General features: G+C 45.0%; 1 protein-coding gene, 2 long non-coding RNA genes and 2 pseudogenes across 3 annotated transcripts in view; 3 read left to right on the top strand and 2 right to left on the bottom strand.

Moving 5' to 3' along the window:
- The first annotated feature begins 18,730 nt into the window (after positions 1-18,730).
- On the top strand, positions 18,731-27,576 carry LOC120703004. The gene is made up of 9 exons (XM_039987013.1): positions 18,731-18,916; positions 19,038-19,207; positions 19,304-19,366; positions 19,506-19,525; positions 19,652-19,696; positions 25,635-25,702; positions 26,206-26,345; positions 27,036-27,124; positions 27,216-27,576. Exons 1-9 carry the CDS (start codon positions 18,826-18,828, stop codon positions 27,331-27,333), a joined length of 804 nt encoding a protein of 267 aa, XP_039842947.1. The 5' UTR covers positions 18,731-18,825; the 3' UTR covers positions 27,334-27,576.
- A 215-nt stretch (positions 27,577-27,791) lies between these two features.
- Positions 27,792-36,436, bottom strand: LOC120703005 (annotated as a pseudogene).
- Positions 36,437-51,824: 15,388 nt separating this feature from the next.
- Positions 51,825-55,975, top strand: LOC120705037 (annotated as a pseudogene).
- A 12,547-nt stretch (positions 55,976-68,522) lies between these two features.
- On the top strand, positions 68,523-70,230 carry LOC120703008. The gene is made up of 3 exons (XR_005686705.1): positions 68,523-68,783; positions 69,391-69,447; positions 69,814-70,230. It is a non-coding gene; the product is annotated as an uncharacterized LOC120703008 (long non-coding RNA).
- Positions 70,081-72,089, bottom strand: part of LOC120703007 — a 2,270-nt gene continuing 261 nt past the window's right edge. Inside the window, exons 1-3 of the long non-coding RNA XR_005686704.1 lie at positions 71,920-72,089; positions 71,139-71,379; positions 70,081-70,573 (exon numbers count right to left, since the gene is read on the bottom strand). The exon at positions 71,920-72,089 is cut by the window's right edge and continues 261 nt beyond it. This is a non-coding gene — a long non-coding RNA (uncharacterized LOC120703007). The remainder of the gene's footprint in view (positions 70,574-71,138; positions 71,380-71,919) is intronic.

Genomic DNA, 72,089 nt, shown 5'->3' on the forward strand with positions numbered 1-72,089 from the left:
TGCCCGTGATGTCTGACGGCGGCCAGCGCATCTCATCCCTGCGTCAAGCGACACCGCGGCCACCGCTGCACCTCTCCTCGCCTCGCCTCATCTCCAGCAGCTGGCTTCCCTGCCTCTTTCCCCTCCCCCTGAGATCCCATCCATGGCCGCTTCCCGCCCTCGGATCTGGCTCTGAGCCCCCCATTGCCGGATCCCTGCCAGGCCTGCGCGCCCCGCCGTCGCTCGCGCTCCCGGCACCAGTTAATTCACGCGGCATGTCGTCCCCTTGGTGGTTGGCAGTGATAAAGTAGTACTCGTTGTATGTACTCGAGTGAAGAACAGTAGTAGGTCTGCAAGTCTTTTTAATGCCAATACTCTGCTCCGATGTATATCTTGTTGGCTTTCTTATGTGTGCTTGTGCATTAGATCTTTGGCTTATTTTGAAAATCTTCATGCTTTGAATCTGCTGGTATCAGTTTATTGAAATCGGGTAGTTCCGGTTTACCCGAATCCGAACCCGAATTTTCGGGTACCCGAAATGTCGGGTTTTCATTATTTCGGACAAATTTTGGGTAACAATTTTGAAAACCCGAAATTTTGAAAACCCAAAAACCCGACCCGAAATTTTCGGGTTACCCGAATGCCCACCCATATCTACAACGTATCCTTCAGTATCTTCTTCAGGCTCACCCATTGCAGTGTCATTGAAAAAGACATTATAATTGGCTGCAAAGTCAGGAATCCTGTCCTCTTCTTCTATATTATTATCCAGCATAATTCCTCTTTCTCCATGCTTGGTCCAAACATAGTAGTTCGACATGAAATCACTATTGAACAAGTGACTGTGGATGGTTCTTGATGATGAGTAATCCTTTTCATTCTTACAGAATTTGCATGGACAACGAACGAAACCGCCATATTTGTGTTTCTCGGCCGCTTCTACGAATTCATGCACGCCATCAATGAACTCCTTTGAATGCCGGTCGGCCATGTACATCCATTGCCGACTCATTTGGGTCCACAATATATTTATATACATCATTGTAGTGTACAAATAGTTCATTCATACTACCAATTTATAACTAACATTGAATACACTATTAATAAAACTTAACTACAAAATTATAACGATGCCTAGAGCCTTGAGGATTTGTGATCATCGTCTGTGCAATGATTCTCTTTGGCACGGTAATTCTGGCTGAATTAATGGCAGTGGCACGATAATGTTTTTTTCTTGTAGACGCGCACGCTGCAGCGGTAGGCCTAGCTGAGCTGTGGGTCTCGAATTGGCGCAGCATGCATCTCGAATGTGGAATCTTGTAAAGTTTTGGAATTTTGAAGGGAACTACATAAAGCCCCCCTTGCATATGTAATTGATAATATTTCCATACAAAATTTGAATTTAAATATATAATTGATAATGCATATAACTATAATAAATAGATACTATTCACTTATCACATAAATTGATAAAACATATAAATACAATAATTTGATAGTATTCATATATCAAATAAATTAATAACATATATAACTACAATAAGATGCTACAAATAAAAATAATTATCACATGTATAAACTAAATTAAATGATAACTGCTTCTAAAAACTAATTGCTAAGTTATGGAGAAAAATAACTAACCTTTTTTGAAAAAAACAAAAAATCGCCCCCGTCCCCTCACTCAGCTGCCATGAGCAGCGAGTTCACGGCAGCTTAGAGGTGGGAGGGGTTAGGGTATTTATAGGCGTGGGCCAAAGACATCAGTTGGTGCTCAACAACCGGTGCCAAACAATAGGCTTAGGCATCGATTGAAGTTACCAACCGGTGTTTTTGTGGTGGGCACGTGGCGGCACCGGGTCATGGCAAAATCCGGTGCCATTGTCTGCTCTTTAGGCACCGGTTGGTGCCACCAACCGGTACCTAGGGTTTTGGTACCGGGTGATGCTTTAACCCGGTACAAAACCCCTTACCTTTGATCGCCACAGGCCAAATGTACCAGCTGCTTTTGCAGCCGGTACTGATACATGGTATTAGTACTGGTGGCAATAGCAGCTGGTACATTTGGCCAGGACTTTTGGCCCATTTTCTAGTAGTGATAGATTGCTAAATTATTTCACATGGCATGATCTCTCTTTGTTTAGCGCCTATACAGTGGCTGCTCGCTGCTGCCAGGTTTAATTTGCTGCAGGCGTACGTACTAGCGCCGCCGCCGGGGACCTGGGAATGGAAACATATAGGCATCAACGCATGTGTGTGTTGAGAGGAGAGGACTGCGGCATGTGGTCGTTAACTCGGTTGCACAATAGCCGGCACTGGGGCGGAGCCAGCCGATGGAGTCGTTGGTGTCATTCAGCTCCATTAGAAAGAGTTGCCAGCTCACTTGATGAACATGACGTAACAGTGATTTCACTACTACAAAAAATATTAACCGTGGCGGGCAAAAACACTTAACCGATGTGTTTTTGACAACCGCCTCGGACACACCGTCGCGATAAATAAACCATTTTTTGAGGCGGTTGCTTGCCCACCTCGATTAATCAAATAGAAAAAACAAAAACAAAATAAAAAGCCTGTGGACAGGCCTGCCGAGCCCATCCACGAGCCCGCCAAGCCCATCCACGGGGGAGGCCTGCCGCCGCCGCGCCGCTGCCGCCAGGGAGGGCCTCCTCCGCCCCTGCTCAGCCGGATCCACCGCGCCGCCGCCAGGGAGGGCCTCCTCCGGGCCCTGCTCGGCCAGATCCGCCGCGCCACAGCCGGGGAGGGCCTGCTCCGCGCCCTGCTCGGCCGGATCCGCCGCGCCGCGGCCGGGGAGGACCTCCTCCGCGCCCTGCTCGGCCGGATCCGCCGCGCCCCATCCACGACGAGGGCCGAGGCCGCGCCGGAGGAGGCCGCCGACGGCGGATCCGGCCCCGCCACGCCGAGGACCGGGGCCCCGCCACGCCATGCCCCCTCCACGCCGTCCACGCAGGGGCGCTGTGCCAGCGGGTCCACGCCATGCTGCGGGAGGGAGAGGGGAGAGAGAGGGAGGGAGAGAGGGAGAGGGAGGCGGTGGAATGAGGGGAGTACCGGAGACCTAGGGTTATGTTCGTTTCATAGTCTTTTTCAGCTATTGGGCTCATATGGGCCGCGTTTGGGATTGATCTATTAACCGAGGCGGATCATTGTAAGGTGACCGTCTCTCAGAATAGAACTACTACCCGAGGCAGTTACTTTAATGTTGACCGCCTCGGTTAATCTATTTTGCAAGGCGGTTTTTTTACCGCCTCGGTTAATAAAGAATGACCGACTCTGTTAATAGAAGGTACTGACCGAGGCAGTTTTTTAATGTGCCCGCCTCCGAGGCAATTTCAAAGCGCCTCGGTTAATGAAATTTTGTAGTAGTGTTTGTCACTGATTTCTAGAAAAAATCATCGTTGTTAGCTGCCACGACAAACAGGCCTGGCTCGCCCTGGCAGTCATTGCAACGCTGTGCGCACCACATTTAGAGGATTGTATTTATGTTACCTACTTCCGTATACATACCCTAGCCTGTATATTACGTTATAGATTAAAATTAAGCTATATAGAGGTGGTAGATGGTCTTAAAATTTAGTCTAGATAATTTAAAGACCGGACCGCAAAAGTGCCGAGCTCTAATCTTATACAATTTAAGTTAAAAATATAAAAAAACTAAATTGAATTGGATCGCGAAGAAACCACCAGGGGATATGATCCGTTACCAAGCTCATGTTGGTTCCAACCAGCTGGCTTACCCAAAAGAGACTACCAAATTAAATAACCTTGTATTTAATTTGTCGAAAGCCTGAAATGTTAGTTGCTAGCTTAAATTTGCATGTACTACCTTCGTATATATGTCGCTTAGGACAACCTATTTAGTTCAAAAATGAACTAATTTGCATGTCCTAAACGTCATATATTTAAGAACAGAGTAATATGTTAATCGTCGAGTATTTTAACAAGAAACAAGTGCACAATCCCTACCTGGCGTCCTCGCTGAAGATCACACACCGCCTAGGAAAAGAAACAAGAAGCAGGATAGCCCCCGCCGCCCCACCCCCACCCCAGTGGCGGATCCACGATTTGCCCTTTGGGGGCTCATCTTTCTTCTTCTTCCTCCAGCCCCCTTACTTCTTCCTCTCTTCTTTTTTTTCCCCTTCTTCTCCCTCCTTCTTGCCTCTACTTTCCATGAAATTTCTAGGGTAGGGGGCTTGAGCCCCCCTCCCCCCCCCCCCCCCCCCCCCCCGCTAGATCCCCCCCGCGCGTCCTACTGATCGCTGCCCGCCGGCCGGTGCTGCACCACGCGACCCGACGTGCGTGGCCGGAACTCCTCTCTCCTCTTCCTCTTGTGGCCGTTTGGCGCTGCGTGCGAGCGCGAACGTACAGATACACCCGCGCGCGCGGGTCCTCCGGGCACGGCGCGGCGAGGCCGCCGGGGCGCATCCAGTTATCCCACGGGGCCACGCACCTCGCCGCCGAGATAGATGCCGCTGGCCGCGCGGGCGCGTCGTACGTGTACCGTAGCATTTGACCCGCATGCGCTTGCATGCAATGTATATAGGAGTACACCACGAGCGAGGCGCGTACGCAATCACGTCGGTCGGGGGACGTGCAGGGCCGGCGCACGACACAGCGCCGCTGGGCTAGCTAGCTAGCTAGCTGGCCGTGAGCTCGCTCGATCTCAAGCAGGCGTACGTCTAGCACTGTGCGCATCCGTCGGGGGAAACGTACAGAACCAGCACTGTACGGCGCCACCTTCGTTCTAGGCCGTTCGTTTGCGTCCTGCTGTCCGACTGGCCAGCTCGCCGAGACGAGACGTGCCAGCGGCTCTGGTCATGTCCACGAAAAAAAAAAACAGGAGATTCGATCGTACGTATACCCTGGTCAGTCAGTCAACGGGTACAGGAAGCCACCGAGCTGGCGTCCATTGTCCAGTGTCCTTCCATCCTCTCGCTCGCATCCCATGCCAATGTAGGCGGCTCTCGCGGCTAAGCAGACGGTCGCCGGGAAGACCTCGCTAGATGCTAGCTGCAGCATGCTGCTAGCAACACGGGTCGGCGTCCGAGGCAGGCAGGCAGCAGCAGCTGGGCTCAGGGTCGGCCATGTCTTTGGGGTGGTGGTGGCTAACTGGCTAGGCCATATTTAGTTTCTAAAATTTTTTCTACAGAATCAATCGCATCAAATTTTTAAATATATACATAGAGTATTAAATACAGTTGAAAAAATATATCATTACACAGTTTAACTGTAAACGACAAGACAAATCTTTTAAAACTAATTAGCCTATAATTGGACATTAATTGTCAAATAACAACAAAATTGCTATAGTACCAAAACCCAAAAATTTTCGCAAACTAAACAAAACCTATACATGGAGTTCTACCTTGGTCCCAGAATATAATCATAATTTAACTATAAATAATAGATAATTTATAAAGATTTATAAGATAAAAATAAATATTATTAGATTCATTATTAAAGAAATTATCATAATATTCAAGTATTTATATTTAAAATCATTCACACTACAGCAGAAATTTTAATTGAGGCTGGCAAAAAGCATTAACCGAGATAGTTTTTGCAATCGCCTCGGAGCGAAGGTCACGGTTAGTTGTGGCATTAACCGATATATTTTTTTGCCCACCTCGATTAAGCAAATAAAAAAAAATAAAAACTCACGACGAGCCCATTGAACTCATCACGGGCTCCGGCCGGCGCTGGCGCTCTGGCCCCCGCTCCGTGGCCGTGAGAGGAGCAGACGAGAGAGATCTGGGAGTGGAGAGGAGGCGGCGGCGGCTGTGGAGAGGGAGAGGGAGAGTGAGAGAAATGTGGACTCCAAACTCTAAGAGCTATATGTGTGTGTGTGCTCGCAACTGGACTTTTTGGGCTAGCGGGCTAGACCTGTTTTACCGAGACGATTGAGTTACACTGCCCGCCTCATCAATTAACCGAGGCGGTCATATTAATAGTGTCGCCTCGGTTAATGTCTATTAACCGAAGCGGTCATATTAATAGTGCTCGCCTTGGTTAATCATTTTGCGAGATGGTTTTCTATAACCACGTCGGTTAATAAAAAGTGACCGTCTTAACCGAGATGGTTAAAAATTGTGCCCGCCTTGAAGACGAGTTTTAAAGGTTACGGTTAATGTTTTTTTAGTAGTGTCATAAGAATATAGATGGTCAAAGTTGACCAATTTTGACTTTGATCAAATCTAGAAATGCTTATATTTTGAGAGAGAGGTAGTAGTACTATCTACTATGTACTACCTGCCTGCCAGCAGTAGCTAGGATACCTCAACACAGGCATCTCGCACACAGATTTTGTTAGAAGACTAGCGACCTTTTGATAAAGAAGAGGTAGCAGTCCCAAGTTTTTTTTTTCTCCCCCTTCCTTTGATGAAAGTGTGCGGCCTCAACCCCTCGTCAACTACGAAGAACAAAATAAAATAAGACGAACCAATATGGAAGCTGGCAGAAATGGCTGCCTCGATCGTGTACCGATGTTGTGCATGCCGTTGCCCTTTTCATTTCTGACTTTCTCCCACACCGAAATGACCGCAGGAGCATCCCATACCAATTCGACCGAGGAAGGAGTTGCCCAGTCTCCGTTGTTGCGCGCGTCAGAACTCGGAAAAACAGTGTGCAGCTCGTCCACTCCATTTTGTTACGTGCTCCAAGGTTAGTTGTTGAGGTTGGTGTGATGGCCGGATCGGAGCCGAAGAGAATCCGGAGGACTTGCAAAGTGGCAAGGAGCACCAGGGCTTGAAGTCGAACGGCAAATAAATAGCTAGGTCATCCGCCAATCCCACCGACCGTGCAGTTGACCAAACCACAGGATCACCTGTGGCTGTGTACCACGTACATGCAACTGATCTCAGGCGCCGCATCAGCGGTAGATGCGCGCGGCCGGTGACGAGCGAGAGAGCTGATGAATTGACCGAGGAACAAGAAGCCGTTCAGAATTAACGTCACCCGGGGCGGACCCAAAGGCTATTCGATCAGTGCGGTCACTTGATGACAGCGATAATGCAAGGGATCTCACAAATACTACTACAATACTAGTACAATACAATGCTAAAGTATTCTCTTGCTCTACTAGTTGACAACAGGACCAACGACAATAATCACTGGGGCATTTATCAACGCTCTCTCGCTCTACACCCCCAATAATGGCAGAAGGAAGAGAAGTTCATCATCAAAAGAATAGCAGAAGAGAGCAATGGCTACATCTGCCAGCAGGGAGAGGCTTGAGAACGATAGCTGCTAGCTAGCTCAATGCATGCATGCAATGCAAAGCCTATCGGATGACACGCCACATGCAGCGGATGATTGTGTTGGGCACGATGCACGCAAGCGACAATACGTACGTGCCGGGATTGGGAGCATTATTAGCACACATAGATTGATTGCTCAATTATTCCACATGACACGACACTAATAATGCCCTGTGTACTGTGGAGTGCGTGTTCCCTAGCTCTGCATTGACCACTGTCAGGTTGCTCGGTTCGTATCATCGGCAGCGCTGTGACCGCCTGGCGCTGTGCGTGCTCGGGGAATCATCGGAACAACCGCATGTGTGGCGTGCGGACGCGGACACAGACGGCCGCCGAGGACCACCCCCTCCTGCCGCGCGCTGCCGGTCGTTAATTCGGTTGCCAACATGCATGCCGGCAGGCGGCACTGCAGCGCTGGGCGCATGTGACGGTCTCGCGTACGCTTCACATGGATCTGTATAATGATTTTGATCTACTATAAAATTATTGACAAAATAAACTGATACTCATGATAACTCTATGTTTCAAATCGAGAAGATATCCGGATTCGTATCCGGATTCGAACTATCCGTTTTGTATTCGTATCCGATGAGATCCGCATTCGTATTCGTATCCGGATTAAAATGTGGTAAAAAGTGACATCCGGATCCGATTTTATCCGTATCCGATCCGAATCCATCCATGGAGATGCGATAGCGACTCTGCATGTTCATTTTCTCTGCAAATTCGGCCGTCTGGAGCTCCATCACCCGGACGAGCCTCTGCAGCACTACTGTCAAATTCCTGTTGGATTGGATCTATACAGCCGTTTCAAATGATGGAACGAACAAAATTCCAACTGCCTGAGAACTACTGGATGCCATGGAGTACTACAGTCAAAGCTCCGGGAAGAAGATGCACATGCACGCACCTCTGAATCAGTCGCCTATGCATGGATACTGCCATACTGGATAGGGATAGGTCCATTCCCTGGCCTACAAGTGCCTGCGTGCGTTCCCGGGCGACGTCCATGCCTCGCCGGCCCGCCCGGCATGTTGTGCCGCTGCCCTGCCACTCCCTTCGCGACGTGACCACCTCGCGTCGCGGGTCGCGGCGCATGTGCCCGGCCCCGGAATTCCCCTTCTTCCCGGTGGCCGTTTGCGCCGCCGCCGCCGCGCGCGAGCGTACAAGAACATCGCTTCGATTATTCAGTCCCTCCCATCCCCGGCACTCTGGCGTGTCGTGTTGTCGTTCGATTCTCCTCGCTCGGCCATCCTTATCTTCTTCCTCTGTCAAGTTTCACAAGCTGCAGCGGCTCACGAAGCTTGCTAACTGGAAACCACTGCGATAGCAACGATTAACCGCTAGCTTAATTAGAACCGGAAGTGCGTGCATGTGCAATGGTTATATACACAGAACCTTTATCTACCGCGGCAGTACAATCATTTTTTAAATAAAAATGGCACATCGTCGCTGGAATCCACACTCCACAGACCACAGTGTACAAAAGCGACGCTCAAAGCGAGCAGTCCCCGCAGATTTTTTTTTTGAAAGAAAGACCCCCATTTTAAGATGCAGCGCAGGATGAGGAATGGGCAAATGGATAGGGCACGGCCGGGACACTCTGTGAGACAGGTGGCAGGATGAGTGCTGCAAATTCAATGGCTCGATCGGGGGTCCACTGGCTTCCATGGAGTTGAAGCTGATGCCTCTTCTGTGCATGTAGGCCTCCACTAGGATATCTCCTCGTTTGGTTTTTTCTTTAACTTATAATTTCTGTCACATCGCATATTTAAATATTAATTAATAATACTAAATATAGATTTATTATAAAACTAATTTCATAAATTGTGATTTAACCTCTCTGCGCCTCTCTCTTTGGATATTGATCTGATTATTCAGATTGAAGTTTCTATAGTTTGTACGGAGAGGTTGGTTTGCACATGATATGTTCCCAATCTATTAGGCCTATATTACTCCTAGATTATGCTTTGCTCATGCTGCCATGAATTTTGGTACTGTAGTTTGCAATAATGGACCAATGATATCAAGTAATAAGCTCTTGGAGTCATATGTTCATTAATTAGTGGTTAATGATCAATCCTGGACGCAGACCTTCTGATTTGCGGGGGCAAAGGGACAGTTTTTACTGAGTTGTCCGAGTAGTCATCAGTTTCAGTGATTTTAACTGTGTTTAACTGGAACGTCTGATGTTTTCTAATTGTACTAATCTGTATACAAATATATTAGAAATCGTTGGCCACTTAAATAAACCGTGGTGAAACGTCGGTAGACTTGTGGTGATTGGTGTGTACTACTTCCGTTTCAAATTGTAGTCATTTCACTTGTTTGGCTCTAAATTTGATCACTCGTCTTATTGAAAAATTTGTGCAAAATATCACTAAAAGATCTTTTAAAATTACTTAAATTTGACAATATTTGCACAAATTATTTGAATAAGACGAGTAGTCAAACTTGTAGTCAAAAAAGTTAAATGATCTATAATTTGGTCAAATTTGTAAAATTGTTATCTATACAAAACATCAATGTAAACATACGCCAATGCCTATACATGCTGTAACAGCCTTTTCAGAATGCCGGATATATACGAGCGTCAGAGTTGTTCACATGCAGATGCGTAGCTGTCTGTCGGTACCTCTAGACTAGGGTACCCCTTCTTGCTCTGTCAAGATTCGTGTAGTTATCCGTAACTACGCCCAAAAGAGCTGAGCAGCCGAACCCCAGGGGTCCGACTCCATCTCACCGGACCAACGGCCCCGGACCCGCTCCCAGCTCTGGGACGGGTCTGGTGACGCCACGTGTCCCAGACAAGGGAGCACATAGCCAAAAACAGCCAGGGGCCCCGGACCTCCCACGGGATCCCGGACCCCCATTTACTATCCGAACCCCTTAGCATGCAGGGAACAGACACCCCGCCTGAGGGGGTCCGGAGCCGCCACGTGTCAGCAGGCGCAGGTACGCGCGCACGGCTGCCAAGCTTCCTCGGGAAGACTTGCCCACCTACCGTATTCAATGCAGGAGACGTTGAGTGCGCTCTGCCACGGCAGAGCCCGAGGAGACTTTAGCCCGGCTGTACTGTTGGTCGCGCGTTACCAAATTGCACAGTACAGCCACTGGCACCACTCACGCCACGCGCGTTAGTCTGCCACGCCAGTTAGACACGACAACTTGGCGACGGAGTATCATAACTCCTACACAGTAGACCCAACAGTCTACGTCGCAACCTACACTACCTCAACGGGCTCCTCGCCGATGGGACAGGAGAAGACCCCCTCGGTCAGAGAGTCTACAAGACGATGAAGAGTATCCGGCAAAAGATTCTTCATCACTGTAGCTCCATTAGGGTCTGTTCAATATAGTATACATCCTTGTTGAACCCACCTGTCGGGGTCCAACACCTGTGTACGCGCCTTCCTTGCTCTATCAAAGGGAGACGCCCGTTAGAGAAGCACTCAGGTCCAGAAGAGGACTGGAAGGCAGAGGATAGACTCATTCACCGACACAAGAGCAAGACTACTCTCAAGTGGACGTAGGGTATTACGCTCCGGCGGCCCGAACCACTCTAAAATCCTCGAGTGTTCATGTGTTCTTGCGGGAGGGGTAGATCTGTCGAATAGCTTGCACTTTCCCGAGTATCCACCTTCAGGGATTAGGCAGGTGCACTACGCCACCCGGCTGTGGCCCTCCTCTTAGAGCCACGACATCTGTCGGTACCCTGTAGCAAGGGTACCCACTTCTATTGTAGCAAGGCAAGGCTTGTGTTGTCATCCATAACTATGTGGTAAGGGACGGAGCAGCCGGGCCCCACGGGTCAGGCCCTTACCTAAATGGGCCAACGGCCCCGAACCCGCTCCCCGCTTGGGGTAGGGTCCGGTGACGCCACGTGTCCCTAAGGAAGGGAGGCACCGAGCCAGCCACCTAGATCTCGGACCCCCATAAGGGTCCGGGACCTCCCCGCACCCATTCGGACCTCCCTCACGCTTAGATCTAACATACCGCCGGGGGGGGTCCGGAGCCGCCACGTGTTCCGTGGCGCGGGCGCGAGTCCTCACTGGAAGACTCGCCCACCCACCACATTCAATGCGGTGGATGAGGCGTGCTCTGCCGCCACGGCACGCGGGGCAGCCTTTGTCAGGCCTCACTGTAGACCGCATATTACCAAGGTACACAGTGAGCCGCCCGCGCCGCTCCCGCGCAGAGCCCGTCTACTGCATTAATAGGATACGACGGCACGGCACTTTTCCATCATGCCACCTACGCCGCTAGCTACACGGCCCGTTCAGCTACGTGGCAGGCGACGCCGCTAGCTACGCCTGGTGCCGTATCGACAAGACAGCACCTGGACATGCTGAACGGGGGATTCCAGGAGCAGGAAGGAAATCCAGGGCGAGATCTTCTCCGCCTGTATACTACATCGTTGGGCCCACCTGTCGGGGACCCAACGGCCATGTACGCGCCCCCTTGAGATATAAAAGGGAGGCTGACAGCTTTTCTGAGGACCAAGCCACCCACCTTTGATGGATCCAGCAACCCCTTGGATGCAGACGACTGGCTATGTGTGATCCAGAGGAAGCTCGAGCTGTTCAAATGCCAAGATCGAGACAAAGTTCTTTTGGCAGCTCGCCAACTCACCGGGACTGCCTTAGCCTGGTGGGAGAATTACTGCACCGCTGCCAAAGATGCCTCCACCATCACTTGGAAGGAATTTGTGAAGGAGTTCCGCCGCTATCATATTCCCTCGGCCACTATGAAGCGCAAGACGGATGAGTTCCGCGCACTGCAGCAAGGAAGCATGTCAGTAGAAGAGTACACCTACCAGTTCAAGGAGCTGGCCCGATATGCACCAGAGGAAGTGGACAATGATGAAAAGAAGCAGGACATGTTCAAGAAGGGATTGAACCCAGAACTCCGGACCTTGCTTACCCCTCAGATCTACCTGGACTTCAACACTCTGATGAATAAGGCCATCCTCACAGAAAGAGTCAAAGCTGAAGAAAGGAAGGATAACAAGCGCAAGTTTCTGGAAAGCAAGGCCCGCCAGCAGGACCGCTTTCAGAAACCAAGAAGCTTCAGCTACACTGCACCAAGATCTCAGGCCCCAATACAGTATAGGGCCCAGTCTTAGGTGACAGGCCCACAGACCCCTAACACACAGTTCAAGAGCCAGAACACCATGAAGGCCCCGTAGAGCAATGCAAGCCAAGTCACCACCAACAACAACAATGCGAGGGCCTGTTTCAACTGCCGTGAGACAGGGCATTACATTGCCAACTGCCCGTATGCCAAAAACAAGCCTGCTGCATTGGTCTTCTCCAACTCGGTGAATGGGCCTAGGCCACCTGTATCCGGAGCTAACCGTGTCCCCATCAGCAGCAACAACAAGGGCAACAACAACAACAACAACCAGCAGCCTTATGGACGAGCCCGCGTCAACCACATCAATGCGCAGGAGGCTCAGGGTGCACAAGGAGTGATACTTGGTGAGTTACTAGTCAGCTCAACTTTTGCAACATTATTATTTGATTCTGGAGTATCACACTCATTTATATCGTCAAGTTTTGTGGATAAGCATAAAATACCTACAGTACTACTAAAAACACCCCTATTAACCCAGACGCCTGGAGGTGACATCAAGTGTCAACTAGGTTGTCTACGGGTAAGGATCAATTTAAGTGGGGTAGAATTTCTAGCAGACCTAGTAGTACTTAAGTCTAAGGGAATAGACTTGATCCTTGGAATGGACTGGTTATGCCTACACAATGGTCTCATAGGTTGTACTGACAAGGTGGTACACCTAACTAACCCAGAAGGAGTACGAGTGACCTGCCATAAACGGGGAAGTGGGCCATACCCAATGGTGATTAGCATGGAAGCCAAGTCCTTGGAAGAAGTCCCAATAGTAAATGAGTACCCAGATGTTTTCCCTGAAGAACTTCCCGGAATGCCACCAGATAGAGATATAGAGTTTGTCATCGACCTTGTCCCTGGAACATCTCCTATAGCCAAGAGACCCTATAGGATGGCAGCCTCTGAATTGACAGAATTAAAGAAGCAGCTGGAAGAACTACAACGAATTGGCTTCATCAGACCAAGCTCGTCGCATTGGGGAGCCCCAGTCCTATTTGTCAGGAATTAGGATGGGAGTATGAGGTTGTGTGTAGATTACCGTGCACTGAATGAGGTTACCATCAAAAATAAGTACCCCCTCCCCAGGATCGATGACCTTTTCGATCAACTAAAAGGAGCCAAGTACTTCTCCAAGATTGATCTGAGGTCAGGATATTTTCAGCTCAAGATTAGAGAAAGCGACATCCCAAAGACAGCTTTTGTCACCCATTACGGGTAGTTTGAGTTTACGGTGATGTCTTTTGGACTCACCAATGCACCTTCTTATTTCATGAATCTCATGAACAATGTATTTATGGATGAGTTAGATAAGTTTGTCGTAGTCTTTATCGACGACATACTTATTTACTCCAAGAGTGTCCAGGAACACGAGCAACATCTGCGGGTAGTATTGGAAAAGCTGAGAGTACATAAGCTATATGCCAAATTCAGCAAGTGTGAATTCTGGCTTGAGAAACTAGCTTTCCTTTGTCATATTCTGACCACGAAAGGAGTAGCAGTGGACCCTGAGAAGGTCGAAGCAGTCTCCAACTAGCAGCAACCGACCAATGTTAGTGAAATCAGAAGCTTTCTTGGATTAGTTGGGTATTATCGAAGATTCATTGAAGGATTTTCCAAGATAGCCCGGCCCATGACAGAACTACTCAAGAAGGATAAGAAATTCACCTGGACAGAGTCATGTGAAAGAAGTTTTCAAGAATTGAAGAATAGGTTGACAACCGCCCCAGTGCTGACCCTACCGGATATTCATCGAGATTTTGTCATCTATTGTGATGCATCCCGACAAGGATTAGGATGTGTCCTCATGCAAGACGGGAAGATAGTAGCTTATGCTTCTGGACAGCTCAGGCCTCATGAGCAGAATTACCCAGATCTGGAGTTTGCAGCCGTTGTGCATGCCCTCAAGATTTGGAGACATTATCTAATTGGAAATAAGTGTGAGATCTACACCAACCATAAGAGTTTGAAATATATTTTCACCCAGACAGATTTGAACTTAAGGCAAAGAAGGTGGTTAGAACTGGTTAAGGATTATAATGTGGAAATTCATTACCACCCTGGCAAAGCTAATGTGGTAGCCGATGCCTTAAGCCGAAAATCTTGTGGACCCAAGGATATCCATCTGCAGGAAGAGATGGCACGATTAAATATGCACATTGTCCCTCGAGGTTCCATTCGTAAGATGAGCATCCAACCCACTCTGGAGGACAAAATCAGAAAGGCCCAAAGTTCGGACAAGGACATAATGGAAATCCGAATGCAGACTGGAGAAAATAAGGCACCAGATTTTAGAGTGGATAATGAGGGAACTTTATGGTATAAAAATAGAATTTGTGTGCCCCAGGAAGGAGACTTCCGGCAAATAATCATGGATGAAGCCCATAACTCGGCATACTCCATCCACCCAGGATCCACCAAGATGTATATGGATTTAAAACAAAAATATTGGTGGAATGGAATGAAGGAGGATATTGCACGATTTGTCGCCCATTGTGATACTTGTCAAAGGATCAAGGCCGAACATCAGAAACCAGCAGGATTGTTGCAACCCCTACCCATCCCGGTTTGGAAATGGGATGAGATAGGAATGGACTCTGTAGTGGGTTTGCCCAGAACACAGAAAGGACATGACTCCATATGGGTAATAGTGAATCGACTCACTAAAGCGGCTCATTTCATACCCGTGCGGACCAATTATGGTGGAGAAAAGCTAGCTAAGCTTATTGTGAATAATATGGTAAAGTTACATGGTGTGCCTAGCAGAATTGTTTCAGATAGAGGGACCCAATTCACCTCTAGGTGTTGGAAAAGCTTGCATAAAGCCATGGGCACCAAATTGGATTTCAGCTCTGTTTATCACCCACAAACGGATGGCCAAACAGAAAGGGTCAATCAGATTATGGAGGATATGTTGAGAGCATGTGTCCTTATATATGGCAAGGATTGGGAGCAGAGTTTGCCCTATGCGGAATTTTCATACAACAACGGTTATCAAGCAAGCCTGGGCATGTCACCATTCGAGGCCATTTATGGGAGAAAATGCAAAACTCCCCTGATGTGGTCAGAAGTTGGAGAACGTACCCTAGTCGGACCCACACTCATAAAGGAAGCAGAAGAAAGAGTGGCCGAGATTAGAGAAAAGCTGAAGGCCGCCCAGTCTCGACAGAAGAGCTACGCAGACAAAAATAGACGAGAAATAAGCTTCAACCTGGGAGAGTTCGTCTACCTTAAGGTTTCACCTATTCGGGGAACTCGAAGATTTCAAGTATAAGGAAAGTTGGCCCCTCGGTACATTGGACCGTACCAAGTTCTGAAAAAGTCAGAGCCGTAGCATACCGTCTGGAGCTACCAGAAGAAATGTCAGATATACACCCAGTGTTTCATGTCTCACAACTAAAAAGGTGTTTGAGGGTACCCGAGACAGAACATGTGCCAGTAGAAGCGATAGATATGCAGCCAGACCTGCGATACCAGGAAATACCGGTCAAGATCCTGGACACTATCACTAGGAGGACAAGAAACTCCGAAGTACGGATTTGCAGAGTTCAGTGGAGCAGACATGGAATAGAAGAAGCTACATGGGAGCGTGAAGATGCCCTGAAGAAGGAGTTTCCCCACCTCTTTAGAAGCCAGCCGAATCTCGAGGACGAGATTCATTTTAAGTGGGGTAGGTTTGTAACAGTCCGAAAATTTTCCAAGATAAATCACACGCTAAAAATAATTTTCAAAACCTCTTTTCATCTTTGAGCTCGAAACTTTCCTAAATCCCTATCGCCCGAGACCCTGATCCCTCGAATTTATTCCCGGCGACCTGCCATCCTGGCATCGGTACAATTCCTATCGCTTTCTTTCCCTCGTTCCGCGCAACGCGTCGCCGACCGGCACGCGTGCTCGACCGACCGCGGTCGCCGCTGCGAATCCCGTCGGCGCCCCTCCCTTTTTTTCCCTCTCTCCTTTTCTTTTCCCTTCTCCCCTTTTCCTTTTTCTTCTTTTCTTTCCTCCTTCTTTCTCCATCCTTCCTCTCTCGCAGGCACGAGCAGAGCCGAGCTCGTGCGGCACGCCGAGCGCCCCCTCGCCGGCCCCTCTCCCAGCACCGAGCTCCCCTAGACGCCGCCTTCCCGGCTCGCAGCCGCACCGCCTCTGCTCGCCCCTTTCCGTCCCGTCCCGCTGCGCCGCCGTACCGCTTGATGCCTCGGCGATGCCCCGCCCCGCCATTGCCGTCAGCTGCGCCCCCCCACGCGATGCACGCGCACGTGCCTGTGCGCCCACGCGCACCACGACGCCGCGCCGCTCACCGCTGCCGTCCCGTCACTTGTGCCGCCTCGGCGCCCGAGTTCGCGTGAGCAGAGCCGCGCAACAGCGCCCCGCCCTCGCCGCCGGCCGCACAGTGCCCTGGCAGCACGCGCGCACTGCACCCACGTGCTCCACGAGCCTGCAGTGCCCAGCGCGCCGCTCGGCCTTGCTCGAGCCGTCGCATCGTCCTGGTGCCGCCGCGAATCGCACCGCCGTCGCGCCACGACACCGAGCACCATTAAGGCTCGCCGCACCGCTCTCCCCGCCCATTCCACCACCTTACCCCGCCTATAAGTAGGCCTCCGCATTGCTCCTGAGCTCCACAATGCCGACAGCCACCTCTAGCCCTCCTTCCCGGCCCACAGAGCCGCCACCACCACCATTGCCACCCGCCTCCGCCGGCCGCCGTGCCCCGGCCGCCTCGCGCCACCTCTGCCCAAGGTAAGGGGCGCAATAGAATCCCCTCACCTCCCTTCCCCTTTTCCCCCCAGCTCCGGGCCGTCGCCGCCCACCGCCGTGGCCAAGCTTCCACGAACCACCTCCGCCCGAGCTACGGCCGGGAATCGACCCCACGAACCTCCCTCTCTCTTTTCCCCCACTCCATGGCCACCATCGCGCACCGAGCCGCCGGCCCAGGCGCCGCCGATGTCGCGCTGCCCCCTTCCCTGTTTCACGAGAAAGGGGAGGAAGGAGACATGCGCTTTTGCACAGACCCCCTGCCCTTTTTCATTTTTCATTAAGAATCCTTCCACTCTCTAGTTCTTTTACAAAAGAAACCCTTCCTAATTTCCTATTCACAAATAAACCCTCCACCATATAAACATATTTATAAATAAACCCCTACCATTTTCTAGAATAGCCCGAACATTCCCCAAAATTCTAATCAAGTCCTTTCACTAATTACAAACAAGTCCCTGGACCCTTATTTAGCCCTAAACACCTTGTTAACTTATCATTTCATGCGCAAAAATCCTCCAAACACATTGCCAGGAGGCGGCCCGCGGCGGCTCGCGCCAGCGGCGGAGCTCGCCCGCGGCGGAGCGGCGCCCGGCCAGGGAGGGGAGGGAGGAGAAGAGGGTGGGGGGCGGCGCCGGCCAGGAGGCGGCCCGCGGCTGCTCGCGCCAGCGGCGGAGCTTGCCCACGGTGGCTCGCGCCCGCGGCGGAGCGGCGCCCGGCCAGGGAGGGGAGGGAGAAGGGGGTGGGGGGCGGCGCCGGCCAGGAGGCGGCCCGGGGCCGGCGAGCGCCGCAGGGCAAGGCGGGGGGCCGGGCGCACGGGCTGAGGAAGAAGATAAGGGAGAGAAAAAAATAAAAAAAAAGAAAAAAGTGAGAGGTTGACAGGTGGGGTCCATTGGTGGCAAGTGGGACCCTCATTAACGGTGTTATCGTGCCATCCAACCCGTATTCTCAATTCCTCCAACCAAACATGAAATGGGTTCACTCCGTCCCCAAAATCAGAAGTACAACCAAACAATGGATGGGTTGGCTCCGTCCCCAAAATCCGGGTTGGATCCAACCCAACCCATTGATCCCGCAACCAAACACACGGTAAATGTTGCTGTCCAGGGGTGGTTGGTGGAGGGCGGTCGCCGGTGCCCCTATTTTGCAGTGTAGTTATAACTATATTCTCATTTTTTAAAATTTTATTATTTTGTCTTTGCTATTCAAAAGTCAACATGATTTTGCCTGTATTCACTGCAATTTTGCCCATGTTTGATCGTTGACTAAGGGCAAAATCGCGTTCAGTATGGAAAAATCACGTTGAATTGTGAATAGCGAGGACAAAATTACAAAGTTAAGGAAAATGAGGGTAAAATTACAATTGCATTGCAAAGTAGGGGCAAAGACACAAATATTCCTTCGTATTTCTTCCTGTTTCACAGAAATTATGCATTCAATGGCACAGGTTAAAAATTCGCAGCAATCGTATTTAACATGAATGACATAAGTTTTAGCAAATTTGCCACCAATGTGGAAGCTACCAAATTGTAACGCAGATTTAAGGCCCATTTGTTTGTTCCACACAGCAGCAGTGATCAATCGGGCCTTCAAGCCCATTCCATTCCCCGTTCCGCCCTCATCATCGAAAAAGGCGGGAAAACTCCCTTCCCGAACCTTCCAGAAGGGCGTGCCCCGACCTCTCCCCACTGCTGCGCAGATGGCTGCGCCGGCGCCGGCGGCGGGCAGCGATACCCCGAAGCAGCTCCTCTCCATCATCCGCGACTTCGCCTCCGAGAAGTCCCACGGCGGTAAGCACGCAAACCCCCCTCCCTCGCTCCCCCCATCACCGTCGCAGAGCGGTAGGGTTGTTCGCCCGCCCGCGCTGACCGGACGCTCCGCCTCCCTCTTTGGTGTGTGTGTGTGGTGCAGAGCGCAGGTTGTGCGACCTCAGGCGCCGCCTCGCCGACGTGCGCGCCGCGGCCGACGCCGCCGCGGCGGAGCTCGACGCCGCCAAGCGCGCGCGCGAGGCGGCGGAGCAGGAGCTCCGCGGGAGCCAGGCTCAGGCCGCGATCGCCGCCGCGACAATCCAGGCGCTAGAGGTTTCTCTCCCCGTCTCGCCTCGCCCCCGAAAACCGACGATTTATCTCGCTTGCTAATGCCTGGTTTCGTAATCTGAATTGCATCGGTGCGTTTAGGCGACGATCTCGCGTCTCCAGGAGGAGTTCTCGAAGGTGGGCACTGATCTGGACGCGCTCAAGGTTAGGGATTCGAAATTCGCAGCGAACTAGGGCTCTTTCTTGCTGTATTGTTAAATCGACATATGTTTATTTGGATGTATGGTTCGAATTGTAATTGGTGGGGATGTGCTCTCGGTGCTTGATGAATTTGCTCCAAAAGAGCAAGGGAGACAGTGAGAGGTGAGCAGTATGAACTCAGTCTAATGCCTTGGTGCTCTGCAACATGTTCCATATGTGGCGCTTTTGATAGTTTTGTATTTTTGTTGCTGGCTGTTGATCATGCTCGCACTTATTTCACTGTTGCAGGGACGATTTCATCAGCCAGATGCATGAGATGAACGCTAAGATAAGGTATGTAATGGGTGTTTTGCCTTCGATGACTTTTTGGTTGTTTGAGGCAATCATAAAATAAACTGTACCTGACGCTGCATCGCTTTTTTCAGTTTGCGTGTAGCGGCATTGGTGCTTAACTTTGTTCTATAGGGCTAGGATATATTGTTTGGACATTCAAATGTTAGGTTGATCTCCACCAGACTTGGCCCAACGGTCATTTTTGGGCCCTTGACTCGCGCCCTGATCAGGGGCGCCTAGCCCAAGAAGAGGTTGGTGGGCCCCCGTCGCGCAGCCCTATAAAGAGGAGGTGGGGACTGGCAGCTATGGGGATGAGGTTCGTTGCTGCCGCCACGGTTCCCACTTCAAACCCTAGACTGATCGAGAGGGAGGGCTGACAGCGTCGGGAAGTGCCACCACGCCATCGCTAGAGAGCCGTCACCACCGCGACGTCACCGCCACTGCTTCCACTACCCGACGTACTCAGACCTCCACGGCGAGGCCATGGAAATCGGCAAACAGAGGCAAGTATGTCAAGGTTTTTCGTCTCAATCAAGGTTCTAATCCGCTTGATCTACTCCTAGACGATCCATAGGATCTAACAATGGTACCAGAGCCAATCTAGAGAGTAGATCGAGTGTAGGAAAGAAGATTCGTCCGCGAATCGAAAGAAACAGAGGGCAAAACATCGATCTCAGATCGACAAAGGGTTTGAGTGGGTTCGAAAGACAACATCATTCCGATCTCCAATCGGAAGAAGGAATAAAGAGCTGATTCGAATTGAATCGAAGTTGTGAAACCCTCACCATAAACAGAAAAGGGCCGGCGGGACTTACCTCTGCCGTCACCATTGCTGCCAAGCAGAGCCGCCGGGCAAGGCGCTCCCGGACTTGGGGGCAAGGGCACTGTCGCCCAGTCCGCTCGACGGAGGCGTGCTCAGCCGAGGGCGAGCACGCGCGCCGGCGAAGGGACCGGCGGCGGCGCCACCATCTCTCCCTGGACGCCATGGGCGGCCCTCGGTTCATGCTCCGTGCGAGGCTAGGGAAGAAGGGGAGCGAAAACGAAATCGATCTTCGAATCGAAAAAGAAAAGCAAACAGTGAACCCTAACCCTAGGGTTTGAGGTTCGCGGGACCTACCTGCGCTTCGCCGGCCGTGCCGGGACGCCGGAGGCGTGCACCCGCGGCCCTTGCAAAGAAAGGGCGCCACCCATGGCTCACTCGACGGCGGCGCGCTCACCCTCCGGCGAGCGCGCGCGCCGGCGAGGAAGCCGCAGCGGCACCACCGGCCGCTCCTCCCCGGCCGCCATGTCCGTCGACATCGACGTTGCTCAGGGGCCGACGCTGCTCGTGTGAGAGAGAAATGGGAGGAGGGGAAATGGAATTAGGGTTCAGGGGAGGCCGCGCGCGTCGGTTTTGTTCGAGCGCAAAAGCCGGACCGCCGTCGGATCACATCCGACGGCCATCAGCATCTGCCGGCTCAAGGTCTAGATACAGCCCAAGGGGGGCTCTCTGCGGGCTCAAATTCCGGCCCAGGCCCAGGTTTGCGGCCTGGGCGCGGGGAAGCGCCGCGCGCGAGCAGGCCATGGGCCGGTTTACTGGCCGGACCTCTAGCACAGTAAAGAAAGTTTTAAGGGTTTTTTTTCAGAAGCATTTTGACTGATATGTTAATGATTTTGATTAGAATTTTGTTCTCTATTCAATATTGCATAAACGTGTATATTGTTTAGAGAATTAAAGTGTACAATAATATTTCTGAATGTAGAAATTTTATCTGTTTCCGCTGTAAAGTTTCAAAGTTATTGCTCTTAATTTTAATTCAAACCAACGGGAGAATTATTTTTTAGAGCATGCTTAAAGAGCTTACTTTGAGTAAGTTTTGTATAGTTTTATCTCTATTCAATTTTGAACCAACGAGATAAATTGTTTAGAGAGAAAATGAGTACAAAATATTGTTTCAGAAAAGAAAGAAAAGTTTTCGCTGCCATAAAAGATAGAAAAGCTTCCGCTGTTTAAAGTCAAAGTTGAGTTTTGGCATTTTTATGCCATTTGAAGTCTCAAAGTTGAGCATCATTGAAATTATAAAGATAATTCTCAAAGGAGACAAATCTAAAGTTAATTATTGTATTGTTATTTTCTGACCAACGTTGATGATAACAATATTATAATTTTTATGAGTTATAGCTTAAAGTTTAAAGTCCATGGTAAATGTTGCATCATAGTGATTTTTTTTTTCAGAGAGTAGATAAAGAATTGCTCTTAAACTAGAGAAATGTATTTTTTCTAGTTTTCGCTGCAATAAAGTTGATTATCCTCTAATTAAATTCGAACCAACGGGAGAATTTAATTCTGAGTAGCAAATATATGGTTTTAAAGTTTATTGAGTTTTTCATACGTTAATTCCGTTTCTGCCCAACGGTGATATGGAATTAATGTAAAAGATTATTCCATTTCTGCCCAACGGTGATATAGAATAGAACTTAAAGTTTTAATTGTTGTCTGTTCAGACAAAGATTTGCATGTAGTCCTTGAAGGGACAAAAGAAAATGAACGGAGTACTTGCGACTCATAAAGAAAGAAGGTCATCACAAGAGAAAGTGTATTCTCTTTAAAGAATGTCTTGAAAAGAAAAGTACTCGTGGATATTGATCCAAGAAAAGAAGATAGAGCAATAAGAGCTTAGTTCAACAAATTCTCTTATGTTCTCTCGATCAAGAAGAATTCATTTTGAGTTCATTCAAAATTGTGATAAGTCATACATGTTTAATTTGACCAACGTCGAGTTAAGCATGTGTGTCATGGAATATTCAGATTTATTTCTGAATTTGATATGAGCCAATTCTGACATTTATGTATAAAAAAAATTGAAATAATACCCGCATGACGGGGTAAAGTTGGCATAGTGCCAATCCTGTATGGCAGGAGAAAGTTGTGATGACTCATGTGTTGGTTTATCTCATACTGGAAGAAAAGTTAGGAGTAGCTTTGCTATTCTAGAAATGATTGGGCACTTCTATTGTGTCACAGTGATTAAGCACTCAATGAGTTTAAAAAGAATGAAAAGTTACATACGAACCTCAAGATAAAAGTGATATGCGAGCGTGACTTGCAAAAGGTCTTAAAGTGAAACGATGAAAAAGAATTGTCATATGAAATAAAGGACTCTGTTGAGTTCTTAAAGTGAAATGAGTAAAAAGTACTCCCATACGAACTAATAATTACTTTATTCTGCATGACATAATCATGTGGATGAAGTAAGTAATTAAAGTTTCCTCATTCACAAAAGTTGTAAATAGTTTTCGAAATTGTGGCAGAAAAGTTCAAGCCACATTTCGAGGGGGAGAAATATGAGACAGTTAATGCACATACTCCCCTGTAATGTGCATTGAAAGCAAGAGATGATCTATTAAAGAATGAATGTGACCGTCAGGAGGAGTACAACGGTCACTATACTGATACCCCTATATAAAGAAATAGCTAAATTTCAGTATTCATACTGGATAACCCTCAAAGATAGTAAGACAGTGCTTCAGAGCATATATAAAGTCTTTAACAGATTGAACCCAAACAAGAGATTTACTGATATTCCATCTTTACAGAAGATGGAATAGTCTGGGGTTACAGAAGATGGAATAGTCTGGGGGAGTATGGTATGTAGAGACCTAAGCCTTGAAGAGAAGTCTTCGATGATTCAGGAGCAATAAGTTTCTCATACTTGTTGATGTTGTATACAACACCTGTTGTTAGTTAAAGAAGATAAATAATATAAAGAAGGGTCTTGTTATGTAAGAGACTATTTAGTCCATAGCCATTTGGCAAAAAAAAAAGGAGCAACAGCAGCCCCATACAAAGTAAAGAAAAACACATGGATGTTGATTCCACCCTATTTGAAGAGTTACGAGAATTCCATGGGTTAAGGTCATGGAAAAAGAAGTGATTCCTGAAAGAGACATCATACAAACACAATGTGACTCCAGAGGGAATGTTGAAAGATATAAAGCAAAATTTGTGACAAAAGTTTTAGTCAAAGAGAAGAAAGAACATACGATTTACCACAATAGTAAATCCATCTATGGATTGAAGTAAGCCATGAGACAGTAATATCTAAAGTTCATGAGATAGTAAGAAAACTTGGGTTTTAAAAGAAATTGAAGAGGACAATAGAAAAGTCAAATAATGGGAAATTTGATTTCCACATCTTAAATGAAGATAACATCCTGCTTTCTAGTGGTGGTGTTAAAATATTGTTATAGCTAAAGAATTCTTGTCCTCAAGTTTTGATCTCGGTGATGAATTTTTCATTTTACGAATTGAGACTCATCGAGATAAAAGAAAGGGGTATTATAGTTATTGCAAAGGCATACTCAGGAAAACTTCTAAAGAAATGAAGTGTGCGAATGAGTAAACATATGCCTGTTCCTATCGTCAAGGGTAATAGTTTTGGGAACCTTAGTGTTCTAGGAACCAATGTGAAATGGAAATAGTTCCAAATGCTTCAGCTGCTGGAAGCTTTATAGGCGCGCAAGTAAAGAACTTACCCTGACATACTTTGTTTATCCGGGTTATTTTGGCAAAAGTTCAATCCAGATATAGATCACTGGAATAAAATTAAGAATGTCGGCCTCATGCTAAGTTGGAAAGATCAAGTATTCTCAAAGGGTTGTGAGTACAAAAGTAGAGCTTGTGAAATATATAGCGAAATCCACAATTGTCGCTAACTTTCACACTTGGAGTTTTTGTGTGGAAAATCTCCAAAATCAAACAATTAACATCAATGTGATGCAAAGACATGGTATAGCATGATACGAGGCCGAGGGACAGGCAAAATGGTTAAGGGAACCTGAACCCGGAGTTTGATAATGGTTGACAACAACGATAACCATTTAAGTAGTTTGCTCCTATGACAACGAGTCAACTGTGGTGCCAAACACATTGACACAAAGTTATACGTTGTGAAGGAGAAAGTCCGGAATAATGTTGAAATGCATTGAGTAAAAGAATGACAGACATGTGTTTGTGGATCCACTTATTAAAGGCTTGCCGCCCAGTGTGTACAGAGAACACACAGTCGACATGGGTTTATGGTATAGCCTATATTTTCCGGACAATAAAGGGCCCCAAAGTTAAAGTATCTATTTCAGAACAAAGACATGTATTGTAGCTGTTGAATCTATTGGCAACCGACCGTGACGATGAAACTGCTCTATGCATTAATCTGTGATGAAATATGAAAAGAAGTAAAAGATATAAAGTTGAAAGTATAAGAGGAGATCAAGGGGGAGAATGTTAGGTTGATCTCCACCAGACTTGGCCCAACGGTCATTTTTGGGCCCTTGACTCGCGCCCTGATCAGGGGCGCCCAGCCCAAGAAGAGGTTGGTGGGCCCCCGTCGCGCAGCCCTATAAAGAGGAGGTGGGGACTGGCAGCTATGGGGATGAGGTTCGTTGCTGCCGCCACGGTTCCCACTTCAAACCCTAGACTGATCGAGAGGGAGGGCTGACAGCGTCGGGAAGTGCCACCACGCCATCGCTAGAGAGCCGTCACCACCGCGACGTCACCGCCACTGCTTCCACTACCCGACGTACTCAGACCTCCACGGCGAGGCCATGGAAATCGGCAAACAGAGGCAAGTATGTCAAGGTTTTTCGTCTCAATCAAGGTTCTAACCCGCTTGATCTACTCCTAGACGATCCATAGGATCTAACATCAAATTCTTGAGAAAATGAGATGCAGGGTAGCATAGTGGTTCAGTTTTGACATGACATTGCACAAAAAGGGCACTAATATGATTCTTATTACTTTCTACTTTTACTGTTTCCAACTTTCATCAATTTGGCATTTGCTTGCTAGCTGAAACTTGTTTATAAGTTTGTTCGGTTTGTTATTACTATAATGCTAATTATTGGAAGGTAGTACTTGCTTGTTAATTATCTAAAGAGAAATAATATTCCTCTTCTTCAGGCAATTTCAACAGATGGTCTCTCTAGAATTAGCAGAATACAATCACTCTGGGCTGCAGTCTACAGAAGGTAAGCACTAAGCAGGGAAAATCATAATGCGACGTGCCAACATACCACCTGAACCATGCAAGGGGTTCCTTGAAATATGTGATGTTCATGTCATTTCTTTATTTTATTCTTCCACATAGCTTTTTTTCCTGCTTGGAAGTCTGAGGATTGCATGCTTCACTGGGCTTGAATATTTGCATCCATACATTTGCTATATTTAATTATGTCAATTTGTTCAAACTGGCTCTGTACATTATTATCTAGAATAGTTCTGCATCACAAGTTGATGGCTGATAACTCATCTATTATTGTAAGCAAAAAATGTGATTATTTGATAAGATGAAGAAACCATGCTCCAATTTGGAGTTGGCTATATACTTATGATTCTAAATTTCTCTGCCGAACTTTGTAGCGCTAGTATCTGATGTCTGAAGTGTATCTTCCAGAATCAGTCCAAAGATCCTTTATCCTCAGTCAGATGCATTTCTTAGACTATCTTAGACTCTGAGATGTCCCCCTTGCAGGTCAACATGTCAAAGACAAGACTGAAACTGAGGAGTCAGAAGGCATTTTGAAAGATTTGATTGATAAGGTGAGCAGCATTGATGCTGAGGTGCAGCTCTTGGAAGGAGAGTATAAAAAAGATCTGCTTGATCATGATAAGGTCTGTTTCTTCCCAAAGTACCGAATTATATTTACCTGCACAATTTTAACTGATTAAGCACAGATCTGCAGACATCTTTTCATTATCCTATTCATAAGACCACACTGATGAAAAACTGGGTTGTGAATCACGTGATACTTGAATGACTGATGACATGCTCTGTATATTACTTTACTAAGATTAGATGGTAAAAAACATTGAATTGCACCAGTAGAAGATGTTCACTGGTCAGATAGCATGCTGCAAAATTCATATTAAGCTGTCCTTGTAGTTCATGAATCAAGAAAAGTACACAGATGATGACACAAGTTGCATTTTGACAAATGTGGAGCAAAATGCTTTCTGCTGTCTGGTTTATGCATATGCAGACAATTTTATATGAACTGTCGAGCTGTACATGTGTTTGCCTAAGGCTGTTGAGCATTAGAAACACTAGTAGGCAGCGCAGTGTCAAGGGCCATGGCTGACATTCAGGCAGAAGGATGCGCATGATGCATAACATCATCTAAATTCAAAAGAGCAGTTTGCCTTTAAAAACTTTCAGTTCAATGAGCTTGCGCTATTATCTGATCTATTTTTAGTCCATATCAACTGTCAGAGCTCTCTCCTTAGTTGGGAAAGGTTCTTATTGACCCTGGACATTGCCCAGCCTGTTCAAAAAGACCAATTATTTTGGATCTTTGTTTTCAGGTCCGTCAGGAGCTGGCCAATATCCAAGCAAAGAGAGCTCTTATGGAGGCTGTGATGGAAGAGAGTAAGCAGCTGAAGGAGATTGGAGGATATCCTGAATTTGTGTCCAGTGCTGTTTCCATGCAATTTTTACTCTCAATTCTCCATGCTTTCGCCAAAGCTTTCTTTAACCTGGAACACGCGGGCAGCTGAACTGGCGAAGGTGCACGCTTCACTTGTAGAGGAGCTGCAGCGGCAGTACACGTGCCCTGGCTGCGGAGTCAACAACATGCCCGTGTTGGAGGAGGCCGCGAACTAGAGAAGCGTTGGTCGCTCTGTTGTACATACACATGTTTTGGCCGATGGTGGGGAAATAGGTGGGCCTGTGGCTGCTGGATTCCTAAAAGATTGTGAATGAGGCATGGATCGTAGTCAGTAGGACCCTTTGACCAGCTGGTTATACGATACACATTGGCACATTGCTGAGAATTTAGCTCTACCCGTTCTTTCGTTGAAACCAAAATCACAGAACCGGGAGTCCTGGAGTATTTTTTTAACTTTACTTGTCTCTGTTAGTCTATCAAGGTGTTTCGCGTAGTCCTGACTCCAGTCTCAGATTCCTTGTTTTCCATAACGTTATCGTCATCCTGTGTTGCTGTGGTCATTTCGTAACCATATTTTTTTATAATGATTTTGTGATCCTATACCTTTTAGATAAAATGATTACGTCATCATTTTTCCCACAGAAAAGATTGTGAACTTAACAAAATTACAAAATTACTTTCAATTTTCTTGCAAAGGTGTCAATTATCTTCCTTTCAAATGTTTCCAAGAACGTACACCATTTCAATTTACATTCCCAAAACCAAACCCAACGAGCTCGAGATGGTCCATTGTACTAACAATACAATCGGCCTTCACTGGTACACTCACAACACATGGCGTCACCGGCGCCAAAATTACCTAAGCAATACATTGGTGACAGCTATTGATCCTAATTTTTTATCATCTCGTTCAGGGAACTCTACGAAAATCCCGTCAAGATCATGGTAACAACAACAATGGCATGCAATGGTAAAATACTGAACATAAACGAATCAAGATGTTAGTTTCTCCAACGTTTGTAATAGCCTGACAGAGTTCTGTTTGTTTCTAAGATACTGATTTCATCCAGAGCTTCTTGCTTGGCAAAATAGCTCCCAACTGCTTTGACATATGGAAATTCTGGCCCAAATAAATGAGCAGCACAAGCTGCTTTGGTAGCCAGGAGCTTCAAATCACCTGTACAAACACAAACTGCTTTATCTATGATCACATCACAAACGTCTAAAAAGATAGCATGCCAAGAGGGAGGAAGCCAGGGAGGTAAATATGGGTTAATACCGAGCATAAAACTAGAAAGGTTATGTTCATTTCACACCATAACACTGCTAAACTTTCTAAGCAAGCACTGTACCAGTGCATAGATTTCTATATGGACAGTTTTGGGAGGAAAAATTCCTGTGTAGGCGTTTTGACTATCATATCTGTAGATATATTAATTTGAAGTATATATCTGCCCATAAATGTAAGGAATAAAGCGGCTACCTGTCAGGGTTTCTGCTGCATAGGCGTTTTGACTGAAATGATGGTGCATCCACCATCTGCATCGGACCTTCCATGATTCTCTTGTAAGTCGCTCAAAAAAGAATGAAGAAAATTTACTGAAAGCTTCCAATGCTTCATCTCCTTGGGCATTAGTACATGATATGCAATCCTCGTAGTCAGCAGTCTTGTCAGAAAAAAGACGAAGGAAGCACGATACAAGCTCCTCCCAGATGCAAGGTTTCCCATTGACGGAATCTAAATGTAAAGCTATTGCCTCGAGTAGCTGGTGGTATTATAGTATCCTGGGGCAACCAGCAGAATAAAATGAGAAACGCAAACATTGCTCAGAAAGTCAAAACACTTCAAATCTTAATTTTGCAGAGAAGCTATGCAGTAAACTTCCATAACCACCACCCATATTGATGTTTAAATATTTTTTGTATCAAGTCAAATGCACACAGGACGTAGTCCCTCCACTTGTCCTGGAGATCCTCCTCGACAAAATAAGCAATGCCAGGCTGCCTAGAAATCACTTTCTCAAGACCCCACCTTGTGGGAGCTTTCATCACTGGATATGCCCTTTTATACAAAATATACTAATAAGACCCCTAAAGCTCTGTATATAAGATCCTTTCTAAGGAAGCAAAGACAGGGCACATATCAACTAATTACTACTCCCTAATCCCTAGGATCGTAAATATACGCATTTTGTAACATTGACATACTTTGACTATAAATTTCTATGAAAATATTATATTTGAAAGAAAAGAAGTTTTACATATCATGAAAGCACTTCTTCATGATAAATCTACTAATATTAATCCATTGTTTTTAAAGCGTCGCCTACGCATCCGAGCGGAAAAAAAATCAGGGCGTCGGCCTCGCTTATCCAGTCGTGAGTATGGCGTCCGCTTTAGATCGATAGGCGTCCGCCTTGGCATGGTAGGCATCCGCGCGTCGCCAAGGCGCAGCAGGCGGACGCGATACTCGCCGGGAAATCGCGGCGCACGGGAAGAAGCGGATCCCGCGCGGAAGATCCCGCCTTCCGCCTGCTGCGCGGGAAGAAATAGAGAGGAAGGGATAAGAGCGCGAGTGGAAAGGAAGGCAAAAAGAGAGCAGGAAAGGAGTCACCGCCACCTGACCTGGAACCAGAGCCGCCGCCCGCCGCCGGCTGCAGTTCCGCCCTTCCCTGCGCGGCGCTTCTCCCCGGCGGATTCCGGCACCCCACATCTCAATCTCGTCGTGCGCAGCTCGATTGACCAGGGCAGGGATTGAATCCCGGCAATTCCTGCCACGCCGGCGCTGCGCAGCTCGATTGGAGGCTTCGACGCGAGGAACCAGCAGCTACTACTGCTCCGCCCCTGCATCCCAGGAGCAGCCTCCTTCCCGCCGGCCCCCAGCAGCCTCCTTCCCGCCGGCCGCCTGCAAGCAGAGGTATGCCTCTCCCTCTCGCACTCTCCTGTATCCCCTTCCTCTGTCTAGACTGCTATATAAAAGTCTTGTGTGGCTGTGCCGCTGTGGCTGTATCTGTCCTGCGCCTGCACGTGGCTGGCTTGCATATAAAACAGAGCACATGTTATCTGCTTGCTTAGTGGCCATGTTGTCTACTTGTGCTTTGGCTTTTGTATATACTTGCTTAGTGGCTTTTGTATATCCTAAAGTCTAGGCTAGGAAGTTTGTATGGCGTCGCCTCGCCTCGCGCCTTAACCGCCTAGGCGGCTGAGCGGTGGCCTGTCGCCTCGCCTCGCCTTACCGCTTTAAAAACCATGTATTAATCTTATTTTATCAATCCATCTAGTACTTTATGTATTGATCATATAACTTAAAAAATATTGGAATGGTAATAGTCCAAAAATGACTTATATTTATGATTGGTTGGGGTAATAGGATAACCAGTGTCAGTTAAAAAGGAGCAGGTTAAAAGTGGCATATTTCACATGCATAAAGAAAAAGAGCTTCATTTTAGTGAAGGAAAAACCTATGGGTGTGATATGTTGTCTCAACATGATAGCATATATCCAAAATCATACCAGCCAAGTATTTATTCCAGATATATGGAAGAACAATTCAGCTACTAAGGTTGTGATTAAACAGAACAATGTGGAGGAAGGAAAAAAATAACCCACACCTTTTCTATGCATTTTGATTAGCCTCTCCATCGAGTAGCTACATGTAGGATCTCTTCTCAAAGCTTCCTCATAGCAAGAGGAAATGGTTGATACTTGGTTTTGATCAAAATACTCTTCTAGCAGCCTACCCCTCAACCTGCAGCATGAAACAAATTAATTTCAATTACTTAAATCATAAAAGCTTGTTTTCAATATAGACAAGGAAAAAAGGCAGAAACTATGGTAGTTGAAAGATATCATGTAATATTAGGTAAGGGATCAGATTCAAGGCAGCACATCGTTTTACCTGAAAGGGAGGGCTGTAGTTGAACTGAGGCAGGTTCTCTCAAGCTCGTCAAGTGCACCTTTCAGTTTATCACCAAGCAGGAGAATCTATCAAAAGAAATGTAAGAATTCTTTTTGAACAAATGGTAATGGCGAAATTCGTACAAGAAAACAAAATGTTCAAATAAAAACAAATGCAACCACACTACGAAAAAAAACTTGTGTGCAAAATAAGAAGCGTGTGATTTGGTTTGATGGGAACAAGAGGTGAAAGATAAATTGAAGACTAGAACAATACTAATAAGGTAATCAAAGACACCCATACTCACAGCCAATTATGGTGTGCCCAGTAACAGAATTTTTTTTAAAAAAATATACAAAATGCAGTCACTAAAGGCATCTATGAGTGGTGTTGACGAATGCCTGGACAATCAGGACCATAGTCACAGGAAACAGGGTCGAAGGCAGCGTTCCTCGACCTGGGAACATCAACCCATCCTAGGAACATGGGGATATTTTAGTCCCTGCCTTGTAAAATGTAAAACCCCTCACAAGTAGGGTGCCACAGGCACAAGTAGGGTACCACATTCCCTGGCCCCGTTCCTCAACCCAGGAACTTTGGGTCTGTTTGGTTGTTCGACTAGATCTAGCCTGGCTAGAATTCTAAGCCTGGCTAGACCAAGCCTGGGCTATGAGATGCAAGAGTCCATGTTTGGTTGCGTGACTTGAGTTAACCAGGTCAGGGTATGCATATGTTTGGTTGACTGATTATAGTTATGGAATCACCTTGGACTAGAGCCAAGGTGGAGTTACCGCACCTTTGTTGTATCTACTCCTATTCTCTCCGCTCATCAAATTCGTCAAGCGGCCATTGCTCACAATTATCACAGCACACGCCTCATGAATTTCAGACACGGAGTGCTGTGAAAGCATATCAATTTCAGGATAACCGAAAAAGGAGGAAAAAAAATAGAACACCGATTCCCAAATCCACTAATCCAAAAATGGAGTGCAACCTCAGTTTCCAACAATCGAATTGCATCGATCCAAATAAGAACAAGCCAAAAAGATGGAAAGATTGGAGGCAGCAAATACGGAAGAAGCCAAATCGAACATTTGTGTAGTCAATTTAGGCTTGCGTCGCGCGTTCAGCACCACCGGCCGTGTGATCCACGGCCCTGGTGGCACTCTGCAATGGAGTACATCCAAGACGACCTGCTTGGCAAGTGCAGGAGCCGACGAGAAGGCTACACCAGCTAGAAGCAGCAGGCGCCGGCGGAGAGGACAAGAGCCGGGAGTGGACGGAGATGGACTGCGGCGACCCGCGGGAAGCTGCCTAGCCAAGCGGGGGAGCTGCACGGCCGCGCGGGGGTGCGCCACTGCCCCCTAGCGCCGGCCGCGGGAGGGTGCGCTGCTGCCCTGCGGAGCAGCCGCTCCGCTGCTGCACGCGGTTGCTCTGGCAGCCCGCAGGGGAGCGCCACTGCCCCGACCGTGCAGGGTGGCTCCGCCGCCACCGGCCACGGGAGTGCGCCGCCGGCCCGTGGGGAAGCTGCTCGGACGCGAGGGGAGGAGGAGGTGGGCGGTGGAAGGAGGTGATTCGATACGCACACTTGAGCTTGGACGGCTTGGCTAAGCCTGGCTCCGTGGAAACGGCCGATTCTTGCGTTTCCGCGGAGCCAGGCTAGCGACCCGTCGCTGCACAGCCGGGGACAGGGTAGGGGCTCTGTACAGGCATCCAAACGCGAGTTTTTTTTTTGCGACTCATCCAAACGCGAGTTGGGTGGCCATCGGAAGCCTGGTTGGGAGTTAGCCACCCAACCAAACAGACCCTTTGTGACTATGGTCAGGACATCTCTTATGCAAGTGATAGCTTGGAAAAAAAAAGCTGAAAGAGACAACCAACTTGAACTGGAGATTGTACCACCAAGACATGAAACATGGACTGGAGTGTACAGCGTTGAGTGCCTAGGAACAAACTACAGATAACAGATTGGAGAGGTTATCACTTATGTTCTCTCTACATGATTTGGAGAGTTTTAGGGAAAACTAAATAGATAAAGGGTCGGAGGCACAAAATGAGAATGAAGTCCAAATAAGATGGAAATGGTATATCAAACAAACTGTCCATAGCCCTAGGCTAGTTCAGCAAGCAGGTCCATTTGGTTTTAGTTTGAATGCATTACAGAATCAGACAACTCCTAAATATGTATGCGATGACATCAGATCCAATTATCTGTATTAGTGGCAATAAGGCTGCCATAACTGGTGGATTTGAATGAAGGGCCAACCTTAGACATTTTTCTGCATCTTCATAGGAGGCATTAGGTGTTGACTTGTACTGCCAATATTTATCAAAACAATCGTTTGACACCACAGTAGGAATCTTTAGCCGTAAGGGCAACAAGCTCTTTTCCAATCCTTCAGTGCAGAAGAGAAAGTAACATTTTAAGATACAACATGAAGAGATATAGTTGCGACTCAAAACAAAATTAAAAAGAATAATAGCGGAATATACTGGTAACTCATGTGTAATCAGGATTTCTAATCCGTTCTTCTTCTTTAATATATTGACATGCAGCCCTCATGTGTGTTCTAGGAAAAAAATATATTGGTAATTCAGCTTAATGAGGTTGGTTAGTCTGAAGACTAATCCAACAGGAGACACAGACGATGCAACAACTTTCATGCAGCAGGTTTATAACAGAAGCTATAAGCAACTCTCAAACCCACCACTCCACCACAAGATGCACGCACACTAGAAACGAAGAAACCCAAGATTGCTCCACACCAGAATGAAGTAGAATGCCTTAACTTAGGAGAAATGCATATGCCATGTTGTGTTATCTCTTGTCCTTTCTGTTTACATCGAGTCTTCATAATTTTGATAAGAATATTTTAATGCATTCCTCCCCTGCTCAGCGCTCCTCGTAAACTCATACAATGGAAACGATCATAATCTAGATCATGTATCAACAACTTAGAATTATTGCATTAAAGGATTCTAGAAAACTGCTGTAAAGGTATGCACCAAGAACAAAATGTGGATTAGTAATCTCAATGCATAACAAATTTCTGGTAGGTGCCACAAAACAATTAACTATTAAGTGTTATTTGTTTACAGTAGCTCTATATGGTTCCAATATGAGATCATTATTACACCTGCATTCCAAGTACAAGTTCCTTCGGGGCAATGTAGAGCGACAGAAATACCTTGCTCCTTAACAGAAACAGAAAATAAAATAACATCTTGGAGAACACACAAGCACAATTACTACTAAACTGGCACTTATCACAGGTAGGACCATCAGAGGTATTAAAAAATATGCTTCGGAAATCTTCATTCACAGATCCAAGTGGATCAATTTCCTCCTTAGGACGAATGATGCCAGGTTTCTTATCCATTTTTCTGTTGTTATTCTCATTATTGATCGAACTTTCTGAAGAGCAAGGATGCAAACTGGCATCATCATCAATGCTATTGTCATCAGAATCATCCGCAAGACTAGTTCCTTCACAGCCATCTGACTTCATAGAAATCGTGCATGATTCATTATAAACATCAAAGTCCTCAACTTGCATATCTTTTAGGTAAGCCAGAGTACCACTTATCAAATGATATCAAACCATGAATCAGATTTAAGATTGGTTCTGTCTGCAGTCTGTCCTTAGTGATTAGGCTGATAAACAAAAGAAGTTATCAAGTTCTTACACTGTACCAATCTGTAAGTCATGTGGGAAGAAAGAAAAAGTACACTAACAGAAGTAAAAAGTGACTTGCAGCTAATATCGAAAAGCTTCAACGCTCCAAGTATTACAACCACCGCACAAAGGTAGCAGGGAAATTTTAGCATAATAAATATTTAAGTTACGAAAAATAGAATCTTTTACAGTGATAGAAGTAAATATGCAGATTCTCAAAAGAAAACCTAAAATCGACATGCCTAAAATAAAATTCCAGTATCTTATGCTTGATTCTATCAAAGAAAAATAAATGCATATCTAATAATCTGTGCAGCACCTGACCTTTTATTGAATGCCTATACAGCTATACTGGGTTTTATAAACTGAACAGGAAAAGTGAAGGAGGCTTGTAACCCATAAGTACAGCAGATCAAGAGGTGTAGAAAATAGAACAAAAGAGAGGACTGAGTTTACAGGTGACGCACATTCTTGTTGTATTATATGCATTGTCGATGTTGCCTTGTGAAAGGTAAAATAATGCCAGTTCGAGTGTAACCAAGTGTTTCTGCCAAATAAAAATAACATTGTCAAGCAAATAGCAGAACATAAGTGATAATCTTGGTCCGTTTAAAAAAGGAAGACATAATGTTCCTTCCATCTAAAGCAACAAAGGAGCATTCGCTAGGTAAAACTTGTGCTTGTGATGTAGAACTACATGTCCACATAACCTCCATTTTTCCTCCAAAATTTAATACGCGACCAGATATGTCATAAATTATACTCTTTTACAGGAAATCCAGATGAGAAGGAAACTCGAGTCGTCTAAACCCGAGGTATATGTTAAAATTCAATTGCACTTTCCAATTTTAACCATCATCCTAGAATTTCCAGTTACCTAGCTGATAACAATAATCAGCATAAACAAATTATGTAAGCTCTACAGCTGAATTCGGATCTTACTTTTGGGCAGGAAGGAAACCAAATCAGCTTTCGCATCCAAACATCGAACAGTTTCTGCGTCCTGAGGTAGTAGGAGCTCCTGCTACCACGCTTCACGCCGCCATCCTCAGTAAGCTGCTTATGGATCTCCATGGCGGCCTTTCATGAAGCACCTGGCGCACATCAGAAACCCCAACTACGCCGAACTAAAATCGCAGTGTCTTATCAGGCAGGGTTGCTCACCACGAACAGGTTGCGGGTCTCCTGGAAGGAGCCGGGCCTCCGGGTGCCGCAGAGTTGCGTGGAGACGACGCCGGCTGCTTCACGCCACCGGTGCGCGCCAATGAGCTCGTGGAGGATCCGGCCCAGGCGGCGGCGGTTGAGCCAGAAGACCTGGGGCTCCGCCGCCGCGGGCCTCGGGCCGTGGCGGTGGTCCCTTGGTTCCTTCGGCTTCCCGGCCGCCCTCCTGCGGGCCCCCACATCGGTGTCAGCGCCGGGCTCGCGCTTGACGGCGGAGCACGCGGGAGTCGGCGTTAGGCCGGCGAGGGACGCGTCCCCTGATGGACCCGACGGGATGGTCTGGGGGGGTGAGGAAGGTAGGGCTCAGGGGAAGCTGGGTCGGGGTCACCGGGAGGCCTCCTCGGCGGCGTTTCTTGCGGGGCGGTGGCGCCGGAGTGTGAGTGGTATCCTCCACGGCGTCGATTTCTCTCTTCACGGTGGCGCGGAGCGAGGGAGAAGGCGGCAACGCCGGCCGCGCCATGGCGTGAGGCGGCGGCGGCGGCGCACCGCCTGGGCCGAGTTTTTTTTTTTTTGAGTTATGGGCCGAGGGTTTTGCAACAAGCAGCGGCGGCAGCAGAAGACTTCGTTTATTTCCAGTGAACCGCTCGGATTAGTTTGGCGCGCATATCAACGGCTGAGGGTTTTTAGACCGACTTCAGATTTCTTTTTTAAAAAACAGCCGGAGCACTCTGCTCGCACCGGCTACGGGACTCTCTCTCGCTCCAACTAGAAAGGCCACGCGGCATTGCCGCGCAAGTCCTGTTTGTGACCATTTTATTGTATTTGGTGAAATTTTATTTCATACGTGAAATAAGAATGCGCGTAGCTTGATATACTCTTTGATTTTTTTAGAATTGCAACGTAGGTGAGACGATTGTAGTTGATGTGAACTTTAGTTGATGCATGTAGTAGGTTTTTCTTTAAGCGTAGGTGTCATGGTCTGCAGTCCACTATTGCAGTTTGTATATATTTTGGGGCATTCTATTATGGTGACGTTATTTTAAGTACTATATTATTTTGGGTATCGAAATGGAGCTATGATATTTGTTGCTATATTTTTGTGGTGAAAGAAGGGGTAAGATAATTTATTAGCGAGGGCGGAGCACAATTAGTCAGATACTTAACGTATTTACAAAATCTTATTGCGATTAATAGACGTGTTATTTATTTAGGGAAGTAGTGTTTATATTAAAATATAATGTGTTATTGTGGACGTAGCATAAGAAGGCATAGAAAAACGGTGTTACGCTATTATATTTTTAAGCAAAATAAGATGTTATGTTGAACGAATTACGAAAATGATTTGAATTTACAAAACTTTGCTATATGCTAAAGTTGTAGATTTTGAAATTCTAGGCAACTTTTGTGTTGATTACTTTTTTATTTGAAGATGTTTTGGTGTCTAAATTGTAGGTACAATGGGTTGCATGTAAGCGTTTGTGCTAACGAATTGCGAAAGTATTTTGAATTTTAAAATTCGTTCTATGATAAAGTTGGTTTTGAATTTTTGATCAAATTCTATGTTGAGCAACTTTTGATTTTAATGTGTTTTGGTGTTCAAATTGTATGTATAATGTTACTCGTGTAGAAGTAACGGGTGTAATGGGCTGTAGTTTGATTTAATTAAAATATGAGGGTTTTTGTAAAAAATCTTGAGAGAGGATAGGATGGCAGGTTGATTTGATAAAAACTTAAGGTTTTCTTTGCAAATTTTCCTTAACCCTGACTATTGGACTGCGGCTTGATTTTGAGAAAGATTGAGAGTTTTTTCGCAAAAATCCTGAGAGAGGAAGTTGGACCGCGGGTTGGTTTCTATAAAATTCAAGGATTTTTTTGCAAAATGACCAGAAAAAACAAGATCTAGACCGTTCGTCTGGCCGATCCGACAGCCGACAACAGCGGGCGACGTGGCCACGCTGCCCGGCCAGGGAATCGGCCCACCTTTCGTGTTAAAGGCTTCCTCCAACGCCAGCGATATTTCCGGTGAAAATAATATTCAAATCAATGAACAGTGAAAAACAGCTCGCTAGCGGTACATTAGTCGCTGGTCTCGATCGAATTCAAAGTTTCTCTCCTCACTGTACCTCTACCGAGGTATATGTGTGCGTCTGTGCTGCTCTCTCTCCTCCATCTGGTACTGGCGATTTTGCTACTCCACTGGAGGAGGCCTTACCGGATGGGAAACCTGCAGGGGCACCGTAAAAACTACGCTATACCTAGCGCACTCCTAGGCGGCTAGGCGTATGCTAGTTATCGCGTGGGCCCCTTCCTCCCGTCGCAGCTTCCTCCAACCGCCGCAGCCTCGCGCCCGCGGTTGGATCCGCGGGCCCCTCTCTAGACCCGCCCGCTAGCTAGCTGGCGATGGGAGGAAGCGGCACAGGGAGGATAGGAGAAGGGAGGGCGGAGAGGGAGGGAGGGGCAGAGCGTCGGGGGTTCAGCCGCCGCCGTCGACAGCAGAGAGAGGAAGGGCCGAACCGAGCCGTCGCCACGCAGAATTGAGCCAGGCTGCCGCCACCTCATGTTCGCTGCGCCGAATCGAGCAGCACCGCTAGCCCGGCCTCGCTCCATTTCTTGCCACCAGCACTACGGGCTTCGGCTATAGCGCCCCGCCTGACCCGGCCCGCGAGATCCGATGTGCTTGCGCCTCGGCCGCCACGGGCGCAGGCAACGACAGGGTCGCGTACCGGACGTGGAGCCACGTCGCTATTGACGGTCACTAACGACCTATTTTAACTGTCAATTATCTTGCAAAAGTAGAGTATCAGAAGGAATAAATGTTAGCATAGGATGATTATTTGACGAATTTCACAGATGCTGGTCTGAGAATGTGTGCAGGTGAATTTAGGCCAAAACTGCATGTAACAAGCATATTATCCAAGGCATAAATTCCTGAGCCAAGCATAAGCAAGCCCAAAGACCTAAAGGGCCCACTTGGCAGCCGCACATGAGAGAGACGCAGCTCATAAGCAAGGTGACACGTCATCGATCCGAGGCAACACCTTCTCGACGAATCAGATGCGTTCACGAGGATCCACAGGCCCATCAGAGCTACAAAACCGACTCAAGACAGGCCCTTACCCATATACATGACATGGGGGCCCACCTAGCAGTCTTCTGACCAAAGACCGGGGCAAACTGGGCCAGCCCAAGGCCGGCCGACCTACAAGGTCGCCCGACCTGGTGGTAGCAGCCCACGGGCCCCACCAACTCTCAGTGACACGGGGCATCTCGTAGTTGGTGCTCCATGGCGGTCTGGCTCCATTCCCGGGGTGGCTCCCTCCTATAAATATAAGGAGAGGCGGTGAGAATTAGAACACACACCACACTCCACACAACACATTCCACTCTTCTCTTGAGTCCTCACTTGAGGTGTAGAGTTGTCTTAGGGAGTTAGGAGTAGAGGTACTCAGGAGGGGTACCGGTAACGGCGCTCTTCTCCAATTTGTACCTCTACATGAGAGTGAGGAGGAGTCGGGGATGTGTCAGGCTTGTCGGCACTCTTCTCAGCTTGTACCTTGACGGATGCTTATTCGGTTGTAAGTGTTCGAGACTTTCTTTGTTTGTTTGTTTAGAATTAGAGCCTAGATCGCAAGTTATCATCTCTGCTTTATATTAGTTGATGTGTATGCTAGCGAGTAGCATTTGACTCTAAAGTGGGCTCCGGATAGAAAAGGATAACCTTGTACGCCTCTAGAGATAGTAGGGAAAGGCGTAGATGTGGTGTCTAGGCTGGACTATACCACTCAGTTATCTGATAGTCCCACTGTTTGTAGAGGTAGCCGGCAGGTGGTGACAACCCTGTTCGAGCCTTTTAGTAATCCTCCACGTTCGAATATTGGATAGAGCACATATTGGAGCTACCGGCTTGTATAAGTCGGTCGATACCTTTAGCTCGAAGTATAACGGCGACGTGATCTCTTCTTCTAGGCATAGATTCTAGATATAGAAAGTCCTCTCTTTCCTATCCTTCCCACACCAGTGTGTGTCCTTGGACTGTCTGAACCCGTAGATAGTGTACTCACGTTCCCCTGTGGATACGATACCCTGGAATACTCTTGGGTGAAAGCTACAGCGGTATCCGTGCGCTTGCAGATTTTATTCGTGACGTTACAAAATACCAATAAGCTTTCTGGCGCCGTTGCCGGGAAATGGCAGCTACATTATCTTCGGACTCAGTCGTGCTCATATCTTTTTCATTTTCTTTCCTTCTACCTCAACCCCCGCTACCCATGGAGCAGCTATCCTTTCCACAGCTCTCTACCCCTATGGGCGAGTTCTCTGAGCCATCACCATCTTCCTCATCTAACCATGAACACGACCCTGACTTTATAGCCATGGTTCGGAAACGACTCTTCTTTGGATCGATCAATGATGATCCCCTTGACCATTTGCAAGAATTCGAGAAACTGTGTTCGAGCTTGGTAATCCCAGGCATGACACATGAAGTCTTGTGGTGGAAATTGATCCCCTTCTCTTATAGAGAGGGCGGAACAATGGTACACCCGCACGATAGGAAATATGAGCGGTGATTGGGAGGAGCTTCGAGATGACTTTTGTTATTCGTTCTCTCTCACCGAACGCATAGACTCCCTACCGACCGACATCCTCAATTTTGAGCAATTAGAGAAAGAGTTCATAGATGCAGCATGGGCTAGGTTCTCACGCCTTTTGTCATCTATCCCAGACATGTCTATACCCGATGAAGTATCGTTGGAAGTTTTCTACTCGGGTTTAGACATGGAAACTGCCCTAGAGCTTGACGACGCCAGCGGAGGATGGTTCGCACACACAACTCTGAAAGAAGGAAGAGACATCCTAGATAGTTTCTTAGAAAACTCTTCCTTCTCTACCGACTATAGTGAACCCCGCCGGGAGGAATCCGCGTCGAGCCATGAGAGTCTCTCAACACCCGAATCTGAGCCTTCATTTTCTATATCCCAATATTCGTTTGTTGAGCCCTCTCCCGAACCACGAACACCGAAGGAAGAAGGAATTCAACCTTCGAAGTTCTCTTCCCGATTCGAGGATGACACTTCAGGGGACATCAGAAACACCTCGAATCTTAGACACGAGGATCCTATGAAATCGATGTGTCTTTATGAGACCCTCGATATGATTCTCCGCCATACACCTGCAATTGATTGGTCAAAGGAGGCAAAGTGTGCTTCCAAAGCGATTCCGATTAGCCCAACCTCTGCAACCATCACTTGTTCTATGAAGGGAAAATTGTAGAAGCTCTTCATGACCTTGCTGCTGAGGTTTGCATCTTATCCGAGTACCTTTTGGATACTCTTGTGGGTAATAAGTCTCTAACCCTGACCGACAAATACTTTAAAAGTCCATCCGGACTGTACTTTGAATGTCGGGGGATTGCAAGGGACGTGCCTATCACCATAGACAAAATCGAGGTGCATTTAGATTTTTATATCTACGATATCTTCAATTTTGATCTTCTCCTAGGCCTCCCGCTAGAAAAACTTCTGGCATCTCATGGGAGCCTAGATGAAAAGCTTAGGGAAACCGGCTCGGCTACTGCTACTCCTCATCTAGAAAATCTTCTGGCCAAGCCTCTTCCCGAGCAAAACCCGCTCAAGGAGACGATGCATACATCTCCATTCATATCATCCGAGTCTATTCTCTTGGGAGTTCTAGAGTCCTCTGAAGAATACGACTCGGAAGATAGCCTTCACTTTTGTGGAGATGAACGTTCATCATCACCCTTGATCGAGTTTGAGCCTCTTCCCGCTGGCCTAGAATATGTTGTTCTCGACCTTAATCGAGAATCAACATCAAGCTTTCACGATGAATCTCTTGAGATGGAGAATTAATGGGCCATGGAATTTTGTGAGGCGCCGACTCTGGAGTCCGAAGAAAAGGAGTCCACAAATGAGCATATGAGTTTTACTTTTGACATACCACGTAAACCATGCTCATTCAATGCAACTCCAGAGTCAGGCATGCTTAGTGCACCGTGCACACATGAGGACTACAACCACCTTATTGAAGCGTCCCCTCATAAGAGAAGACTTAAATGTGATACAAACATCAGTCCCAGGAGGCTGATGACACATTTATTACATCAGATGGTTCATTACCGTACAACTCTACGCGGTAATGGGCAGAGAAGCGCCATTATCGCGAGAATTACAACCCACACACATACAACGATATTAATTATAAAAAGGGGGTCATCAGAGTCTTGCGCCATGCGGTATCTCCTGCGGGTGACCCTAATCCACAGGCAAGGCTGGGTGTAGGACGGTACCCTACTCAACGTCCTCTGGAACGAAGTCTGGGTCTTCCTCTGTAAAAATTAAGAATGGGGTGAGTACAAACGTACTCAGCAAGTCCAACCACACCCACGGAGGGGGTATAAATAGAATATAATGCATAGGGTAAATCAAGGATAGGGTTAAGGTTTACTTTGCGAAAAGCTAGATTTTATGCAGGGGTTCATTTGAAAGAAAGCATTTTCAAAACCAGATTTCTTGTACTGAGTAACACAGAGGGTTGATCCACACAGGATCCAAGTTTTAAGCTGCTACCGGACTCCACATCCGCCGTAGCACACGGCACATCTGCTGGACACATTTCCAAAACAACTAACGCCAACCCATCCCAAAATAAACACTAGTTATGTGACCACACCGTAACTCGCCCAGTACCGTGGGCACGGCTATTCGAATAGATTCTTAACTCTGCAGAGGTGTGCAACTTTACCCACAAGCGGGGTACCGCAACTCGATCACCTTAGTGTCGGTGCAGATCCCAACAAAGCCATTACCCACCTTAGCTAGATCTGACTAGCCATCACGGGATGCACCAAGGGGTTATCGACCTATCACAGAGGTTCTAACCGGGACATAAGTCACACAGAGCTAATCTCTTCTCCTTGATCACCCGTTGCTCTCAGCTCTCCCGATGGCTATCAGACTAACTAGTGGGGTTTATGCTAAGTCGTTGCCCATTCAACGGTCGAGTGGTTTGCACGATAGTGGAGTTAGGTGAGATGACACACTAACTCGGTCCTTAGGGGTGACAAGATGGATATCTCCCTTCCCTGCTCTGCCACACAGGCACGAGCACACCAACGGCAAATCACACAGAAATGTCATCCATCCCGTCTAACTCAACTTTCGAAACTTCACATATTTCCCTTCCCACATACTCACGCATTTTCCTTTATAAAATAGATTGTATTGAATTTAAGGTCTTAAGCGTAGCATTCTAGTAGTGATTAACGTCCAAACAACACATTCAGACATTAATCTAGGTGGTCAAGGAATGATCATAACAAATCAAGGGGTGGCTATCCAACCGTGTTTTCAGCAAGCAAAACATATGCAATTTTGTAAAACAGACCAATGGATTGTGTTTATAAAAACTAGGACAAAACATGCATCAAAGGATGGGATTGAACTTGCCGTCTTCGAAGCCTTCGGGGAGGTCCTGGTCGAAGCACTGTCCTTCGGGCTCGGGGTCGTGGAACTGGTCCTCGTTCACTGGCTCATAGTACTGCTCGTCAACGGGTTCTCCCTCGTTCACACCGTGATCTACGACGCATACAAACATGCACACAATCAAGAAACAGAAATAAAAGTTTTATCATTGAGCTCGAATCGGAAATAGTTAAGATATGGAGTTCGGAGTAATATTTTTGGGTGGTTTCCTCATGGCATGGACAAAACTATGTTATGAGAGGCGTGATAAAGTTTTAGGTCGATCTGAGATTATTTGGCGCATGAAATGATAGATTAACGGGGTGATTAGGGTCTAAACAGGGGTCCAGGGACTTGTTTATAATTAACGAAAGGACTTGATTAGAATTTCGGGGAAGGTTTGGGTTATTCAGGAAAAGGGTAGGGTTCTATTTGTAAATAAGTTTATGTGGTGGAGGTTTTCTTTGCAAATATCTTAAAGGATAGGGTGTTATTTGAAAGAAACCAAAGGGTGGAAGAGTTCTTAATTAAATAGAATAGAGGGGAGGGGGTTATGGGCAAAAGTGCCCTGTCTTCTTCCTCCCCCCGCGCTGAGAAGCAGAGGAGGGCGGCGCACGCCGGCGGCGGCCCTGGGCCGGTGGCCTGGGGGCTCGAGGGCGGCCGGAGTCATGGGGAAAAGAGAGGTGGGGCCATAGGGGGTTGATTCCCCTCTCCAATTTCATGGAAGGTGGTCTGCAGGAAGGGGCGCGGCGGCCATGGTCGTGGCGGCGAGCGGCGGCCATGGGCGGCGCAGGCAGGGGTGGCTCGGGGTGAGTGGTCGTGGGGAAAAGGAAGAGGGAGGGCCAGGGCACGTACCTCGGCCCTTGGCTTGAGCAGGGAGACGGCGGAGAGGGCCAGCCACGGGAGCAGGTGCGGTGGGCGGAGCGGGATCGCGGCGGCAGTGCTGCTGCTGCTCGGAAGGGGGCTAGCTACGGTGGAGGCGGTCGTGGGGTGGGGGAGTGGCGCTGGGGGTTCCTTTATAGGGCGCGAGAGGCGGTGGGGACGGTTGAGCGCGGCGGTGGTGGCCGGCGAGTGGCGCGGGCGCCATTAATGGCGTTCGGTGTCGCGACGCGGCGGCAGCGCGATTCGCGGTGGACCAGGGTGAAGTGACGGCTAGGGCATGCGCGCAGGCATGTGGAGGGGCCCCGGGTGCTGTGTGTGTCGCCGCGCGGGCTCGAGCGGCGAGGCAGCGGCGTGGTGCGTGCGTGTGCGTGTGGCGGCCGGCGGCGAGGACGGACACAGGAAGGCGGTGGTGATGCTCGGGTCGACGGACGGCATGGCGAGCAGCGCGGCCGCATGGAACGCGTGGTGCCCTCGGTCCTGCGCGCGTGCGGTGCGTCGACGGGACGAGTCGGCGGCGAGCGGGCGGCGCGGGGCGCTCGGCGCATCGCGTGTACGCGTTCGCGCGCAAGCGGCAGCAAGCTAGCGCGTGGGCAGCTGGCACGCGTGGGCCGCGCGTGGTGTCGGGGCGGGGGTGCGCGCGCGGGAGCAGGGAGCAAGGTGGGCGCGCGCGTGCGGGAGCAAGGAGCGGCCGGGGTGGCGCGCCGAGTGAGCTACTGGGAGAAGGAGAGAGAGAAGGAAGGAGAGGGGAGAAAGAAAAAGAAAAAGAAAAATGGAAAAAGGGAGGAGAAAAAGAAAAAGATAGTGAGAGAAAGAGAGAGAGAGAGAGAGAGCGAGAGATTCGCTCGGCGGCGATCGCGGCATTGACTGCGGCTGGTCGGCCACGCGTGCGTCGTCGGGCGACACACAGCGCGTCGCGCGGAGTGGGAAAAGAAAATAGGACATCGGGAGTTCGGGATAGGGAAAAGTTCCCGGAATTTAGGGTTTAGGGCTTTAGGATGATCTTGAGCTCAACGATGAAAAATAATTTTGGAAATAACTCAGTGCGTGATTTATTTTGTGGATGTTTGGGATGTTACACTTATAGTCCTCTTCTGCAAAATCTTCAGAAGGTGGGTTGTAGATATATATGTTTATCGTAAACATTGCAGATTTTGTGGTGCACCGTGGCACTAACCTTGTAGCCAGTTTCAACAATTGGTGGTAAAACAATGACCCATCACCAATGATGGCTGCAAGAGTTATCATGGTCGAGTATATGACCAGAAACAAAGCACTACCGGGAGATAGCCCGGACTACCATTTATATATATATTTACTTATTTATTTCATTTTCAATAAAAAGCAAGAGCATGTTCTAGGATATAGTTTTCCTTCAGGTATTTTTGGTCACTAACCATTCCAGGCGAAGATCAAAGAGAACGACGAATAGACAACGCCTACGAATATGTGAGCTACACCGACTACAACGCCTTGATATGTCTTGGTGGAGGAACAATTACTGAAGGAAACTTGAACTCCATACACTTGAAGTTTTGCAAACTCCAAGTGTGGGGGAGGTATGTGAGTACCCCAAAGTAAGTTCTTTTCTCAATTCATATCTTGTCTTGGAATTGGTGTACGTCCCGCTTCATGCTCCATAAAAAAATTGAAAAAAATGAGAGGAGTTGCCATGGTGACAATATTATCTCCATCAACAAGATGCCGTGGTAAGTACTCTCAATGTCCTGCTTTTGACATTAAACAAAGCCCTGCCGGGAGGTCGCCCAAGGATCACCAGGTTCGTGCTCATATTTATCCTTTGAATAAAGCTCAAATATGCTTCCTTTATCTGTTCTCGTATGCTCCGGTTTGAATGTGTGATGCATAACACATTCATGGGCGTTCTAAACCAAGCATGGTGCTTGGGTTAAAATATCTTCTTCAGTCAAACTGACATGGTTTCAAGTTTGATTGATGTTCTAGAGTAACTACTTGTATAGATATTGGTTGCATATGTGGACTAACCCCTACAGAAATCTCCAAATCCAATTGGGTGAGTCAGTGAGCTGAATTCAAACATGAAGGTAAGTATAGGTTTTGGATTAATATTGCACAACATACTCATGTTGATGCAATCTTGATTCAGTCTTGCTTAAGTAAGTATCTTGGTGTGATTAAATTTTAGTTTCAATAAATTTAGGAGCTCTCTGGTTTTTAAAACCGGTAGAGCTATTAGTTTGTTTCCATATTTTTGTTTTTGAATAAGCACCAGGTACAAGAACAAAGTGTGGGGGAGATCTCTCGGAACTTTCAAGCACATACACTCGAGATCTCCCACAACACGTGCACAACACCGAATGAACCAGCATGCGAAAGGACAAGACGAATTGGTGCTAGCAAGGTCTGGCCAACCGGAACTACCACCATTCGTTCTTCATCACGACGATTTGCGCACTCTAACCCTCACTCTTCTCAACCTATGAGTTTAAATGGAAGTCATTGCTTAATCATTAAAATTAAACTCAAAAGGTATCCTCTGGTTCTGTGCTTCTCTATGATTTGCTTGCATATTTTTTTATTTTTTACTAAGCCTGAGCTTGTGAATCATATCTTAGGGAACCCATAATTGTTAAGTTGTTGACTAATGAGATATGATTTGATGGAAGAATCCTTACTTTATCTGCTTATGTGTCTGGGAAATTTTTATCAAAAAAAACTTCCATAGCTTTACAACTCCACGTGTTTGTCCTACCAGAGCCATATGATGATCATCATGATACAAATCTTTACACATATGTGCCTTGTTGTTGCTTTGAGCTTCTTCAAACTTTGTGACCCTAGTGAGATGTTTTTTCATACTTGTTTGATCAAGGTCATGTGCACTCCACTAGCTGAACTTCTACACTGGAAGTCAGCTATGCCATTCCATCCATCCACAAAATAAAACTCCAAGTTTAATGATCTCTCTCTAGTATCCTTCAAATGAGGCATGGGCTATTCAAAAAAAAGAAAAAAGAAAAAAAGAAAAGATGGCATGCCCAAAAAGCATGATCCAAAAAAAGAGAGAGAGAAAAATTGGACACATCAAGGTCCAAGAAAAAAAAGGAGAGATATACAATAATATAGCCATGTCCTCATGTTATCCAAATAAAAGAGAGAGAGGTTCATAAGAGAAGTATCCCATTTCTACCATCCACCTTCCACATATGTGCACAATCTTGATCAACTTGTGTGATTTGTCATCTCCATGGATCCTTTGTTTGATTTTGCAATATATGTGACACAAGTGCATGCTTCCATTTCCCCTATCATGAGCCCCCACATAAGCCATCTTTAGAAATAGGGTGAAAAAAAGCAAAGCCTTGGTGAGGATATATACACAGTGAATGACATGAGAGACCATATGGAGAAATAAAACTATGGTTGGTCTTTGCAAAAATATTTTCAAAACCCCAGTCATATAGCAGGAAAGTGGAGGAGACTGAAGTCAACACCGTTCCGCTCTTCAACTTCCCAAATATTTATGGTAGACACATCAAAATTCACAGGCAAAGGTAAGACTTAGAATAATTTGTATGCATGTGTCATATCAGGTAAAGTCGGGTCCGCCTTAGTTCTTGCCTTTACTCGAGGACGAGCAAAGAACTAAGTGTGGGGGATCTTGTTGATGGTCACTAACGACCCATTTTGACCGTCAACTATCGTGCAAAAGTCGAGCATCAGAAGGAATAAATGTTAGCATAGGATGATTATTTGATGAATTCCACAGATGCTGGTCTGACAATGTGTGCAGGTGAATTTGGGCCAAAACTGCATATAACAATCATATTATCCAAGGCATAAATTTCTGGGCCAAGCACAAGCAAGCCCAAAGACCAAAAGAGCCCACTTGGCAGTTGCACATGAGAGAGAGACGCAGCCCATAAGCAAGGTGACACATCATCAATCCGAGGCAACACCTTCTCGACGAATCAGATGTGTTCACTAGGATCCACGGGCCCACCAGAGCTACTAAACCGACTCAAGACAGGCCCTTACCCATATACATGACATGGGGGCCCACCTAGTAGTCTTCTGACCAAAGACTGGGGCAAACTGGGCCAGTCCAAGGCCGGCCGACCTACAAGGTCGCCCGACCTGGTGGTGGCAGCCCATGGGACCCACCGACTCTTAGTGACACATGGCGTCTCGTGGTTGGTGCTCCATGGTGGTTTGGCTCCATTCCCGGGGTGGCTCCCTCCTATAAATACAAGGGGAGGGGTTGAGAATTAGAACACACTCCACATAACACATTCCACTCTTCTCTTGAGTCCTCACTTGAGGTGTAGAGTTGTCTTAGGGAGTTAGGAGTAGAGGTACTCAGGAGGGGCGCCGGCAACGACGCTCTTCTCCAATTTGTACCTCTACATGAGAGTGGGAAGGAGTCGGGGGATGTGTCGGGCTTGTCAGCACTCTTCTCCGCTTGTACCTCGACGGATGCTTATTCGGTTGTAAGTGTTCGAGACTTTCTTTGTTTGTTTATTTAGAATTAGAGCCTAGATCGCAAGTTATCATCTCTGCCTTATATTAGTTGATGTGTATGCTAGCAAGTAGCATTTGACTCTAGAGTGGGCTCCGGATAGAAAAAGATAACCCTGTACGCCTCTAGAGTTAGTAGGGAAAGGCGTAGACGTGGTGTCTAGACTGGACTATACCACTCAGTTGTCTGATAGTCCCACGGTTTGTAGAGGTAGCCGGCAGGTGGTGACAGCCCTGTTCGAGCCTTTTAGTAATCCTCCATGTTCGAATATTGGATACAGCACATATTGGAGCTACCGGCTTGTATAAGTCGGTCGATACCTTTAGCTCGAAGTATAACGGCGACATGATCTCTTCTTCTAGGCATAGATTCTAGATATAGAAAGTCCTCTCTTTCCTATCCTTCCCACACCAGTGTGTGTCCTTGGACTGTCTGAACCCATAGATAGTGTACTCACGTTCCCCTGTGGATACGATACCCTGGAATACTCTTGGGTGAAAGCTACAGCGGTATCCGTGCGCTTGCGGATTTTATTCGTGATGTTACAAAATACCAACAGTCGCGGACGAGAGCGAGGCCGTGGCTGCAGCAGGGCGGGTCTGCGCCCCCGCGGGGCTTGCGGGCGCGGCCACGTGCGGGATGGGGGTCGGCGCGCCAACGGAGAGGGAGGTCTGGCGCGTGCGAGCGAGCAAGGGAGCACAGAGGAGGATGGAGAGCAAGGTAGGAGAGGAGAGGGTGGGAGGAGAGTGAGGGAGGGGGCGGAGGGCCGGCGGCACTTGGATCCAGTCCCCGATGAGGGAGGGGGAGGAAAGGCGCCGAAGATGAGTGCGGAAGTGCCGATGAGGGAGGGGAGAAGGGGCACTGGCGATGGGTGCGGGAGTTGCCGGGGAGGGAGAGAGAGGGGGGGCGTCGGGGAGGGGGTAAAAAGATATAATATTTTTTTAGAGGATGCATATAGAGGATGGATGAGTGCGGAAGAATTGGATATAAAAAATGATCAGGATGGAATATTTTTTCAGAGAATGAATATAGAGGTTAGAGGTTGACTTCAGATCTCGTGGAGCTCAAATCTATATGTGCATAAGTGTATGGTTATTGTAAGATCTGCCACATCCAAACCAATGTTCGATACAATTTTGAAAAACAAAATATAAACCAATTATGAAACTGTAACTGCATAAGACTAGGGTTTATTAATGAGATGAATCTACATGCCTAATCTACGGAGGGAGTAGTACTGTCGTAGGGATGACAGTAGGTGAGTAGGACTACACACGGTTACCCCTCGAGATGGAGCAAATTAATGCAGCTTCAATTCGAGGCGATTGGACGAAAGTAAATAAATGACACCTTTTCCGCTTTGTACTTGAACACAAGAGTTTCGTACAGGCACATGTTGAGAAAGATACTCGCGGAAAGAAGCAAGGGTAAGCATGAAGCAAGGGATCATCCATCGTTGTGTGCTGGAGGTAGTAGACGGTACGTGGTTGGCAGCCAAATTGAATATCGGATTAATTACAGAAAAAGTGTATGTTGACCAGTACCATCATCATAGATGGTCGTACCTCCTGCCGGTGCAGCAGAAAATCACAGAACGGGGTACCACGAACCCGCTAAAAGCACATCTACGAATTACAACAGATTCATGGCGTCCATACAGTCGTAAAATGTTAGGGCCCGTTCGGTTTCCTGAAAACCGTTGCATGAAACTATTCCTAGCCGGATTGCTTGCCTAATTCATATATATAATCTTTGATTATTAGGTGGAACGATTTCTGGGTGGATTTCTAAAAAACCGATTAAGCCATTAGGCAGAGGTGGGCAGCTACCCACCGGTTATGGTATCCGGTGAAGAACACCGAGTCAAATCTATCACCATCGGTTTGTAATATGACCGTACCCGACGATTATCATACTATTACTGCTAGTTCCAGAGGGAATCAACGGTGATTGGTGATAATCTATCAGTGCCAGTTTGGTTTAAACCGGCGGTGATGGGTATTCGGAAATATATGCTCTATAGTAGTGATATAAGGCTAGTCTTGGTAGGAGTTTCATGAGGAGTTTTATTGATACTAAATGTTATGCCACATCAGTAAATTTATTGATATGACATGGTCAATTTCATAAGATGTGTAAGAAGAGTCTCATCCTTATAATACTCATTAGCCTCAATTCCGGCTCTATTCAATAAGTTCTCGATCTTCGTAACCATATAATGAAAGTCTTGCTAACCATGTTATGAAACTCTCAAGCGACACTAGCCTAAGCTCAAATCTAGGGGCCAGATTGCTGCCGCATGCAAGTCTGTCCGAAGAGATAAGATTCGGACAGCACCCGCCGGTTGCTTTGGTGACAGCACCCGCCGGTTGCTTTGGTTTTGTAGCACAGGATACTGTAGTTAACTTTGACCATTAGTTAAGATTATTAAATAAATGTAGTTTATAAAACTAACTCCACAACCTCTACGCTACTTCACGAGACGAATCTAACGAGGTCTTTGATCGCATGATTAGAGCATGATTACTATAGTATTACGATAGCTAATCATAGATTAATTAGGCTCATTAGATTCATCGCACAAAGTTACACTTATATGTGAAAAAAATTTGCAAATAAACTTTATTTATTTCCTGCTAAATATGGAAGGTCTTTTTTAGCAAGTACTCTTCTCTATCTCTCTCTATAAGAAAAACGAAAATGTGAAGACACAGACGTCCGGACAAAGAAGAAAAATGAGATGTTCCGACATATGTTTCAATAATTGATTTTTGATTTTGCAACTATTATTTTCGGCATGTTTCACGATGAATGTTGCATGGTGAATGTTGCATGAAACATGGTGTTCGTGTTGCGGCGGGAATTTCCGTATCCAAGATCAAATGACTTAATTGTTTTTCGCATATTTTTTAATGTTGCATCTATATATTTTCGATGTTGCAGATGTTTTGTTTCGATGTTGCGGATATTTTATTTTGATGTTGCAACGGAGCGTCCGATGGGAAAGTTCCTATCAGACATCCGGGCGATAGAAAGCCCGCTCTCTATATTATATGGGTTATTACGGTGCCGTGTGATCGATGAACCATGAGTTGAAGCTGGGAGCCATACCATGAGGATGGAGCGTGACTTCCATATGGTGAAAGGAGGAGGAGAAACCAGCTAGACCACCAACTCCAGACTTCAAGTATGTGTCTAGAATTTATCTATATTTTCTCTCTAAGCAAACATGCGTGAACAATTACTCTATGTTACATTTTTTTCTTTTTCCGTGTGTCCTAGCAAAAAGCTTTGCTTGAGACTAAACCAGTGCTTGAGGAGGCTGTGAGACAAGTGTGCTCTGCTCTCCGCCCTCCAAATCTGGTGGTTTGTGACTTGGGCTGCGGCTCAGGTGACAACACACTCATCTTCCTCTCCGAGGTGATCAGCGCCAGTGGCGGCCACAATATGGTGGGGGTCCAATTCTTCCTCAATGATATACCAGGCAACGATTTCAACCGTATCTTCCAATCAGTTGAACAGTTCAAGAACTCATTTACAGCACATCACAAGGGAGAAAGACTGCTTCCATTCTATATTGCTGGGTTATCTGGGTCCTACTACACTAGGCTTTTCCCTTCCCAAAGCGTTCATCTCTTTCACTCATCTTATAGCCTTCACTGGCAGTCTCAGGTACACAAAATGAGAATAATACAGTACAATTCAGGCTCAGTAATTTATAATTTAGTTATTTTTATACAAATTCTTGAGTGCTCATCAGTATATGTCATTCAGCTTCCTGATGGGTTAGATGGAAGCAAGAGAAATATTTACATTGCAAAGGCTACATCACCACCTTGTGTGGCGCAACTATACCAAGAGCAGTTTCAGAAGGACATGATGCTATTCCTTGAGCTGCGATATAATGAACTGGTGGTTGGCCGGAAGATGGTGCTGACTTTTCTTGGGAGGTGAAAGTGATCGGGTGCTCTAGCCTAGGAGGGGGAGGGGGTGAATTAGGTACTAATAAAAACTTAGACCTATGGCTCCAACTAGTTTGCACAACACTAAAACTAAAACATGCTATCTAGATGTGCAACAAGGTTGTTCTAGTGTGAAACCCATATCCCAAAAAAGTTTAGCAACCTATAGCCTTTCCTATCAAGAAACTATTCTATGAAAGTAAATGCACACAAATTGCTAGTATGAAATGCGGAAACTTAAAGAGAGGGATAGGAGATAGCAAACTCTTGACGCGGGTGTTTATCCCGTGGTTCGGTTAGCCACAAAGGCACACCTACATCCACGTTGTTGTAGCACTCACTAAGAGTATTGTTACTCGGCCACCAAGTCTCTTCCGTGAACACAATCACGGTCACCTTGGCCCCGGGTTCCACTAAGGAGCTTCTCCACAAAGGATGGGGTCTCCACGTCCCCCGCACAAAGTGTCGTCGCCGCTCCACACCAAGTCGGAGGGTCGATGATGTTGCCGGCGAGCTTCACGCTCCAAGGTGCCGGCGCACCAAGCTCTTGTTTTGGTTCACTAGAGAACCTTAGCACAAAGGCTCAAGGCCTTGCAATCACACTCACTAAGAGCTAATCTAGCACTCACACTTTACAAAGCTAGTGCTATAAGCTAAGGATATGATCTATGAGCTCTTGTATGGCTTGGAGATGTTCTTGGATGTGTATGAGGTGTCTTGGGACTCCAGCAATCTTCAAATGGCCGGGGTGAGGCGTATATATAGTTCACCAAGTCTTGTAGCCGTTGCTCCAACGGTCAGCTGAAATTCTGCGTATCACCGGAAGAACCGATGCCTCTGGCAGGGGTAGCGTCGGTTCTTCCGGTCACTCATAAACCGAAGTACCCGTTGAAGTCCTGACAGCTGATGCAGTGACCACCGGTTGAACCGATGCTTTGTTCCGATGCATCACCGGTTCATCCGGTGCTTAAGAATCTTCTCCTGGGCGCTGACGTCATTACACCGACGGTATGCACCGATGCCTCACCGGTTCAACCGGTGCTGAAGAATCTTCTCTTGGGGTCTTGACATCGTCTCTGGAACATAGGACGCCCAATGCACCGATGCCCCCTTTTTGACCCGTCGGTTCAACCGGTGCCTATAGGCTGACTTGGCTTCGATTCCCTTCTGCACCAAACTTCATAGCGCCGGTTAGGGGCGGCCCTTTGGGTCTTGCTACGCCTATCTTCTCTTCCTCTTTGTCATTACTTGAACCTAAAAGCCTGAGAATGGTCATCTTAACAATCATATTAGTCCAAGTGTTGTGTTGTCATTTGATCACCAAAATCACTTAAAATGGCATAAATGGTGCCATGTTCCTTACAGGAGGAAGGAAGAGGATGTATACAGTGGCAATTTAAACTATCTTTATGAACTACTTTCACAATCTCTTCGATCTCTTGTTGACAAGGTATAATGCAAAAAAGATTTCACTTGCCTACTCACTGCAAAAATTTGTGTTGCATGTGGAACAAGATGCTGGTCTTACACTTCCATTTCTACCCACAAGCAATCCACCCACGATACACACTAGCTATAAATTGAAATTTGTTTTGGCAAGGAAAGCTATACATGTACTTCGACTACATCATCAAACTAAAAATATTATTTAATAAAAAATCTACCGGAGGGATATGATGGCCCCACCGTATTTTATTAAGGGGCTGTTTGGATCCTCTCATTTTTTAGGAATTGAAATCTACTTAATATACTAGGCTATTTGGCTTAGAATTTGACATCCCGCCACTTTCCAAAGTTTAGATATAAGCCTATCCTAAATTCGTAGGGTGGGAGATGGAAATTGATTCTATACAACACCAAACTATATTTCTATTCCCTAATTTATAGCACGCTCTTTGGCTTACTCCTCTATAGTAGAAATATACACTACTACAGAAACTGCTTCTTGTCCCGGTTGCCAACTCCCTTTAGTCCCGGTTGTAGCAGCCGAGACTAAAGCCCGGACCTCGGTTGTAGTTCCGGCTTCGTAGTCCCGGTTGCTACAACCGGGACCAAAGGGTCTGTCAAGCGAAATTTTTTTTACGCCATGTGTGAATTGAACCCAAGATCTCTTGTCTCACACACAGATTCCTTACCATCCCACCTACATAACACATGTGACTCTACATGGGATGCCTTCATTTTGTACTAACTCGTAGAAAGTCCTTTGGTCCGAGTTGGTACCACCAACCGGGACTAAAGAGTTGGGTCTTTATTCCCGGTTGGAGCCACCAACCAAGACAAATGAAGGACCTTTGGTCCCGGTTGGTGGCTTCAACCGGGACAAAAGACCCTTGCACTCTCCGCCCACTCGGCTAGCCGTTGGACCCGGGACAAAAGACTCCATTGGCCCCGAGCTCAACGGCGACCGGGATAAATGTGGGGATCAAATGGCTGTTTTGTAGTAGTGATAGCGCATAAGTATCTCCCTCAATGGCCAACAATAGTATACAAATATATTCCGTATATAATCATATTAGCTTAATAGATTTGTGTCTAAATTATAATTATTAGAATGGAATTTAATTCCAAGGTTCCAAACGGGACCTAAGAGAAAAATATTATTTATATAGTATGTCAAAATATGTATGAATACTATTTTTGGAGTTGAATGCAAACAATTATAATCAGTTTAGTAAAATTCTATGACTTTGTTTTGAGGAAAAAATGCCAATCACACACAACTAATTTCAGTTTCATATATTTTATACAGGGCCTTGTGGAGGAAGACAAGCTGAACTCCTTCAACCTACCAATGTATGGGCCATCCATTGATGAAGTGAAGGCAGCTATCAAGCAGACTGGGCTGTTTGACATCAATGAAATTAAACTATTTGAGTCAAACTGGGATCCTTATGATGACTCAGAAGATGACAACGTGCAAGATAGCATCCAGAGTGGGGTGAACGTCGCAAAGTGCTTACTGTGATGGAAACTCTTTTTGTAAGCCACTTCGGTGAATCTATTCTTGACGCCCTGTTCAAAGAATTCGCAAGCAAGGTAGCAGAGTGTCTGGAGAGGGAGAAGACCAAGTACTCAGTCATTGCCCTATCCTTGCAAAGAAGATAGGCATAGATATATGATCTGCACATGTTACTTATTGATCGTTCCCATCTTTATCTTCCAGTATTGATTTATTGTTTTTGTGGTTTAGTGTACTTTTTTTTTTGCAACGATTGTGGTGTAATAATTTGACTGTACACAGAACAATCTTGATATAAATCTATTCCGTGAAATTAGACCTTAATTAATTGTGTTCCCACATGATACACTCGAATTATTCTCATTGTGTGGTTTGTGTGTCTGTATTCTTTGAAATCAGAAAAGGTTAGAAATTCTGGAGCGGTAGTTTCCTTTTCCTTATACCATATAACGTGCATAGGAATTCCCAGTTCTTGGCTCCTAAAATGGAGCAACACTCTTTACTTCTCTCTTGGTTATTTAAAGTTTAAACACATGCATATACATAGTGTGGTTTCTGGGTTTGTTGGGGACACTAGCCTTGGGGATTACGCCTGTTGTTTTTGTTACCACTCAACAGATATCATAGCTCTTTGTATACTTTCAGTAAAGAACTCTATGTACCAGTTTTCATGTAGCATTTCCACCCCCGGGAGAATCGACTTTGTCCATTAGGTAGATCCAGTGGTCTAGAAATTTAATTAGGGTCTAGAAAAGCACTTTGCTTTGGTGTTACACGGTCATCCTATTAATATATGTTCACCAAAAATTCTTTCTCGCTTTTGTTGTCTTTAAATTTCTGTACAATTATCTTTTTTTAAATATATTTAATCGATAGTGCGGGCCTCTCCTGTTTCATAGAAAGAGCTCATCGGAACTTGCTTGTACTCTTGTGCAGTGTTTAATTTCCTTCTAAGAGTTAGTACGAGAACTACAAACATTCATTTTATTGGAGGGGTGAAGCAACAGAATAAGGCCGGATGGGGATAAATCCAAACTACTCAAAAGATAAAAAAATCATTTCACGAAAACAAAAAGAAAAATAAAAAAATCATCTGTAGAAAAGCTTGAGTCAATATTGAAATGAAGAAGGGCATTGATGTTTCCAAGTTGCGCCAACCAAACGAGTTAAAGATACTCACTCCAATCACAAATAACTGTTGTTTTAGACAGAGGTACGGTCACCAAGATACTATTTTGACCCTCCACTAATAACATATTCAAAACATATAAAATTATAATATCCTTTTCCTTTGAGCCTCCGGTGTCTATGGTCCGGATGATATGGCAAATTCTGATTAAGCACATATTGGTCACTTTTTGAGGGACGTTTACACCCCCCCACACCCCACCCCCAACACACACACTCTCTCTCTACGAACCTCTTTCGAGGTGTCCAAACTTCAGGAAATAAATCCTCGAGTCTTGCTCTGTTCTAGGGTTCTTTGTGTTCGATTCACATTTTTCACTCGGTCAACTTGATGGTGTGTTTCTTATGGCAAGTGACTGTGGGAAACGAATAGACACACCTTCATGAAGTTGTGTAACATTTGTTTCATCCTCGAACTGCAGAGGCTTCGCTTGTTTTGAATTCATCTGTACTAGGGCGACCTTGATTGAACCTGGAACCTCCATATTTTCCAGAGGATCCAGAATAAATCTGAACCATACAGATTTTACTGGACTATATTCAGCTGCTATGTTTCTTGATTTTAATAAAAAGTGCCTATTTAACCCTGCTCTGGCATTTCGATCCTAATGAGATTTAAGAGAGAGACATTCAATGCACACACCATCTGAACCATAATGCAGACAATGGAATCGCTAGTCCATATTCTTTACTAAATTGTAATACGACAACCGATGATGAAGATAATAAATAGCACCATAACAAGCAGTACATTACGAGTTTACTAGACAACTAGTATGTAGTGTCATAACAAATATTAGGAGTGAAACAACAATAAAACTTTAGGGCCGAGCTCATGGATATCTATATTACTTTCTTCATGGACACGACAATAACTCAAATTACTCGTTAAATATGCCTTGATAGTACATTTATTTTTGTATTACATATGTTAACATAATTTTTACATTATAAATGCATATACAGTTAGTTATATAGAAATTTAACTTAGGACAAAATAAAACATAGCAAGTTGGCGGGAAATCAAGTTTTAGGTGTATTTGAGTTAAATGGGATTGCAATGTGACAACTACGTTTTCAACTTGCAAAATTTGCATACAAACTACCTAGAACACAATAAACAACTCTTTCAAACAAATCGACTCACTAACCCTGGATAAGACTGTTGATCAATTAAGTACAACTAGAATGAGAGAGAGAGAGAGAGAGAGAGAGAGAGAGAGAGAGAGAGAGAGAGAGAGAGAGAGAGAGAGAGAGAGAGAGAGAGAGAGTGAGAGTACTTGAATCCTAGAATTCTTAGTGTAGCTAGTTTTTGCCCGTCCCGTGTGGCCATGTGGAGATCATGCTCTATATTCATGGGCATGCCTGCGAGGTACTATTTCAGCTATGGTGTTCAGTACTACAGGTGTTCCAATGCAACCTAAAGCTGTGCGAAGCGCTGAATTTATAGAAAGATTGTCATGCGTTGAATGTGCAGCGTCAGCTAGCCGAAATAGCACAGCCAGAGCACGTGAATTTCTGCTGTTCACTGATGTGCCACTAGGACATGCATGCATGCATCTGTCGAATTCAAGGCCACAAGGATGCATCGGTCGTGTTTAGATCCAATTTTTTTACCAAAAAAATATCATAGTGAATGTTTGGACATATGCATGAAGTACTAAATAAAATATATTTACAAAACTTTTTGCACGGATGGGTTGTAAATCACGAGACGAATCTAATGAGACAGATGTGTTGCACGAATGGATTGTAAAACTTTTTGCACGAATGAGTTGTAAAAAACGGACAAAGTAAATAGTTGAGGGGAATAAATTAGACTTTTCTCCAGAAGTTACATAAGTTGATGATGCGTAGTTGATGTTACTAGATTCATTCTGAAACATCATTTCATAGAAACAACTTCCTCTGTTTGAAATAAAATACTTTTACAAAATCTGTAAGTCAAAATATCACACTGAATAAGTAACAAATTTAAAATTTTGGTACCACACTGAGGAGTCCTCATACAATTAATTCGGCAACCAAATCTAATCTTCTTTGCTTCTTTTTTTATGTCTTTTCTCCTAGTAACAATAAAAGCCACAATCAAACTCTTGAAGCATACAGATTCGATCTGTTATAAAGAAATTAGAATTAGTGATCAATTTCTGTAATAATTAAACTAGTCATTAGGCGTTACTTTTCACGAAAGACCACTCGTGAAAGGGCCACTCACGAAAGGGCCAACTCGAAGGGACCCATCCCAAGAGACACCATACCCTTTGAACTTGTATAAACAATTCTATCAACGAGAATACAATCATTCCATTCACTTTTACCCTTAACACGTTATCAGCCACGTACTGCTCTCCGCTGAGATTGAGAAACGAACACAAGAAGCAATCAATGACGCCGGCGACGAGCGGTTATTCAAGAAGACCAGATATCCTTCGACATCTTCGTCACCAATGGCGGCCACTTGCCGGCGGCAACAACCAAGAACGAGAACTCACCGGAGTTCCTGCAAGAAACTCGTCGAGTTCGGCCTCGCCGAGAACACAGAGAACAAGCAAACAGGAGGAGAACATGGACTCACCACCGTGTGTGGAGACGACGGCAAGATCGAGGCAATTTATGCATCACATCCTCTCCCGACGCAAGGATATGGCAACGGTGACAGGTTCATCTTGAAGTATTGCTCTTGTCGTTGTTCTTGCCGTTGGAGAAGAAGAAACTGAGAAGAATCAGTAGAGAAGAAAATAAAAATTCTCCACCTACGGGAGTACTGCATCAACTTCACTTGAGGTACTATGTGGAATCGCTCACCTTCGTTTTGATGCGATTATTGGGGACTCCGGCGGCGCAGCACCTTCGACCCCACGCTCGCCCCTCCACTGCGCGCTCTGGCCTCGGCGCGTCGCAACGCGGCGGCAGTGGCGTCCTGGTTTTTGTCCTTTCTCCAACGGGGACGGCGGCAACCGCATCGCAGCCGGAGGCCGGCAACGCCTGCGCGCATTGGGGTGGATGCGTCACAGGACAAGCAAAAGGGGGAGAAAGGAAGGCGGCGCTGCAGTGCTGGGCATGGCACACGCCGCGACGACGGCGCACCACGCGGACGGCGCATCGGCGCACATAGAGACGGCGCGGCCAAGGGGCAGTTGAGCGGCCAGACGAGACCGGCGGCGGCGCCAAGAGGCCAGGCGGCGGCGGCGGCGGTTACAGGGGTGGCCGATTTGGGCCTACTTGGGCCAAATCGGCCCACAGGCCGCCACGCCGGGCCACTAACAGGCCGCCTGATCTCTCTGCAAAACTGCGATAAGGCTTCTAGAACTTTATCTTTACACGTTCTAGATTATTCAATTCTGCATATTTATATTTGAGGCTATTATTCTGTTTTAGCCCCTAGCCTAGATACAACACCGCAATATATTGCATTCATAATTGCCGATATAAATGCTTGTTTTAGACCTTGTGTTTAAATAAGTTATGATGCAAATTATTTACCTAGAGTAAATTGATAGTTTTGAGACCTATGAGTCTTTAGAAATTGCATCATAATACATTATATTGTGGAGATTTTACTATTTAATATTTACATATGTTTTTCTGTGTCTATGTTTTTCTGTTTTAGTCATGGACTCTGACAGAATTTGTATAGTAGAATCTTTACTTCTATACATTGTTTGCTTTTGAGACCAGAAAATTGTATATGTAAACATAAATAGTTTATCGTTTTTATTGGTTGGCAATTATTTTAATTGCAATAAAATCGGATCCTCTTAATTAAGTGACGCTTAATTAATGACGGTTGTTTTTGGGCACATATTGGCCTAGTCTAGAAAAGGCAAAATGGCAGCCAAACCATTTTTGCTAGTAAGACTAACATAAAAAGTGGATTTTTGCTTTAATCCCTACCGAATTTGCACAAATTATGCCACTATCCATCTATAGTTCTATGTGCTTAGTAAATTTTCTATTTTAATCTCTGAATTAAATAGTATCAATATGGTAGAGTACTTTGTTAACATTGTTAATTTGGTTATTTTTCTATAAGTAACATTTTAACAAAGATTGTTCCTCTTAATTAAGAATTTCTTAATTATTGAGGGGTTATGCAAAATTGTTATATCTATATCTTGGATACACTTGGGATTCTAACACAAGTAATGTAGTACTAGGCATTGGCTGCATTTAATTCATATTGAATTATTCAGCCCAGAGACCGTGCCTATGGTAGCTATTATTCGACCATTGCTAAGAGGTCTACATCATGTTTATTTTAACTTGATGATTACCTACATTGTGTTCTCCCAAATAAATATTTTAGAAATGTACGAATGGTACACTTTTACAGTGACTACCATCATTCATTATTAAAGGTTACACACAGGTAGTAGAGCCTTAGGCATTGGCTGCGTTATATTCATGTGAATATATCAGCTCAGAGACCGTGCCTATAGCATCAATTTATTTGCCTACTACTGAGAGATCTACTCTATGTTTCGGACATAGTGATTATCTACTATGTGTGTGCCATATTAATAATGATTGTCTGTGAGTTCTACACACCTTGTGACTACCTCTAATTGTTGTTAGGTTTAAAATTTTGTTGACTATCTCCAACTATCCAAAACAAAGTGAAGATATGGATCCCCCTAAATTTTGCATTGGAGATTACAATATCACCATATGATTTTTAATTTACCTTTGTTTTAAATTAATTAAATCAATGGTCTGTCACATATTACAGATATTGACTTCAGAGTCGACAATAAGCATTGTTTTTATCCCATTGACTAAGGGAAGAATTTCATGAACCTCCATTAGGGGTTGTTTGTTATACATCATAGATGTTGTAATACTTATTGTTAATGCATAAGTATTGTAGGTATCATATTGATAAATTTAATACTTGATAATATTTATGGATTTCTATATATTAGATGAGAATTTTATTGAATTCTTGTCATGTATAGATATAAATCATACGAGAATCATTCCAATGTGGGAATGGTATGTGCCTAGTGGATTTTTTTACCACAAACTCTATAATTGGGGAACCAAAATGTTCCTGGTTCTTATGACTAGAAGAGGGAATATTTTTGGCCATCGTTGATGCGATGCAATGATAGTTTGGTTTGCTCTACCACTATCATTCTTCCTATGGATATGAGTTAACAATTGAGGATATTTAATTATGTCCTAATTCCACTCATATCTTACCAAATTATAGAGATATCCAAATGTCTTTTCGTTTGGAAGCACAAAAAGACATATTGGATATGGCACATAAGTAATGAGATAAGTCTCATTTTGGCTGTATTATACATATAATCATTTCCGTACAAAATGTTGCGTATAAGATAATTTTTCACACTGTTGATGCATTCCAAATTTGGAATGATCAACTTGTCCATCCTATGGGATTAGTTGAAAAAATTATTAGCAATTCTATTGGTCATATTTTTCCAAAAGTGTGGTTATGACAAGTGCCACAGACAGATTTTAAGACCCTCTTATCTTAAAATCATATTTCAATGTCTTAGATTCCTTGATCATATTCAAGAGAATATGTTTGAGTCCGATACAAATATTGTATGGACAGATCAGACATTTCATGGTTGTAAAGATTCATCTATAAAATAATCTAGAGTGTGTGAACTATCCACACTCAACCATGCATTTGGAAAATAATGGCTCAAGTTGTGAGCTCATTATCCTGAACACTTCTGAATTTATATGCCTTAAAACGATTGTTTTGGCTTTAGAATTCAGTTAAATATCCAAAAGGATAAATGGAATCTATACGGAAGACATCAAAATAATAGAGAACCAGTGTTAGAGAATTGCTATTTTCCAACTTCGTGTTGGGGTCAGGTAGATTTACACACCCCTGACTTATGATTAATTGCATATCCCCTATATGCATTTAGTGCGTGGGAGTCCTTGAAGATTTCCTATTTGCGTAAGATTGGGTTACGTTGTATACGTACCAATCTCACCACCACAGCGTACATTGATGGGTACACACAGAAAATTTGGGATCAACATAAGATTTTAATCTCCGTCAATTATTAAGTATCTAGAACCTCTCAAGGAGGACCTATTCACGGCTCGTACGCTGGGTTTATTTTAATAACGAGCATTTCCAGGCATTAGGGGGAGATTTGACGTACCATAAATAATGCCAGGAAAATATTGGAATGCTTAAGGCATTTCAAGCTCAGGATCACGTACTAAATGAACTGAATTTTGAGTTTATGGAACTATTATTTGCAAAATATTGCAAATAGACTGCCAAATGCATTTACTGATTACTAAGGTATCTTTTAAATTTGTTAATCCTTTGCAAGTTATGTGCCAGAAAGAGTGGAGGTACCAAATAAATCCATTCAGCTCCCAATTGTAAATAAGAGGGGGGAGAAGTATGGCCATGAAGTATAATTATTCATTGCTAGCAATAGAAGGTGTTCCTTCTAAGATAGTAAATGCAAGTCAACTTATGGTTGGGAACATATTGTGGGTAAATATTGGTTATTATCCGGTGGATGAATGTCATCCACAAACCTAGCTCAGAGGTGTACCTAAATACTGATGCTAGGATATCGGAAAGCCGTGACTATCGTTTCAGGAAGTCACGATGAGTCGTTAATGGTACTTTTGAATCTTGATAGATGGAGAATTATATAATAGAAAGGCTACATGTGTCGACACATATTTCTCTGAATAAATTGTATACAACATTTCAAGTCATCCAGTTAATAAGACCATGGCAGAGTGTTTTGAACACTCTTATTGGAACTTATTGAATGAAGTAATACATACAGAGATAGTCTTGCTCACCAAAACAGAGATGGTTTAGCCTATGGAGCTAATATCTCAAGGTATCTTTACTGTGGGATACATAAGTGTTTTCATCCTAGAATGGATTGAGAACAATGTGGTGGTGAGATACAAATCAAGACTAGTAGCACAAGGGGTTTACGCAAAGCCTAGGCATTGATTTTCAATGCAAATTATTCTCCTAAATAATTGTTATAAATTTCCGATACTATCTTTTGATTGGCAGTACAAAAGCAACTATCTTTGCAGTTGATAGTTGATAGATGTAGTGATTGCATATATTTATATGATCACTTAATTTGGTATATTTGTGAAGCTTCTAGGAAGAAGTTCACATACCCAAACCTCATACATAAAATCGTAACAAGTCAATATATGGCTTAGAGCAGTTAAGTCGAATTTGGTACAATCGACTTTGTGTGTATTCCTTAAAGTTAAGGGAGACAAAGTTGATTACACGTGGGTGTTCATTTTTTTATGTCCTTTGATTGGACTTCATAGTCTTATATGGTGGTCAATAAATTTGACACCACTAGTAATGAACACACATTGGTAGCGCGTGATAATCAAAAGACGGAGTTTAAGATGGAAGATACAGACTAAACCAATACTTTATTTTGTGTTTATGATCTAAGCATCTTCTCTCAAAGTTTTGAACAAAGCTTCTATATCCAGATCATATTGAATGATTCAATATGAAGGTATTCTATGGTTGTTCTATCTCTAGAAAAGAGAAAGATTATTGTATGCCATAGTGATTGAGATGAGATAATAGAACATATAGTTCATTATCTCCGTGCTATTGATGCGCTGATATATCTTGCAAATATTCTCGGCCGGATATTATTTTTGCAAAGATTTGCTATCTAGTAGCAGCGCTAGTCTAACCAAATATTGGTAGATTGGAACTAACAGTATCTTTTGATATCTCAAATAGCACATGCGATTTTGGTATAATCCATGATCCGATCACGTGGATATAATGATTCTGGTTATCTTTAAGATCCCAAAATCCAGATCATTGGAAGGCTTAATGTGCATATAGAAATACCATTTTGTAATAGTTTATAACTAGACATTTAATGGTCAATTCCGATAATCATTCTAATATTGTATTGCACAAGACTTCACATGAATGTGTATAGCTTGGCAGAATGATATATCACATATTGAAGTTATGTGGTATTGATTCTATTGAATCAATAGTCATTATCTATAAAGGTAATGCAACTAGTGTTGTGTAGATGAAGACAAGTTACACTTAGTGTAATATTTCTACACTAAGATGGTTCTGCTCCATAAGTAATATGGACATACGAACATTTGCAAAATAAGTAATGCGATAATCTCGTTGAGATATTCACAAAGTCTACCATACTCAACATTTCTTATGTGTTGAGTACATTGGTATGAATTTAATTTGATGTTTGCAAGTATCAGGGGAGAGTCTCTCTGAATAGTAACTTGTTGCAAACATCATCTTGCACTCTTTTGTTTTTATGAGTTTTTCCTTTGGGGTTTCTCATATAAAATTTTTAATGAGGCAATATCAACACAAGGTCATGTCATATCATCTATTTTTCCCATGGAATTTTTAGTGGATGATACTCGGACATAACATGCATTGTACTCTTTTCTTTATGTGATTTTTTTTCCTTTGAGGTTTCTCATATAAAGTTTTTGTCTTTTTGATGAGGTAATGCCAGCGCAAAGGTATTTGTTATATCATCTATTTTCCCCCACAGGGATTTTTGGAAGATGATATTTGAAGCATATTGACCATAGAGTCAAGATGTTATTAGACTAAGACTTTGGGTTTATCTTAAGGGTCTACAAACATTGGTAATTGTATATTATGGTGTTTCTTCTTATTTTTTCCACTGATTTTAAGGAGTTTTGCCTAGTATACCGGAATTACTTTGATTTTTCCCACAGGATTTTCCAAAGATTCTCCTCATATTTTTTCTGAAAGGTTTTTGGGGGAGTTATATATATATATATCGCATCTCCTGATTTTTCCATCGGGTTTTCAAGGAGTTGTTCGATTGATTACAAGACCACAAGAAGATCAAATTGATTACAAAGACCACAAGAAGAAGGAAATTGATCAAGGGGGAGTGTTATGAAGAAATTAGAATTAGTGATCAATTTCTGTAATAGTTAAACTAGTCATTAGGTGGTTACCTTTCACGAAAGGACCACTCGCGAAAGGGCCACTCACGAAAGGGCCAACTCGAAGGGGTCAATCCCAAGGGACACCATGCCCTTTGGACTTGTATAAATATATAATCAATCCTATCAATGAGAATCCAATCATTCCATTCACTTTTACCCTTAACACGATCGTCGTAGCCTTTTATCAGTCACTGCCTCACTAGATATTCAATGCTTTACCCTTGGCTCGCTGTGCAATATGACTCTAATTTCTTTCGTTCACTGGTACCTAAAATAAAGTTTTATTAGGAGACCTAAAATAAAGTTAACCGAAACACTATCTGGAATTGTTGAAAGTAGAATTGAGAGAGCAAGAGAATTGAGGGAATGAATCATTGATTGTTTTCATTGATGAGATTTACACTTTATATACAAGCCCAAAGGGCATGGTGTCCCTTGGGATTGGCCCCTTGGTGATGGTCCTTTCGTGAAAGGTAACTTCCTAGTGATGTCATTAATCTCTAAGTAATTAACTAATTACAGAATTGATCACTAATCTATTTGCTTCTTGACACTCCCCCTTGATCAATTTGTTCTTCTTCTTGTGGTCTTGTAATCAATAGAATGTCTCCTTGACAAACTCTATGGGAAAAATCAAGAGATGTATGTATATGTCATGGAAAAATTCCTTAAACCCTTTTTGAGAAAATTGGAGAAAAAATTGATATGGCATGTATGTGTTGATATTTCATTAAAACTCCTTTAATACCCAGTGGGAAAAATATAAGAAAAATAATAATATGGAGTATCATTGATTGCAAATTTATATGAGAAAAATCTCGAAAGAAAAACTCATAAATATGCCATCACAGCGGCGGATGAGTGCGGGGGCCAGAGAGAGGCGACAGCGGTGGACATATGCAACGCGCGCTGGATTTGCCGTGTGGCACTGTAGCAGCGGTTGCATGGCGCTCGTTTTGGGGTCCCGCGGTGCCGGACGAGGAGCGCTACTTTTCCCGTTCCGCTCACTTTAGCGTCGCGCGGTGCGGACATCCTAAGGCCTCTTTTTGAATATTTTTTTATATTTTCTATAAAATTTAATTAATCTCTATGAAATTTCTGTACCAATCATGTGAAACATTTTATGATACCGGATCGGTATACTATGAGAATGTAAGTCAAGATGAATCTAGTGATATTTATTTGATACCACAAATATTTATATTTTTGATATAATTAATGTTGATCAAAGCTACAAGAAATTGACTTAAGAAAAATCTAGAATTGCAGTATTGATCAGGGAGTAATTCATAATATCATCCTCTAGTTCGATGAAATACGCATGTTTGCAATTTTGTTGGGCCGAATGCCACGCATGCACAGGCATATGCCATGCTGAGCAGCGAGGGCACCATACATGCTGACGCTGTGGCGCATGTTGCGTACGTGGCACGAGGGCGCAGCTACTTGCGGGGGATGCGTGTGGGTCTAGATCTGTCCGACGTCGGCGACACCGACGGCCGACGGCGAGCCCATAAGTCCACCGCGGCACCGCCCCTCCACTATCCCTGTCCCTGAACTTATCGGCGCCGTCATCTGCATGCGCGTCGGCCGTGTCCGTTGTGGTTGTGGAGTTGCCTGCAGCAGGCAGGCATAATTTTGACTAGTTATCCCCAATCGCTGCTCGCCACGCCCAGCTAACGATTGTTCTCCGCAGCTTCGCAACAGAAACGACCACTAGGGCCGGTCTGAAACCCCCTCTATTCCCGAATTCCCAACCATTAAATCGACATGCATGCATAAAACAATGGTAGAAGTCCAAAGATAACATGATGATGGCTCTCCATTTGCCAAAGGCAGTATCATTACGACAAAGACAACTAGCTTGTCCACAAATTAAGGTGGCCGGTAAGCCAAGCCTGCAATGCTGACTAAGATATGTTGCCTTTGTTTTGATCCCACGCCCAAAAGTCAGTCCCGTCCCTGTGATCTAAATTCCAAGGAAGCTTTTCTGGAACAAGCAGTGCAGATGCGCATCATTTCGTTAATAGACGAAGTGAATATATAATAAAGTTTGTTAGATTCGGCCCTAGTTGCCTTCCCACTTATGACGTGCTTCTTGTGAGAAATTAACAGGCACAATCAGACTACACACTACATATGGAGGTCTCTTTCTTGCTCACGCGTCACGCCATTAGATTAGATTTCTTTCATTTGCCACTACCTATACCACCTTATTAGACGGGTCGTGAGATACTCCGTTATTATTAGCCCACGGACACACACACACACACACACACACACACACACACACACACACACACACACATATATATATATATATATATATATATATATATATATATATATATATACACACGGCAGCGCTATTCTACACCCTAGGTGTAGAATAGAATTCTACACCCAACCACCCCTTCACCGGCCAGGCCCAACTACCCATCTACTGACCAGCCTGCAAGCAAGCACCCCGTCCACCTATTCCAGCCCACGAGCGCGAGCCGCGACTCGGGAGACGCGCAGAGCGCGGTGAGCGCGAGCCGTTCTGCGCTAGCTTCTGCGGCGCTCACGAGTTCACGTGGGTAGCAGCGTGGCGCGCGGATTCAGGCGCAACAGAGTGAGTAGTGCAGCGCGGCGCGGCCGGCGTGGGGCGAGTGGCGGCGCGGCAGCGCACGCGGCGCACCGCGTGGGCGCGAGCCAGAGCTCCTCCTCCCCGCATCCTCCTCAAATCAGGCTGCTCCTCCTCCCTCCATCCTTCTGATCTCTCTTATTTTGCATTGATTGGTGGTTAATCCACATCTACCTCAATAATTGAGCCCTCTAGGGACCCCTAATCCCTCTATCCCTAGTGATTTTGTTGTAATTTTGGTCAATTCGTGGAGAACAGGTTGGGGATTGCAAATTACTGAAACCTTCAAACTGGAATTCAAAAAATTACTGAAGAACGCAACATCTTCTATCAGTAATTACCCTACTCGACTGACTGGTCTCTGTATGTTTTGATGTGATGTATTTCAGTAATTTGTGTTATACATCTCGGCGGTTCATTAAATTGGATGGATGGTTCAGTAATTGGATAGGGATGGTTGAGTATTTTTTTGTCAGTAATTTTGATCAGTTTAGTCTTATACACAAAGTGATGGTTCAGTAATTTGATGGATCCGACATGTTTATCGAGTGTGCACTTCATTACCGGAAACACTTAAAAATGATCCCATTGAATACATAATTTCTTAAATTACTGAAATACTAAAATTACTGTCATAGCTAAAATAATTTTTCTCATGTAGCTCGATAGTCCAAAATACTAATTACTAAAATGCTAAAATTTTCATGTAGCTCCATAGTCCAAATAATTTGTCTTGTTCCGTGTGATGGTGGTGGTTCATTGGTCTTTTTAATTAGCTCGGTAGTCCAATTTTTCAATTACTAAAGAAATGTATTCTCCAGTTATGGTCAGATCACCAGAAAAATGCATTCTATTCGCTAGTTTTTGAAGTTTAGTATTTTTTTAGTTATTGCATAGCAATATTCTATAATTGTTGAGTATTGTAGTACTTGTATTTCAGTTAATCCGCGGGAAGCAGCAGCATTGTACCTGAAGGCGGCTGTGTGTGAGCTCCGAGGTGAGCATGTTGGTGGGTGGAAAATTACTGAAAGCTTCGCCAGGGTTTGAACTATCTAGCTTTGGATGGTTTAGTAATAAGCCTATTCAAATTATGTTGAGTTACTGAATATGAAATTCATTAAGCTCAATATTTTTTTAGTTTCTAAAACAGGGGAGTATAAGCTTTCTCAATCATCTATACTTTTTAGTACTTTGAGAAGCTATATCAGGGTTTCAGTCTTGTATTTTTCAGTAGTTTATGAGGCCAAATTTGATCCATTCTATGCTGCATATGAGTTCTACGGAATGTACACCGAGCTTGATGGTTTTCCTACCAAGAAGAACATGATAAAATCAGCTGAAAATTCAATTGCTCGTTCTATAGGGGGAAGCACAAGTCGAAGGTTGGGGGATGACCACAGGACATCAAATACATCAAAGCATGATAGGTGCAAAAAAAAAAGCAATGGTTTGTGCTAGAACAGCAGGAATGGACGGCGTGACTTTTTACGTGGATTGTGCTTTAGCATAACCACAAGCTCATGCCTAGAACGCGCATGACGAAATGTATACAGGCGCACAAGGCGAAAGACCCAGCAATATTGATGAACATGTATTACGAGATGATATCTGTATTGCTGAATCCAAGACATACATTGGAATTATACGATGTATTACAGAATCTAAATGTGCATAGGTATTATTGGATGTACTTGAAACTCTGCACTACTAAATCCAAGCATGTACATGGGTATTACTAGAAAACAATTTCTCAAAAATATACAAAATTACTGGAAGTGCATATACTGAATAATTGTTTATCTAGATTACCGAAAATCCAAGTATATAAATATAATTGGCGGTGAGCATGAATCTATATACATATTAGTCACAAATTAACAGTCTCTTGTAGTCTAAAAAGATCTACAAAATGAGTGTAGCTGCTGGAGTATTCTCATCATCACCACCATATACAGTTGCATGTTTCTAATTCAACTGTGTCCTATGTCGCAACCACGAAAGCATCTGGAGACTAGGTCTGTGTGAGGTCCATCCGGAACTCGACACCTCCGCAATCCCTCAATGATATACCTTTGATGCCTTTAAAATGCCGCCTATGATTTTAATCCATGGCGTTTACACCCCTATCATATAAAAAATATAGACTATTAATGATATAAGTTTGATAACAGTGTCGGAAACTTGCTGAAACTACAAGCTCGCATATAAACAGCTGAACTACTGGAACCACTACTGAAAACTACACTAGCATAAATTACTGGGCTACTGAAACTAAAAAGGCAGAACGAAATTGAGCTGCTACTATTAAAAAAAACTACTAAACTAAACAACTAGCTCAAATTACTGGGTTAAACTACTGTCCTAACAACTTAATTTAGAGCATCAACATTTAGTAATTGCCGACAAAAAAAGTGGTGTTACGAATATTACTGTGCCAAAGGAAAAAAGCCATGGTACTACTGACCAAACAAAAAATTACTGATAATAGATGTTGACCAAAAATTCATTATTTCATCCAGTAGTTCAGTAATGACTACAGAACTACTGTACTAACTCAAAGCATCAAATGTTTAGTAGTGACCGAAAATTACTGATACTAGACGCTAACACAACTACTGAAAATAATATAGTACTGAGCCTAAACTAAGCAAAAAAAGTATTACTGAAAGTAGAAAAATTACTAAATACCTCATCTAGTGAGCTCGGGATGAATGTAGCTGGTGTAGCTATCTCATCATCACCACAGCCTACAGCTGCACGTTCCGATTAAGACTGTGTCCAGTGCAGCATCTGCAGGACTATCTCAAGATCTCGAGGCTGGGTCTGTGTGAGGTCTATCGGAACTCGGCACCTTGGCTATCCCTCAATGATATACCTTTGATGCCTTTAGGAAGATCGCCTTTGATTTTAACCCTTGGCATTTACATCACTGTTACAGATAAAAATAGCTTCCACCAGTGATACTGATATACCTTGGACAACTAGAATAAAGTACTGGGCAAAATCCAAAAATTATGGGCCTAAACAAGATTACTGAAGAATTTATGATACCAACTAAAGATTACTGAATAATTTGTGATAATAACAACTGAACACATAAAAAAATTACTGAAATACTACGACAAAAACCAATGTATGGATCATATGAACAAAATTTACTGACACACGTGTGGTACTGAACTAACGGACCTAACAAAAAAAGAGCAATTGTACTTGAGCTAACAAGTTACTGGACTAAAGATGAATATTGTACTAACTACTCAGCTCATCATCAACATTTAGTAATCACAAAAAATATGGTGTTGGGAAATATTATTAGCCTAAGGAAAAAAACATGGTAATACTGACCTACATAAAAATTACTGATACTGGACGTTGGCACAAAAATTACTGGATCGTGATCCCAATCCGAGCCGAATCTACAAGGATACACCGGAAAAGCAAGCGGGCGGAGGGGACGCGTGCTTACCCACTTGTAGCGGCGAAGAACGAGAACTCGATGGAGAACAGCGGCTGGCACAAGCCACGGGCGTCGTCGTCGTCCCCGCTCAAGGGTGCGGGAGGGCGTGCCGCCTAGGCTCCCGCCGCTGCTCGGGTGCGCCGCCTGGGATCCACGCCGCGCTAGGGTGTGCAGGAGTA

Source organism: Panicum virgatum, chromosome 4K (genome assembly GCF_016808335.1).
Source record: "Panicum virgatum strain AP13 chromosome 4K, P.virgatum_v5, whole genome shotgun sequence".
Taxonomy (NCBI): domain Eukaryota; kingdom Viridiplantae; phylum Streptophyta; class Magnoliopsida; order Poales; family Poaceae; genus Panicum; species Panicum virgatum.

What these genes read in the sequence shown, in the direction of transcription:
- LOC120703004 (XM_039987013.1), top strand. Translation starts at nt 18,826, where the DNA reads ATGGCTGCGCCGGCGCCGGCGGCGGGCAGCGATACCCCGAAGCAGCTC. An exon ending in CGACAATCCAGGCGCTAGAG is followed by an intron (nt 19,208 to 19,303) that starts GTTTCTCTCCCC and finishes CGGTGCGTTTAG; the next exon opens with GCGACGATCTCGCGTCTCCA. An exon ending in ATCTGCTTGATCATGATAAG is followed by an intron (nt 26,346 to 27,035) that starts GTCTGTTTCTTC and finishes CTTTGTTTTCAG; the next exon opens with GTCCGTCAGGAGCTGGCCAA.